General features: G+C 33.3%; 2 protein-coding genes across 2 annotated transcripts in view; both read right to left on the bottom strand.

Annotated features, from left to right (window-relative positions):
- LOC117927241 (monoacylglycerol lipase ABHD6) overlaps positions 1–10296 on the bottom strand; it is an 18791-nt gene extending 8495 nt beyond the window's left edge. Inside the window, exon 1 of the mRNA XM_034846693.1 lies at positions 9461–10296. Within this exon, the coding sequence (XP_034702584.1) occupies positions 9461–10084 (624 nt within the window). The 5' untranslated portion in view covers positions 10085–10296. The remainder of the gene's footprint in view (positions 1–9460) is intronic.
- A 9468-nt stretch (positions 10297–19764) lies between these two features.
- Positions 19765–50456, bottom strand: LOC117927238 (tobamovirus multiplication protein 1-like). The gene is made up of 11 exons (XM_034846690.1): positions 50236–50456; positions 37811–37901; positions 37663–37715; positions 36317–36409; positions 36150–36221; positions 35964–36036; positions 35659–35704; positions 35497–35560; positions 20977–21030; positions 20782–20859; positions 19765–20128 (listed from the first exon to the last, which is right to left on the bottom strand). The coding sequence occupies exons 1-11, from the start codon at positions 50389–50391 to the stop codon at positions 20036–20038; spliced, it is 873 nt and encodes a 290-aa protein (XP_034702581.1). The 5' UTR covers positions 50392–50456; the 3' UTR covers positions 19765–20035.
- Positions 50457–72089: the final 21633 nt, after the last annotated feature.

Below are 72089 nucleotides of genomic sequence, written 5' to 3'. Positions count from 1 at the left end.
TTTGGGCTTTGTAAAATAAATCATTGGGATAAGGATAACTAGAGACAGGGAAGTCCTTAAGCTATCACAAGAAAAACATGTGAAAAAATTACTTAGCAAATTTAATAGGGCTCGAGTGATGCCTGTGAGTACCCCTTTGGTTAGTCACTTCTGACTATCCAAAGATTAGTCACCCTCAACTGAGCAGGAGCAGGTTTACATAGCCAAAGTGTCTTACGCCTCTACTATTGACAGTCTTATGTATGTCATGGTTTACATTAAATCGGATATAGCACATGTAGTGGAGGTGTGAGTGGATATATAAGTAATCTAAGAAAACAACATTAGGAGATAGTGAAGTGAATTCTCAGGTATTTTAGTGGTACTGTAGAGTCGACTTTGTATTTTAGGAAGTTAGATTTGGGCTTGCAAGGGTATGTAGACATTGATATGGCTAGTGATATAACATAGGATATGTTCATACTCTGGGTGGTACCGTAGTCAATTGAGTATCAAAGTTTTAGGAGATAGTTGCACTCTCTACTATTGAAGTAGAGTATGTTATAATAGAGGCTAGCAAAGAAATTATATGGTTGCAGTCTTTCTTAGAAGAATTTGGTCACAAGTATGAGCTAAGTGTGTTGCATTATGATAGTTAGAGTGTCATTTATTTGGAAAAGAATCCAATTTATCATACTAGGACAAAGCACATACAAGTTTGATATTACTTCATAAGATCAACTTTGGAAGATGGAGTTTTAGCACTCGAGAAAATTCAAGGGAATCGAAATCTAACTGATATGTTGACAAAGCCTATGACAATTGAGAAACTGGAGTTATGCGTAACTTTAGTTGGACTACTCTATTGAGGATTGAGAAGTCCTAACCATTGTAGGTGGAGATAGTTGATGATGGATTAGTCTCCAAGTGGGAAATTGTTAAGATGTGTGGAGCTTAATTATTATCCTAACAATGATTGTCCTGACACAAATTGACCCTATATAGAGATAGCATGTTAATTGACAAAATTTAATAAGGGTATTTAAGTTGGGGTCTTTTAGGGATTTTACACATGTAATTTAGTTACCTTAATTATGTTATGTTTAGGGTAGTCGACTAAGAGAGGTTGGTGCTATTAAGAGAGATGGAGAAATACAGAGAGTAAAACCTAGAGGGTGAGGCATTTATGATTCTCTTATAATCTCCATTTAATCATAGTGAAAATTTGCAATGGCTGTAAGTGAACGTAACTCTCACATTGAGAGTGAACCACTATAAATCTCGTATATTCTTATGTTTTAATTTTAAAATTTTTTTTAATATTCATTTATTGTCACTTTAAGAAAATAAGATTAAGGTGTTCTAATCCTAATATTTTCCATTCCTTGCCCAATTACTCCAAATTTCATTCTTTTAGGTGTTTTTATCTTCCTTGGATTAAACTTAATTTACACCATGCACAAGTTGGACTCTAGACCTAAACCATGAATTTTTTGGGGCTAATATCAACATTTAAGTTCTTAAATAGTATTGATGTCTTTTTCAATAGATTGTGTTTCTCATAATCTCAAATTTGTTTAACACGTGTGTTTCTCTTTATAACTTATTCACGTGTCTCTTGGTTTTCAACTTTTATAGTACATGTATGGTCCACATGTTCACCTTTTCCTGCCATACTTTAATATTTTCACACCTCAAACCAAATCTCCCTCTCATTCTCTTAATTTCCATTCTATGAGCGATTAACATGGTGATTCTTCATCTAATGAGCCATTGTCTACCCATTTTTCTTTTTCACTATCTTCATATTCCATACCTATTGTCCAACAATTAGCTTGAATACACACAATGGTAACCAAGTCGTAGAAGACTATTTTTATGTCTAAACAAGTATATTCAACAACTAAGCACCCCTTTCCAGATTTTGTTAAACCTAATTGTGCATCTCTAGCCATCATTAACCCTTAATGGTGTCAAGCTGTGATAAATGAAATTAATGCTTTCTCCAAAATGGAACTTGGGAACTAGCTCCATCATATCCTTCTTATAACATATCGGATGCAAATGAATGTGTTCTATTAAAAGAAATTCAAATGGGAGTGTTACCATGCATGAAGCGTTTTTTTTTTTTCCGGTTCCCAAAGGCTTCACTATTATTCTTACATGGATTATCAAGAAGCAGTCAAACTAGTTGCTAAGCCAACCACTGCTAGAACCCACACCATTGGGGATTGATTTTTTACTAAAATATTATTTATTGCATTTTCTTCTCTCTCTCTTTTGAAGATAATAACAAATTTATATTTATAATAAACAAATTATACTTGTACATATGACTTCAATTCATATTAGACTAGGAGTTCAACTTAACATAAGAAACCTAAATAAATGATAACTCCTAATTTTTCTCAAATTCCTAAAATTCTCCTTATTTGACTTTAAGTTGGATTATAATTTCAATAGCCTTGCTTAATCCGAACTTTAAAGTCAATCACACCAAGCATTATCTTTAACTTGTCAAACATGTCTCTCTTTAGTAGCTTTGTAAAAATACATGGAATTTGATATTATGATCTACATAACTTGAGCTTAATCTCATCATTTTTCACGAGTTCCCTAATATAATGACTTACGCGTTTGTTTCTACCATGAAACATTGCATTATTTGTTAATGCAATAACAAACTTATCATCACAAAAAATCTTTGTAGGGCCTTTTTGTTCAAGCTTTAACTCACTAAGCATTTTACCAAACCAAACTACTTGACATGTTGCGGAAGCAACTGTCATATATTTAGCTTCAACAGTTGATAATGCTATAATTTGTTACTTCTTTGACGACCATGAGATTAATTTTGTTCCAATATTAAATTAAAAAATAAAAACATACCCAACATTACTCTTTCTTGTGTTTAAATCACCTACCTATGTATAGCCCACTAAACTGAAGTTGCTAGAGTAGAAGTGGAAAATTTCATGATCATGAATACCATTTATATACCTCAAAATTCGTTTTGTTACTTGCAAGTGTGACTAATATGGTTTTTTCCATAAATTAACTAATAATTGCTACTCCATAAGCAATATTTGGTATATTAGAAGTCAAATAACGAAGACTTTCTACTATGCCCTTAAAATATGTGGAATTTACTAATTCTCCAATGACTTTTTTTTTATCTCTAGTCACTTGGAATAGAAGTATGAGTTATTGATGATGATTCCACCTTAAATTGATTTAGAATGTATATAGCATATTTCTTTTGTGAGATGAAGATATCATCATCCATTTTTTGGACTTCAATTCCAAGAAAAATATGTCATTAATCCCAAATCCATCATCTTAAATTGTTGTATCATTGCTTCCTTAAAATTTTCAAACATTTGTTGACAATTTCCTATAAAAATTAAATCATCTACATAGAGGCATACAAAAACTACACCACCATTAAAATTTGACTTGATGTAAAATGTGTGCTAAAAATGATAGTTTTGAAATCCATGTTGTAATGAATAAGCAGCAATCCACGTGTACCAAACACGTGGTGTCTGCTTTAATCCATACAATTCTTTTAAGTTCATAAACTTGTCTCTCTTGCCTTTCCTTTGGTGGTTGTTCAACAAAACCCTCTTCTTTAAGTACACCATTTAAAAGAACTAACTTCACATCCACTTGGTAAACTTTTCACCTTTTTGAGTAGTAAATGCAATTCTCATGTGAATGGTATCTAGCCTAGAAATTGGTATAAAAACTTTAAAATAATAAATGTTGGCTTTTGTTTGTAGCCTTTTGTCACCAATCTTACCTTAAATCGATCAACTTTACTATTAAGTTTATACTATGTCTTATATATATATTTAACACCTATAAGCTTCTTTCTAACTGGTAAAGTAGTTATTTCCCATTTATTGTTCTTCTATATTGATTAAATTTCTTCATTCATTTCAGATCACAATATGCAAATACACTTAAATAAAAACTCCTTTTTCCTTACTTTATTTTTATCCTTGTCAAACTCTCATTCTTTAGGAATTGAACATCTCTACTCATAATCAACTATCCTATTTCTAGATTATATAGTTTGTAACCTTTAGTACATCATTGTAGCTAATGAAAATACACTTCTCATTTTTATCATCAAACTTTTTCTTATGCTCTTTGGTATATGGGAATATGAAATACACCCAAAGACTCATAAAAGGAAAACTTCTTGCTTATGACTAATTCAAGCTTCCTTAAGTATTCTTCCAAAGACTACTTTAGTAGGACACCTATTCAAGAAGAACACCGCATATGTAATAGCTTCTGCCCAAAATACTTTAGAAAATGACTTGGCCCTCCGTATGCTTTTTGTCATCTCCATAGTGGTTTTGTTCTTCCTTTGAACTATACCATTTGCTTATGCATGTTTATAGCTACTTGTCAACTATCATTGAATACCCCGACTTTTGCAATAATTATAAAATCCATTGAAAGTTAATTCTCCTCCTCTTTTATATCTCAATATCTTAATATTACAACTACTTTGTCTTTTAACAAGAATTTTGAATTCTTTAAACTTGTTAAACGCCTTAAAATTTTCTTTTAACAAATAAATCCAAGTTTTTTTCACATAAAATCATCTATAAAAGTCAAAATATATTTTTAGTGACCAAGAGATTTTACCTCTCTAGGATCACATATATTTGTATTCATGAACTCTAATGGTTGCTTAGCGCTTCTAGATCTTCCAATTTGAAAAGAATTCTTATGTTGTTTCCCAATGAGACATTGATTATCAATCATTAGTAATCCTATTACCATTTTCTTCAACACCAACAACTTCAACCCATGCGAATTGAGATAATTAAAACAAATATGTCAAAGCCAAATGTTATCTTCCATTGTTACCTTCAAACCAAATAAAGTTTTTATTTGAAGAAAAATAGGAAAAATTCTTTTTTTGTCATCTTCTTTGTCTTCTTATTTTTATCATTAAGGATGAAAACTCCATTAGAAATATTAATGCTAGGCCCATTTTCTATTAATTGTCACGTGCTCAATAAATTCCAAAAAAAAAAAAAACTTGGAACAAAAAAATTATTTTCCATAATAACATTAGTACTATCTTTAGAACATATTCTAACATTACCTTTGTGCATGATCAAGACTTTGGATTTGTTTCCAAAATTAACTTTGCCTCTAACTTATTCATCTAATTGTGAAAACAAATTTTTCCTACCTCACATGTGATTGTTGCATCTTATATTAAGGTACTAAACATCTTTGTTTCTAAATTTGATGTTGCTACATTAAAGGCTAGTACCAAATTCAACTTTTTCTTAGTTGTGTTTGCCTACTCTACTTGTTCATACTACAATTTCGTTCAACATTTTGGCTTATAGTGTCCATATCTTTTGCATTTGAAACATTTTATACATGACTTGTCTTTAGGTCTACGAGTGTTGGTCCTTCCTTTCGAACAATTTATGTCACAATCTCCATTTCTATTTGTTGAACTTGTTGTGTCCTCCTCTACCCTTGCCTCGACCACGACCTCTACCACCATGTTAGCCATCACAACCTCTTATAAATGCTCTACTTTGCAATGCTTGCTACTTAGTACAGTTGATTATTTGATTTATTGTTATTCATTCAATCACAATGAACTCACATTCTCCTCAAATATGAGAGTGAATATATCTTTACTGTTTTCAATTGTTGCAAAAACATAGTCGAATTTTGTACTTAAAGATCACATAACTTTCTCTATTATTCATTGATAATCAAACTTCTCACCATTATCCCACATCTGGTTTATAATGATTGGTACTCGATCAAAATAATTTGAGATTTATTCAGAGTCATTCATGTAGGGAGATTCGATTCATCTATTAATGTTTGCAACTTCACTTGCCTAACATGACTATCACCTTCATATAATTTTTTTAGAGTAACCGATGTCTCCTTTATTGTTCTTGTCTCTAAGATTTTCTTAAATATGGATTCATTTACTACTTGGAATATTACATAGAGCACCTTCTAATATTTCTTTTAAAAATCTTTTAATAAATATTTCTACTCCTTTGATAATGCCTCGAAGTTTTTGAATCAATTGCTTCAATGTAACAATTGTTCACTATGAGTGCATTTGGTAGTGATTTTAAGAATTGTTTCTACTCTTTCTAATACTTGAAAGATAAAAAATTTCAATGTTAGAAAGGTTATGTATAAACACTTCCTAGATCACTACCAAATGCACTCTAAATCTCATAAAATCCTAAGATTTAAATTAAACATGCATCTAAATTCCCCAATTATCAAAATACTAATGAATTTTGGGAGTTGAGGATGAATTGAGTTATTATTAGTAGTCATAATTTCACCAACAAAATTGTAACTTTCTTGTTATTTTACACATTCCTAGGTTTTATAACTCTGATTTGGCCTTTCACTTTCCCTAATCTTCTAGCTTTGATATTGCTTGTTGGAACCCACACAATTATTAATATTTATACTAAAGTATTATTTATTGCACTCTATTCTTTTCAATGTAATAACAGACCTACATTTTTAATAAACTAATCATACTTGCACTATGACTTCAATTCATATTAGACTAGGAGTCCTAATTAATATAAGAAACCTAAATAAATAACAATTTCTACTATTTCTAAAATTCATCTAATTTGACTTTAAGTTGAATTATAATTTCAACGGTATTACATCTTGCTCTTACCTTTGTGGAAAATTTGACTTGAGATGAACAATGCAATTTTGCTTGCAACTCCTTCCAATTAAGTTTTTTTATGAAACAACGTCCTAATTCATTGATCAATCTCATCCTACTCATGTTATCATCCTAGAAAATCCACCTATGGTCTCAAGCAAGAACCTAGGACTACTACATTGCGCTTAAATAATTATTGCCTTCTTGGTTACTCATGGATTTATTAATCCAAAAACCAATATTTAGTATTGATTTGGATTTATTTTTTATTTATTTATTTTTAAAATAAAAAATAATAGTAACTTTTATGAAAGATACAAAACATTTTAAAGACTTACATTGAAAAAATAATGATTTTAAAAGCAATTTAAAAAAATCGAAGTATTAAAAATTTAATTGTATAAAATTTTAAAATTTTTAAAAATCAAAGTTGTCACCTTTTATACAAAATTTATTTATTTTTAAAAATAAAAATAAAAAATAAAAAAATGTTTACAAAGGACACTTATTTATCAAGGTGCATAATTGTATCCCGCTTTATTTTTTAGTCATATACACTTAATTTAATCATGGCAAGGAACATTGATAGTCCTAAATATGTCACATCAATTATTTTCTAAATAATTGTATTATATTCTTTTGTTAAAATTAGTTACATCTTATATATGTTTGTTTCTCTTAAATTTTACATAAATAAAATGTATTGATTAGAATAATTTTAATTACGTGCAAGCTCCTATAGGATATAACAAACTAATACTACAATTAAATATTTATAAAATCATTTTAGCATGCACAAAAATAGAGGTATTAATAGTCAATATTTGTTAACTCTCTAGGAATCTTTATTTTCTCACCACATTAGTTAATATTTCTTATTTCTCACAAAATAAAAATAAATTAAATATCTACCACTGAATGCATCATAAAGCCATTTCAACTAATATATTTATAAAATAAAATTTTCTTTTATTTTTCCTTTTTAAAATTTTAAGAGTATTTATAAATGGTCTGTTATGCTAAAGCAAATTATACTATAACCAATAAGTGTCAATTTTGCTCTACCTATTAATGTTTTTATTTATATTATTCATAACTATATCTTCATTTTCTTTGGTATTTTAAGTAAGAGGGATCATAGCTAAGATAAATATTTTAGTTTCTTGTTAGACCAACATGACATTGAACCATATTTTTTCATAGATCCTCCATCAATTTTTGAAAGGGCTTTGGTACCCTTACTTATGTTAAAAAAATAAGGCAATTTCATTAGATTAAAAAAACATCAACATTTAAATCCTTCATTGTCTATTAGTAATAATAGCAATGAGGCAAGTTTTTTCAAAATATCACCCTACATTGCCCCTAAAGGGATGAGTTTGAAATTAAAATAAATAGGTTATGAATGGGTTTAGGATTTTTTTTTTAAAACCTAAGATGAATTCGGAGTGGGTTTGGGTATTACCTTATATGACCTTGTCATGAACTGTCTCAATTATATATATAACTAATTTTTAAAAAATAATTTTAAAATCTACTTTTAAATAAAATAAGCTATAAAAATTATAATATTTTATTTATTTTTAAAATATATTTATTTTTAATGTAATTCAAATTTATTTTTTTTAAAGAAGATTAATAGGTCGAGACAAGGTGGGTATGAGAATTCTCGTACTTAGTCCCCACATCTCATCCCTTTTTTTTTTTTTTTTAGGGTGGGGATGGGAATTACCTTACGTAAACGGGATGGGGTGACCTATCTTGTTGCTATTCATATCTATCACAATTAGCATATGAATTGAAGGTGTATTATGTGCTTCTTTTTGGACGGTTTATTAGATTCTCCCAAAGAAATGAGTTGTATCCTAAATTTTGGCATCACAGAAATTCTCATAACTCTAAAAGATTTTTCATATATCCAATTTTAAAAAATGTGTCTTAGAAAAGTAAAGAAACTAAGAGAAGATTTTATTTGAATTGATTATTGTATGATCAACATGTATATACATCAAATGTCCTAACAATCTTTCTAACAACATCTAAGATAAGAAAATCATATTATGACCCTTGAATTCCATACAACTCCAGTATAACTAATAAAAAACTAGAATCCCAAATACTATATGTTGAACCTCTACCATCAAGATCCTTTCAACAACCTTGCAATGAGCTTCTAAAGGATTAAACTTCAATTAACAAACCTTATTTACACTGTAAGAGATTTCAGGCCTAGTTGTTGTCACATCCTACAATGCACTGACAACTAATATGTACAATTTGGGATCTATAACAAGAGCACTGCAAGGTGGAAATCAAAGAACAAAACTGATTAGGGGAATATGAAACAAGACCTAAGAGTTTGGAGAGGAAAATTACAGTTATGGAGGTGAGATAATCAAGGTGAACAAGAAATCAAAATGTCTAATTTAAGGAGGGATATTGAGGATCTAGACTTAGTGATGGCGAAAAAAAAAAAAAAGAACGGGAGGAGACGGTAAAGTTCTTATATCATCTTTAAAAAGTAAAGTAACATGGAGGAGATTCAATCCAAATTGATGATTTTATTAACGTCCTCCCCTGTTGGTACACTCAACATATATATAGAAGGTATCCTAAGTTTTAACCAAATAGTATGACACCTAGATTTCAGACAACATAGTATATAACTAATGTAAAACCACAACACAAAACAAACTATATTATAATGAGAAGTAATTTGGAAACAATTAGTCTAGGAAAACTGTAAGAACAGAGGCATATGTTGAGGGGACTTACATCTATAAAATCAGTGAGGAAATAGTTGGGCACGCCCTTAACTGGCTTGACAAAGGAAAGCTTCATCAGTTCCCTGAGCTTCTCGGGCGTCTGAGGCATCAGAGTGCTGGCAGCTTCCTCCAAATCTGAAACCGCAAACAAACTCTGCTCCATATCCTTCTCCTCCAAGCATACGCCAGTGCAGCACAGCACCAACCTCTCCATAGCCTCCGGGAACTGCACCGCCATGTTGTACCCCACAAAACCACCATAACTCACCCCAACCAAGTTCATTTTCCTCACCCCATGTGCCTCCATCATCTTCATCACGCACTCAGCTTGGAACGCCTCCGTACGCTCCGGCCTTGTCGTGAAGGAGCTTCCAAAGAAGAGCAGGTCCGGAACATAAATGTTGAAGCGCTGGATGAAGTGTCTTAGAAGGTAGCCATACTGCCACATTGCATTGGCTCCAAAGCCGTGGACAAGGACAAGGTTGGGTTTGGTTTGCCTATGACATTTTGGCACCCAACAATGCATCACTGTCCCCTCCCCAAGATCGGTTAACACTGACCTGAGGCCAGCGCTTGTGAAAGAGTATCGGTACCACCAGTCTCTGGATGCTGCAAAGCTGAAGCATTTTGCCATCTTTTCCAAAGGTACCCTCTATATTTTATGATATATGATATATACTCTTTTTCTTGTTCAATGCTTCTGGAAATTTTGGCTAGAGTATGACCAATGTGTCAAACCTGAAGATACAGACTTCACGTTACAATGAAAGAAGATACGCAGCTGAGAAACAATGGAGGGTTCATTCATGAAGGACCCTCCCCTCTCAACAAACTCAGAAAGGGAGTGTTGAATTGTATATAGAGAATGGATAATAAAAAGAATGGAATGGTGGTGGTAGTTGCTCTTGAAATGGCCAAAGGGCCAACAAACTGTTAACATCAATCGTGACTTTCGGCATATCATCAGCAAGAAGAGCTTTGAAGAGAAATGAAACACAAAATTAGGGTGCCATAATATTCGGAAGCTAAGCTCGCTCATTGTTCACCATTTGGTTCCATATTTAGTATTTATTTGGGACGTCTCTATATCCTTACCTAAATCCTTCAAATTAAAGTGAGGTGGTTAATAAGGTACTTGCATTTTTTTATTGGAAAATTATAACACATCGTAAGTAAGGAAGTAATTAACAAAACCGTAGTTTTAGCCAAGTAGGAAAGCAACCACAACAAAAAATTGCTTAACTAATATCTTCTCTCTTACAAAGATGATTTTAGGATAAGACAATTGAAAGAAAAATTTCACAAAAATCACCTCTTGGAGAGACTATTTCGGGCCAAAACAAAAAAACTTTGCTTAACCGAAAACCATCTCTTGAAGACGCATTCTCTTTTTGAAGCTTGCTTAACTAGTATCGTCTCTTGAAAAGATAATCTCTTTTAAAACGTAATTCAAAAGGTATTTTCTTCCCAAAAAAATAAATAAACAAATAAAATTCTCTTCAAATTCATTTTGTTAAAAATATTTTTAATAATAAAATTAATATTTTTAACTTATAATATATTTTTATAATAACAAAATTATTTAAAAGATATATGTATATTATAAAATAAATTAATTAATATAATTTTTACCACCTTCTAGAGACTTCTAGAAGCTAGTTGGAGAGAGCGAGTTGTCAAGAGAGTAAGTGGGAGTAAGAGTGGCTTTTAGGGAGCAATAGAGATATTCTCTACAAGGGAGACACGTGGCAGGTTGCTTGGAGGTTGTTTTTGGTAGAGAACTCTTTCAGGGTTGGTGTTTGTTTTGAGGGGTAGGGGAAAAGAGTCTTGGGGAAGAAAAAACAAGTAAAGAAGAGAGCAGACTAGAGGGGAGAAAAGGGGAGCTTGTTGGTGGTTTTGGGGAAGAAAAGTGAGCTAGAAGCCTAGAAAATCTCGCTAGATAAGAGCATCTTCAGGTATTGATGTTGTCACGACCCAAATTCTGAGCAACCCAAATTTGATCCATGACCCCAAGTCAAAGGTTTGATCTTAAGGGTTTCTCCTAGTCCGAGTAGGCAGTTGACCAAAACACCCTGGAAAAATTTTTTTTTTAGAAATAAATCACAATAAAACTCCCTTCAACTAACATTCCAATTCACTAAGATCAAAACCAATACTCAAGAGCAACATGAGAAAATAAAAACCATCAAGGTCTCTAATCCCAGTCTGAAATAAAAGTCCATAGTTTGAGCAAGTTAATCAAAATAAAGTCCAAATACAAATATAGAGTTTAACAGTCTACTAGTACAAGCTCCAAAATAATCTAACACAATAAAATATGCTAAAGCCCTCTAAGCTGCTCCAAAATCTCTTAGGGCATTTTGAAGCCCTTCCTACTCTAACTATTGATCCTTAGTAGCCAAATCTGCATCTAAAAAGTTTCAAGAAAGAAGGGGTGAGCATTTCCACATTGCTCAGTAGGGTACCTTACACTCACAGGGATTAATTGGTATTACTAAGGTTCAAGGATACACAAAATAAAATATTCAACTATAAAATAAACAATCCAAACATTTTATTTGATCTGATGATATCACTTTAACAATTCTCAATAATTAAATAAAATGCATGTAAGGATATGACACACAGTCATACAATGCACTGTCGTTCTCACGCTTTCACCGAAGGATACATGTCCGTACCCAAATACACTCCCCATTCAAAGTCTTCCCATGGTACATTTCTGGGTCTTTCACTCTAACGATCTCACTCCCTTCTTAATTAGTCTCTCACAGGCCTTTACTTCTCATCATCATTTTATTTTCTTTTTCCATTTCATGTAAACTTTCAATAATTTTCATTTTTCTTCCACTCAACCATGATGCATATGAAATGCAATAATTTCGTATATCATTATCCACAATTTTTCCAAGACAATTTTTATTAAATCCAACCTAATAATTTCTCCATCATTATATCTCCCCAAATATCAAAGAAAATTCCCAATAATACAAATATCAACAAAACATAATTTATACCCTAGTTTTATTTATTCCCAACAATCTCAATATTTTTTAACATCCAATACAATTATTTTCCACATTTAAATCACCAAAAAATCAAAGAAAATTCTCAATAATACAAATATCAACAAAACACCATTTATACCCAAATTTTATTTATTTCCAACAATCTCAATAATTTTAATCACTCAACACACAATTTTCCCACAATTAAATAATCTCAACATCACCAAAAATTTCAAAGAAAATTTTGTAAATCACCAAATAATTTTTTTCATATCAACAATCACATTCAAATACCACAAATACTACCTATTTATCTCTCAATAACAATTCTATAATTTTTTTCCAAAAAAAAAAGACATTAAATAGAATTTTTAGGGTTAAATCACCCTATCACATATCGGAAAATCTGACCATTGAAATCAAAATCTTACATCATACGAATATTCCTCATATTGAGTAGAATATTATCCTAAAAAAATCACGTGAAACGAAGGTCATTTGATCATTGAAATGATCGACCGAAGGCAAACCGAACTTCCCACACACAGTCGACCAAGCTCTCACCTTTCTATAAGTTTTTCTTTTCTTTCCCTTTCTATTTCTTTTCTTTTCTTTAAAAGCAAGAGGCCAAAATGTGGCCTGCACGTGCAGGCACTTAAAACTTATATTTTAATTCTTTTCTTTCTCAATTCATTTCATTTCCTTATTTCATTTCATCCATTTTTAAAACTACACTATACTAAATAAATTCTCAAACACCAACAAAAATATTTTAATTTTCTATAATTTATTATTAATTTTATATTAGTTATTTTTTCTTTAATTATTTATTTTTTCATGTTTCGATTTTTGTTTCTGTTTTGTTTTTGTGTTTCGCTAAACTTCGATTTCTACAATCCTAAGAAATTTCCGACTATCAAGATGACATGGTGCAAAAATTGAACTCACTTAGTTGACCACTAAAATCCTTCAAATTCAACCAATCCAAATTTGACGCATGTTCTCAATTTGCCTTTTCTGACTTTTCAACTATCACCAATTAGAAGAGTTTTCAAACTTGAAATTCCAACATGGCCTAAAATATTAGGTTTTTACAGATGTCATGTTTCACAATTCTTCTTCATTATCACATAGATTTTCCTCATTTCTTGTGGTTTTTCTGCGTATTGTTTCTTTGGTTTGGGTATGGATATCGGGTCATACATATGCCTTTGGTTAAGTTCTAAGTTGTCCATTGGATTCTGGTATTGTTGATTCATCTTTTGTGCATAAGGCTCTGTTTGTTGGTAGCTTGTCTTTGTTGTGGTTTCAGCTTTGAGCTTGATGTTTGAAAATTAAGCCTCTATTATTGTTTAAGCCCACTCAAACTCTCCATCTGCTCTTTATTAGCACATGGATAACCCATGAAATGGTGCTTGGTTTGAAGAGCTTGCTTGTTTGCTAATTCATTTTTGTTGATCATTTCTATGTTTATTTATTTATTTTTGTTAACCTCTCTATTTTCTAGAGTTATACTTGGTGTTGTTGCTCTACTGGAGACTAAGGTTCGAGTAGTGAGATTTGAGAAACTGAAAAAATGACTAGGAGATTGATGGAAATGGAGGTGAAAAAATATCACTTACAACATACTAAGAAGGTTATTTGAGCACTTGGTGATTACATGGATATGAGGGTTGTTGGGAACCTTGGATTACTCCATTCCCATGCCCTGGATCATGTAAGGTGCATACAAATCTATCCTAGGCACCCTAAATCTATCATAGTGGATAAACAGGTATTCAAAAACAATATGGATACCATAGAAAACATAGATCTAGAGAATAAAGTCACATACCTTTGGTCTGGATGTTCCCGGATCAATTCCAATCAATGTAGATAACTTCAAAGTCATAATGGATCTCGTAAACATCATGATCTTCTACCCGATGACTCTTTCTTGTCTCTAGGCACTAAGATGGTGGAGAGCTCAAGGGTAGAGGTTAGGGTTCTTTCTCTAGACTGAAGGGGAGAATGGTAAGACTTGGAAAACCTAACCCCTAAAGGAGTATTTATAGGCTTCCTATTGGGCTTAAGTCACTTAAGCCCACCATGGGCTTGGGTCAGTTAATATCGCCTAAAAAGGTCGCTAATTGATTAATTAACCATACAAGGCCCAATTAATCAATTAGCCCAATTCAAAGATACCACTCACTTATCCCTGTGCAACCTTACGTAATTACCAAAACTCCCTTATGCACAAAAGTGAGCTAAAAACTCATCCAACCCTCATAAGTCATGCCAACAAGGAATGTGAGCTAGAGTGGGGACCGTTAGGACTCATAGGAGTATTAGCTCCCTTAGAATCAAATTATGAAATTAACTCAACATCCCACTACAAAGAGTTAACTACACTCCAATACCCTATGTATATTACAACGAGACACCAAGTGCTCAAGTCCATGACCTAATATCCACTACATGTAGACTCCCTATGAACTAGTGTTTGTAATCTAACAAGGTAGTGCTATCACCTATCAAGATTACCTCTCAAATCCTTGAGTTACAAATCTCACTTATTATGTGATCAAATGACATACTCTAGCTCTAATGAGCATATGTCAAATTCCACTAAAGGAATTATTGTGGCCACATATTTCATGATCACGTGTCCTTTGGATCACCCAAGTTGACACACTATCTTAATCTTATGAGATATCATGATGTCTTTATTAAGATTACTTATTGTCACCAGCCTCTATCAATAGTAACCCAATCCACAGGGATATATGACCACTTTAGGGTCTCACCCATAGGTCAAAGCCTCTTATTGATTTTGGCACAAGCTCAATATCCTCTCAAGGTTGAGAGTCCATGCAATATAGTAGCTTGTTGAATCATGACAATTGATAACCTTGCGTCATGGCTTATCGTAGGTCCTGTCCAGTGTGCATCACATACACTAGTACACTCACCATGGGAAACTCATCCCGACAGCCAAGACAAGTCATCCCTCCAATTAGGAGGTGATGCACTATAATCTATATTGGATTGCCTAAATCCATGAGCCAATTGTGGATAACTTATCTACTTACAAGGAACCCATGACTTGTATCTTCTATGCAACTCCTAATGCACCCAAATTATGTACAATGTAAGAGACATGGGCTGAATGCTCAAATTAATGTCAATACACCAAAGGGATAGCAAGGGGATAGTTAAGTCTAACTTTGTTACATCATGTCTTGCCTTTAGGGGCTCAATCCCAACAAGGGTGACATGCTTGTCATAGCTAGATGATTCCAAGTACATAGCTATTGGCGTGTGGATGGGAAAGTTTGAATCTAGGATTGCCTCTTTAGAGATTATGTGAGAATTTTTAGTGGGCATTCTAAAGACTTAGGGAATGTTAAATATTTTCTTGGGATGGAAATTGCTAGATAAAAAAATGAGTATTACAGTCTGCCAACTTAAGTATGTCTTAGACTTGTTGAAGGACACTAGGATGCTTGGTTGTAAATCTGCAGATACACGTATGGACTACACTATTAAACGAGGAACAGTCAAAGGAAGTGCTCTGGTGGATAAAGGGAGATATCAAAGACTTGTAGGGAAACTCATCTATCCTTCTCACACAAGACCAAACAATTACTTTTTCAGTCAGTGTGGTTAGCCAATTCATGAATAATCTAACTGAGGTACATATGAAAGTTGTGTATCATATTCTAACATATCTAAAAAATAACTCTAGGAAGGGGACTCTATTTCAAAAGAACACAAAAGAGAAACATTGAAAATTTTCAGAAACAAATTAGGTTGGCTTCATAATTGACAGAAAATCAACCTTAGGATATTGCACCTATGTATGGGGGAATCTAGTTACTTAGCAAAGCAAGAAACAATCTATTGTAGCTTAGAGCAGTGTAGAAGCAGAATTTAGAGCTATGGCACATGGAATTTGCGAAGGAATGTGGTTAAAGAGACTCTTAAATAAGCTAAAAAATTCTATAGGAAATTCTATGAAGATGTTATGTGCAATCAAGTTGTCATAAGCATCGCTAAGAACCCAATTCATCATGATCGGACAAAGCATGTGGAAATAGATCATCATATTATTAAGGAGAAGATAGAAGAAATGATGATCTCATTGGTTTACACTCCAACAACTCTCCAAATAGTAGACATTCTTACCAAGGCGCTTTCTAAAACCAACTTTGAAGACTTAAGATCCAAGTTGGGAACATGGTTTGAAATATCTGTAAACACAGATATATCGGTACTTAGATTTTACGGATATATCAGAAATATCGGAGAAATATCGGTAAGGCGAAAATTATTCAAAATTCATGGAATATTTAAAAAAAAAAAACTCCAAAAAATGATCAAATAAATAAAAATATGCATGTTAAAGTTATTTTCTAAGTGTAATTGACATAGATATGGTCAAAGAGAAAAATATCGGTAAGTAAGGATAAATCGATCTTAATAATTTATTATTTATCTAATCAAATTAATTTTAATTTATAAAATATTACAACTTCATTATTTTTTTTTATATTTTAGTATGTTTTGAATAAATTTATATTTTTAATATTTTAAAACAAAAAAATTCAAAATTAAATAAAATTAAAAGGATTAATATAAAAAATTTAAAAGTAAAGTTATGGTAATTTTTTAAAATAGGATTACTGAGATAAATGATGATACATCTAATATTAAAACTATAATTTATTTAATTCAAATGCATTCAATAATGTAAAATAAATGATGATGCATATATAATTTTTTAATATATAAATGATATTAAAAAATATTGTTAAGAAAATTATAATGATGATTTTTATATATTTATTAATTAATTAATTAAAATTTAAGGTAAAATAATTAAAATTTATTTATTTATTTTTTAATAATGAACTTTAACAAATTTATTATCAACATATGTTAATAAGTGGAAGCTTGGCTCAGTGGTAACCAGCCTTAAACCTAAGCCTTTTGCCCTGGTTCGTTATCGATAGGGAATATCATGTCGGTCTACTCCGATAACCGATATTTTGCCGAAAAATTCAAACATTTCAATCCATGGTTGGGAATGATCAACATTTACAACCTAACTTGAAGAGAAGTATGGAAACCCGGAAAGAATAGTTGTGCATACAACTATTCCACACAATTGTATCACACAGTTGTGCCGCATACAGTGTTTCCAATTCTAATTTTATTTCTTGATTTTATGAGAGACTTTCTCCTAAAATTAAGGCTTTCTTTTTCTTTTTCTTTTTTAAGGTAGATGATCTCAATTATTCATGTATAAATATTGATGCAAGAATAAGTTTAAAGTAGAGAGAAAAAAAAAGTTTTTTCCCCTCAAATTTCTTCATACACACACACACACACACATGAAGGACTGCATGAGAAGATATTAAAACTATAATATCCCACATCGGATATGGGAAAAAGTTTCTAGATCTATATATGCATAGGCTCCTCTTAACTTTGTAGACATATTTTAAAGGCGTAAGGGCCTTTTGAGCCTGACATGGACAATATCTACATGATTGTCTGACATGGGCATTTATAGTGGGCATCAACTTTGTGACAACTTCTATTGCATAAGAAATAAGAAGAATATACATGGAGGATGTGTGTATGTGTGTGTGTTGGGAAACACTAACATATTTGTTTGTATAATAGAGGCATCTATAATGGGCATCAGCTTTGTGAGAATTTCCATTAGATAAGAAGTAAGAAGAATATATATGGAGGACGTGTGTTTGGAGACATTAAAATGTTTGATCATTTTCATATTTTTTTTATCCAACAGAAGCATCTATAGTGGCATCAACTTTGTGACAACTTCTATTGCATAAGAAATAAGAAGAATATACATAGAGGACATGTGTGTGTTGGGAGATAGTGAAATGTTTTTTGATTTTCATATCCATTTTTCCAATAAAGGGATCTATAATGGGCATCACCTTTGTTATCATTTCCATGGCATAAGAATTTGATCACCTTTTATATTTGTTTCCAACAAAGGCATCTACAATAGGCATAAGCTTGGTGACAATTTCCATTGCATAAGAAAAAAAGAATAATATAGATGGAGGATGTGTGTGTGGAGACATTGAAACGTTTGACAATTTTCATATTTGTTGTCCAACAAGGGCATCTGTAGTGGGTTTTAGCTTTGTAATGATTTCCATTGCATAAGAAATAAGAAGAATCTACAAAGAATAATATAGATGGAGGATGTGTGTGTGGAGACATTGAAACGTTTGACAATTTTCATATTTGTTGTCCAACAAGGGCAGCTATAGTGGGTGTTAGCTTTGTAATGATTTCCATTGCATAAGAAATAAGAAGAATCTACAAAGAATAATATAGACAGAGGATGTGTGTGTGGAGACTTGAAATGTTTGACAATTTTCATATTTGTTGTCCAACAAGGGCATCTATAGTGGGTGTTAGCTTTGTAATGATTTCCATTGCAAAAGAAATAAGAAGAATCTACATAGAGGACGAGTGTTTATGCATGTGTGTGATGGGAGACACTGAAATGTTTGATAATTTTCATATCTATTTGTTTAACAAAGGCATCTACAATGGGCATAAGCTTTGTGAGAGTTTTCATTTCTTGAGAAATAAGAAGAATATAATTGAAGGACGTGTGTGTTGAGACATTAAAACTTCTGATGATTTTCATATTTGTTTCCCAATAGGGGCATCTATAGCAAGCATTGGATTTGTGCAAATTTCCATTGCATAAGAAATAAGAAGAATGTGAAGAATATACTAAAAGGGAATGTGTATGTGTTTGTGTTAGGAGGCATTGAAACATTTGATAATTTTCATATATGTTTGTCCAACAGAGGCATCTACAATGGGCATCAGCTTTGTGATAATTTCCATTGCATAAGAAATAAGAAGAATATACATGGATGATGTGTGTGGAGACATTGAAACATTTGATAATTTACATATTTGTTGTCCAACAGAGGCATCTACAATGGGCATCGACTTTGTTATAATTTCCATTACAAAAGAAATAAGAAGAATATACAAGGATGACATTTATGTGTGGAGACACTGAAACATTTGATAATTTTCATTTTTGTTGTCAAATAAGGTCATCTATGGTGGGCATCAACTTTGTAAGAATTTCCAATGAATAAGAAATAAGAAGAATATACATGGAAGACGTGTGTGTAAAGACATTGAAACGTGTATGTGCATGTGTGTGTTGGGAGACATTGAAACATTCTATAATTTTCTTATCTGTTTGTCCAACAAAGGCATCTACTATGGGTATCAGCTTTGTTATAATTTCCATTGCATAAGAATTTGTTAATTTTCATATTTGTTTTCCTACCAAGGCATCTACAATGAGCATGAGCTTTGTAACAATTTCCATTGCATAAGAAATAAGAAGAATATACATGAAGGAACCAATTAATGAGGATATAACATATAATTAGAGATGAGAAAAGGAGAAAGTGAGGAAGAGAGAGATGTGCAGAAGCTCTTATGACAGCAATGCTAAGCAACAACTGAAGCAGTCTTGTGGAGCATTCACGTGAAGATCGAGGAAAAAATTAACTTCACTTGATGGGCTGATAATTGTCAGAGACACGCCTTGGAGGTAGCTTCCGAAGAATAAAGAGCACCAAAGCAGATGGAATAATCTCTACCAACTGAAAATAAGAGAACGAGATAGGCATCCATATATAGAACGTCAGGATGAATGTTTTAATAGGAAGAAGCAAACAAATTTTTCAGTTACCCGTATCATATTATAAGATCCATGCATGTGTTGTAAATGCAACTTTTCCCATGGGAAAATATCTGAAATACAATTGACTCGATATTGATTTAGAGGGGTGAAAATTTTGTTCAAAATTCAGGTAGATGTTTCTTCTAATTTTGTTTAAGGGAAGGAAGCACATATCAGTTCAGAGTTTTTATAGTTAGAAGCTATTGTTTATTTTTATGTATTTATTTCATTTTGTTGTCAAGAAATTATTTCCATTGCGATTCAGAAGAAGTGTCTTCAAGGATTAATGCAGAAGGAAATGGTATTCCCTAATTTTGTTACAACATGCAAAGAAGATGATTGAAAGACCCTTATCATTCTAATGAGCAAAACTTATAACCATCAAGGATTTCTCTGCTCGAGGCATCTCAAAACAATTTGATATATGCTTCCATCACAATAGGAAACTTTTAGCCAAGAGTTGGAAAACCTCCAAATGGTAGATCTTTATCATCCTTGATTTGTACAAAACTAAATACTAATTCCACAGATCACATAAAACAAGGCATGCAGCATTGAGGAGTCAAAACTTGCCATGTAATAACTGAGATTTAGAATGGGATGATTCAGAACATCAAGATCAGCATCCTTGTCAAGTGCAGAGAGAGCAACCTACATGTATGCCAATAATTAAATATTAAGTTGCAAGTAACTTGTTGTTGGTTTTGTCACAAAAGTAGAAAATTGGGTTAGACTTATGTGAGACTTAGATGAACAAGAGAAGCTTACCACCAAGCATCTTATCAGGAAACAAGTGCAGCAAACTCCTGTTACAAAGCCAACCTGCCATGAATATAAATAAGAAATCAAGAGTTCTGAGCAATGTAAAGTATATTAACATCAATCTTGCCTCAAAAATACATGGGAAATATGTATAAAACAAAAGTTACAATTTGAAGTTCACTGTGGGAACCTACCATGAAACAATGTTGAAAAATAAAGGATGCCTTATGAATATCTATGAAGAATCCAAGTAGAGGGAATATTTGAGTACTCAACTTATAGGATATCACAAACAATCCCTATAGGATAACAAACATTTACTAAAAGGACTTCCAGGAAACCAAACTTGATATTTCATGATTGGCATCCCATTCTATAGGTCTCATAAACATTTCCTATAAGAAAGGATTGTATTTCTAGAGTATCAGCATAGGACTCCCAGCTCACATTCTCCTGTGAGGCCCGAAGTGGGAAAACTAACAGAAAAACACCCAAGGAATGAGCTTGATTTGCATGCCCCCTTGTCACTGTAGCAAAACTTAGTCTTATGCATGTGATATCAATCTGTTTCCTATATATTTGTTCATGATCAGTTCTCTCTCTCCGCATGTTGCTTAGGTAGCACAAGAGTGAAGGTATTAGCATCATATGCATTTTTTGTTTCCAAACCACTTAAGATATTGGCCAATTAGACCCTCCCCTCATATTTTATAGCAGTCACCAATGCTAGTAAAAGATCCTCAATTGCTCTTTAAGACACTTCGTCACTACTCAATGTGGGATAAAATGGTTTGTTCCAAAAAAAAAACATTTCAACCAGAATGGAAAATAAAGAGAAAACTCAAAGACTCCTCGAATTCTTGCATACTTCCAAACAATCCCCAAATATTGTAAAATTCAAGAATGACTAGTATATAGAGAGGTCATGACAATTCAATGATTGGAACTTGTGTTTTGGTCTATAAACTAGCCTTAGTCGAGTAAGAAGTGACTTACAAAAAATTGGTGGAATGAAGAGTTTCTATCAACTCAACAAGCGTCCTCATGCAGCTGGAACCCTACACCGACATCTATCATGTCAAAATTTCCTTTGTGAGGGATCCTCAATTATTAAATCCAACCACTTCACTTAGTTTGTGAGGGATCTTCATTAATGTAAAAACATTATGATCAACATTTTAGTTCCAACCTGATATGGGGAAAAATGGTTTCACCTAGTTTCAACAAGCCCAACAACAAAGAACATGACAAGAGAAGAGGCAAACCAAGAGTTGAATTTGTACACTATTTCCAACAATGTTGCCCTTACAAGGATTTCCACACATGTCTAAATTTTAATCCACTTCAACTTTACAAAGCCTCATCTCAAACACCTTTTTTAGAGACAAGCATTTTCATACATGTCTAAAGACACAGTCTACCTAAACTCAACTTTATGAAGCGTTATCTCCAACAGTTGGATAATGAACTACGCTGAATATTTCCCCTAGCTAACCAGATGGGCAGAGGTCATTATTCTAAGCAATAAGATAAAATATATTGTCGTCTCGGTTTCATTTCTACTTTAACTGAAGGATCAAAATATTGTTGCCCAAAAGTAAAGCATCATGCTAATTAATAACGAGTGACTCACATCATACATGGCATCAACCAGGTGAGACAGAGAATGGTATGAATATCAACAAGATGTACCACCTATGTGCTTCCTCTTAAGATGTGTTCATCTCATATACAGCAAAACAATGCAACCATAACAAAGTTGAAGTCATGCATGTGTCACTTTGTTCTTGAAAGAAGTGATCACACATTTTGTGGCCACCTTAAGGCTCCATCAAATAGCTTCCTAGGGCACCAGGGCTTTCCTTATCGGGGTACCCTGTTAAGGTTTGTCTCTACCACTTGGGTTTGTATAATTTTCCTGGTTTCCATTTTGTTTTGTCCTTGGTGCCCATATTTGCATTACTTCATGTGATTTCACCTTTTTAGTTTCCTGTTGACCATAACACCTATAACATTTCACACCAATCCCTCATGTCCAGTTTGCATGACTTCATCTACTTTCACCTTATTCGGTTACATGTTCGCTATGACACCTACAAACTTTCATGTCATAAGTGTGATAGTGTGGCCAAACTTGACAACATCCTATCGAGCATGCAACTGTATGTGCCAAGTGTTTGCAAGAAAGTGAAAGAAGGGAAATCCATAAGGCCAAAATTATCCAAACAAACAAGGAAGCTATTATATGTCACCAGGTTCATGAGGGAGCAAGGTTTTAACCATGATGTGAATGATTTGCTCCAGACTGACTAGTTTAAGTTCTATTCTTGCACTCCTCTAACGTGCCCTTTAATCCTCCTCAGTCATCAATTCAATGAAGTAAATAAAATGTATGAAAAGTCAACTTCTCATAAATGAATTAAAGGTTATTTCTTGATGGAGATATTTTTCCCTAAGTCATTAAACTCACTTAGAAAGTCAATGGAACTTCACTAACCTTTCAAAAGGCTAGTACGACTTCTCATGAGCACTTGATCATTAAGGTGTGACACCAACCCTCCTTGTCAGGCTCCTAAGCCAAGATCTTCCAAGCTCCTTGTTAATAATCTGCTTAAGCCTTGGCGATAGACAAATAATCATCTCTTGAATTATTGGTGAATGAAGTCTCTAACTTCTCATCAAAGTGCATTACATGTTATATAAAATATCATTGATGATTGAATTGTCCTATTATAAATATGTTGCCAATTGTGAACCTCCTTTCTCACGTTACTCCAAATCTCTAACAGCCAATGGAGTCTCCTTTCTCGCTAGGTTGCCTCCTATATATCATGTGTTACTCCAAGTATCCAACACCCAAAGGAGCTTTCTTTAGCATTAGGGTGTAATACTTTGTAAATTAGCGAGCAATTCTCAGTTGTAGGTGTGCCAATAGTCGAAATACCTTTTATGCACTCATTATGTTCTAGGTAATTGCTACATTAGTAGTTAAGAAAACATATATTGCACATTCTTGTACATGTTTTTTCTTTTTTTATTTCGTAAAGTTTTTCAGTTCTTTTAGGATGACCCTTACCTATTCAAGTGTTGCCCTAACCAAATTATAAGAAGACGTCTGCTATAGGACGAGATCCTTAGTGTGAGAGGTATCCATAACCATTTCAATATTAGACTACTAATTTTTCTAGAAGTTTAAGCTATTAGGATTTGGGTTCACAATGTATATCATACTATCCATTACCCTTCCTTAAGTGGGGCCTCATAGCACATGGAGAGATATGTAGGCATATAGGCAAACCAATATCCTCCTTTGAGTTTACACCTAGGTTCAATAAATTAGGGACATAAACATACAGTGAGGTTTGAACACATAACCTCCTGAATGAGACCATACTACCATGGTGAAATGTAAGGGAAATTGTATGAAAAACATTCTTATTAATGTTGTCAATTACAAAGGAATATATAAAGTTGAGGATACAAACAGAAAAAAGGAAAATAAATATTTACAATTGACCTATGTTCTTGATTCTCCTTAATTTCAGCTCTTCTCAATATAATAGTTAACTAGAAAATATAGGATGGAATTAGAAATCAACAATTCAAATCATTATTAAGAAAAATATTGTATAAAATTAAGAAATATAAGGAAATTAATGATTCGGTGCACATTCTAACACTCTCCCTTAAGCTAGTTCGGAGATATTTTTAATTACCAGCTTGCATGTGATATTCTTGAAAGTCGGAATTGAAATACCCTTTGTGAAAATATCAACAAATTGTCTACTTGTTGGAATAAATGGTGTTAAAAATCTGTCTAATACTAATTTTTTCCTTCATAAAGTGTCTTGTTATATTGTACATGATTATGTGCAATGTGGATGGTCACTTTATACTCACAATATAATTTTATAGATTCTTCTATTGTCGCGCTTAATTCTATTGGAATGATCTTAAACCGAAGTAGTTCACATATTCATTGAGTCATTGCTCACAACTCAACCATTGCATTGGATTTTGCAGCAATGCATTTTTTTTTATTCTTATTAAAGAGACTAAATTTTCTCACAAAAAGTGCAATAACCAATAGTCAATCTATGATCCAGGGTTTGACCATTCCTAGTTCGCATCTATATGGGTTTCAACTTTCAAGTGATTATTCTTTGAGAACAATAAACTAGGTCAAGGAGGTGATTTTAGATACTTAAAATTCTTTCAACTGCATTCATGTGATACTCTAATAGTAAGGGCATAAATTGACTTACTATATTCACAACATAAGCAATATCAAGCCTAGTGTAAGATAAGCAAATTAGTCTTCCAACCAGCCATTGATAGCATCCTTTGTCAATTGAATTTATGCTCCAAATTATGGATCAATTAGAGTCGTTGTCAATTTACATCTCAACAATCATGTCTCATTTAGAAAATTGACATATTTCCTTCATGAAACTTTTGAATCTTGAAACTTCAATATCAATATGGATCCCAAATCTTTAATTTCAAATTCCATTGCCAAAAGATTATTCAAATTCTTCATCTCCTCCAAATCATCACATGTGACCATTTACATAAATAATAAGATCAGTTATCATCTACATAAATAATAAGATCAATTATTTTCTTGTTAGTGGAATGCTTAATAAAGAAAGTGTGATCTCCTTGACTTAAACAATATTCAAATTTAATTACTCAAACCAGGATTTTGTTTATTATTTTAATCCATATATAGATTTCTTGAATTTACACACTTTCCCAAAACCAAAGTTGTCCTCAAAACCATGAGGAGTTCATGTGTACTTGCTCTTTTGGATTACCATGCAAAAAAATATTTTTAACATCAAACTGATATAAAAGCTAATCAAAATTTGCACCTAGATTTGAAAGAACTCTATTTGTTTTCATCTTTGCAACCAATGCAAAAGGTCCTTACTAATCTGTGGAAGAATGAAATTAGGAAAGTTGTGATTTTGTAGAGAGAATTAGGTAATCCCGTAATCAAAGGGATTTGTTGTAATTAAGTTAGGAAAGTTTTCTATTTAGGTGTTAGGAGTTTTTGTATATATATGAGTCTCTATACAGGCAAAAGATTAAAGAAAAGAATTTTTACCTTGTACTCTTTCCATCTCTCTTCTACAAGGTATCAGAGTCAAGTTCATAAACCTAGGAATCAAGGAGAGACCATTCTCGACCTTCATCTCCCTTATGTTGTCAACATCGATAACCCTCATGCTTCGTCTCCCTTGTGTCGTCTCTCATCTTTGCATCGCATTGCATCTCCATCCATTCGTTGTTGCAAAAGTGGATCGTGAACTCATTTGTGAGAGCAATAGGCGACCCTCATTCTTGTTGTACTACCGATATTGTAAAAAATCAAGGGTACTGAACCTCCAACGGCACCACTATGGCTAGGACCATCCCACATCGACACTAATGGGAGCTAGATGGTTCTCTCAGCCTTATGGGAGAGTTCTTTAACAAAGAGCTCTTTTATATTTTCCCCAAAAAAAAAATAGAAGAAGAAAGAAAAAATAAATAAATAAAAATAAAGGTATATCAAGAGGCGGATTCAATCAAAAAGAGATTGAAAAATTAAGAATTTTTTTGGGATGTCTTGAGAAACCTTCAAATACCTACTCACTAGCACTTTCAAGTAAGTTTCCTATTCCTAATGGATTAAGGTCTCGAATGAAACATTTGCCAACTCATGGGTTTTAGATTTATGTGCCATAGAATATATGAGTCATTCATCATATCAATTTAACAACTATAACCCTTGCCCAAGCAATAAGAAAATTGTCACAATTGATGGTTCATTAACCACTATCGCAGATGTAGGAGATATCCAAATTATTCCTACACTCAATCTCAGAAATGTGCTTCATGTTCCAAAGTTGTCCACTAATCTTGTTTCTATCCAAAACCTTACACAACATTTAGGTTGCAATGTGATTTTTTTACCATACTCACTGTGTATTTTAAGACCAGTAATTAAGGAAGATGATTGGACTTACCAAAGAATGGAATGGGCTATATCACCAAGCAAATCAACTATATCTCTTCTTTCTTAATACCATCTTTTTAAAGAAAAATTTTGGCTACATCATCGTAGGCTTGAACATCTGTCATTTAGAACTTTTAAGATCTTGTTCCCTTTTCTCTTTGGGAAATTAAATGTTGAGAGCTCTCATTATGAGGTATGGAACTAGTCAAACACAAGCGTTCAACCTTTTCAGTCAGTAATAAAAAAAGTTCAAAGTCTTTCCATCTAATTCATAGTGATATTTAAGGTCCTTCCCCTATCCCAAATATATCCAGGGCACACTGGTTTGTGTCATTCATCGATGATTGTACTAGGGTCTCTTGGATCTTTTTACTTAAACTCAAATCTGATGTGAGTTTTGTTCTCCCAAATTTCCACAATATGATAAATAAATAAATACTCAGTTTGGTGTCACAATCAAGAGGTTTTGGTTGGACAATACCAGAGATTATTTCCATCAAGTCCTAACTCCATACTTTCATCATAAAAGTATAATTCATTAGTCATCACATGTAAACACCCTACAACAAAATAAAGTTGTTGAGAGGAAAAACGGTCACCTCCTTGATACAACACAAGCTTTTTTGTTCCAAACACATATGCCTAAATCTTACTGGGGGTAAGTTGTCTTAATCACCACACATTTCATAAACCGTTTACCTTCTAGAGTCTTAGGTTTCAAAAGTCTTATGGAAATACTCTCATTGTTTTATCCTAATATGAGAACCACAAACCGTCTCATTCCTAAGATATTTGGGTATGTGTCCTTTGTGCATATTCCTAATCCAAATAAGGGAAAATTGGATCCCATAACAATTGAATGTACTTTTGTGGAATATTCAACTCAAAAGGGATATAAGTGTTACCATCCACCATTAAAAAAAAATGTCTCAATTGATGTTACTTTCAATAAAAGTGAGTCTTATTTTCCCACTTCTTATGTTTAAGAGGAGAATTCTATCTATTGAGGAAGATAAAGATCAGGATTTATTTTTCATTGATCCCTTTCTTATTGACCCTCCTAAAGTGTCTGATCCAATATCTATACCCTCCTCTAAATTCGAGCCATCCATTGAGCCTACTCCTAAGAATCGAATGACTAGCAAAGTGTACTCAAGGAAGAAAGTTGTAGTTCCTTAACTTATACAAGTGCAAGATTTTGAACCAAATTCCTGAAATTAGGTAACAGTTTCTCGTTCTCCCTTACAAGTTGACTTAAGACTTCAATTTGAAAAACTATAAACCAAAACCTCCCTTATTGTCATTAGGAAAGGAACGAGGGAATGCACTAAACATCCTTTGTATCCACTTTCCCATGTTGTGTCATTCAAAAAGTTGTCTCCATCACATAAGAGTTTTGTTACAAATTTGAACAATATTCATATTTCAACCACTCTATCCAAGGATTTATCTAATGAGAATTGAAAATAAGCCATGAATGTAGAAATAAAGGCCCTAGTGAAAAATAAAACTTGGGGGTTGGTAGATTTTCCTGTAGGAAAAAGACCAATAAGATGTAAGTTGGTCTATTTTGTTAAGCATAAAGCAGATGGGATGTTAGAGAGGTACAAGGCAAGATTGGTGGCTAAAGGATATACTCAAACATATAACATGGATTATTTATAGACATTTGCTCCAATTGCCAAGATGAACACAATCAAAATTTTGTTATTGGCAACAAATTACAATAGTTTGATGTCAAAAATGCATTTCTGAATAGAGATCTTTAGAGAGAGATTTATATAGAAATCCCTCTAAGATTTGGAAGTAAACTAGCCACTAAAAAAGTGTGTAAATTGAATAAAGTTCCATATAAGCTAAAACAGTCTTTGAGGGTGTGGTTTAGAAGATTTGTAAAGTGATGAAAAACATGGGATACAGACAAAGTCAAAGAGATCATACGTTGTTCATCAAGCATTTAGATTCATGGGGAGTTACAACTCTTCTAGTATATCTAGACAACATCATTGCAATGGGAAATGATGAAAAGGAAAAACAGACTTTGAGGCAATGCTTGACCAAGGAGTTTGAGATTAAAGAGTTAGAAAGGTTGAAATACTTCCTAAGAACCAAAGTTGTACATTCTAAGCAAGGAATTTTTATTTCTCAACAAAAATATGTAACTAACCTTCTCAAGGAAACAAAGAAGTTGGCGTGTAAACCAGCAAGCACACCAATAAATCCTAATTATAAGCTTAAGGAGGCTAAGAAAGATGTTGTGATAGATAGAGAGATGTGTCAACATCTAGTAGGAAAACTCATTTTTCTTTCTCATACAAGACCAAATATAGCATATGCTACAAGCGTCATTAGCCAGTTCATGCACAGTCCAAAAAAGGTTCATTTGCAAGTTGCTAACCGAGTGTTACAGTACCTTGAAGGGTCTCCAAGAAAGGGCATCCTATTTAAATGAAACTCAAGACTAGTACTTGAAGCATACATAGATGGAGATTATGCTAGATCTGAGGTTGCTATAAGATCAACCACTAGGTATTGCACCTTACTTGGTGGGAATTTGATAACATGGAGAAGTAAGAAACAGAGTTTGGTGACAAGGTCCAATACCGAAGTAGAATTTCATGCAATGACCCAATGATTTTGTAAACTACTATGGTTGAAGATTATTTTGGATGATTTGAAGAATAAATGAGATGACTGAATGAGACTTTACTGCGATAATAAATTCGCATCAATATTGCATATAATCCAGTACAACATGATTAAACGAAGCACACAAAGATAGATGGACATTTTATTAAGGAGAAACTAGATAGTGGGTTGATTTGTACTCCTTACTACCAACTTGCAGATATACTCACAAAAGGTTTAAATAGTACAAATTTTCAAGCAAATGTATCCAAGCTAAGAATGGAAAACATCTATTCACCAACTTGAGGGGGAGTGTGGAAAAATGAAATTAGGAAAGTCTTGATTTCGTAGAGAGAATTAGGTAATCCTATGATCAAAGGGATTTTTTTGTAATTAAGTTAGAAAAGTTTTCTATTTAGGTACTAGGATTTTTTATATATGTGAGTCTTTTTAATGTAAAAGATTAAGGAAAATAATTTTTACCTTGTATTCTTTCCATCTCTACTATACAATCAACTCCACAAGTTTGAGTGTATCCCTTAGCCACCTCTAAATGAACTTGTTTACTTGGTATTTTATAGTGAAAATCCAGTTGTTGAAATTGGTTTATTTCCCTTAAGTAGCTCAACAATCTTCCGATTATTATTTTTATATAATGCTCCTATTCATGTATAGCCTTCTCCACCTAGAATAATAATCTTTTAAAGCCTCTTCCCACCTAAGAAATGAAGGCCTTGTCTTCATAATCAAATCAATGAGGGGATAAGAAATTAGAAATGTAGAGTAGGCTCTAGTACCTTTCCTAATAGAAATGGGAATATCAAGATCCAAATCAAAGCTAAAAGGGGAAGGAATGGAATCAAACATACCTAACTCAAGGTTAGATGATTAGTCATGTGAGGGAGAGATAAGGTCTTCCAAGTCACACTTGCCTTTTCTCCTCTTTGAATAAGCTCCCTAATCATCTTTTTTCGGGTTTAACTACCTTGGTGATTCAGTTATAGATTCATTTTCTTATTTTGGTTTATTATCATCTTTTACACCTTCTCTAACCTATTCTTTATCATTTCAATTTTCACCCATTGCTACACTTCATTATTGACATATTGCTACTTTTCATTATCATCATGTGAAATTAGAAATGAGATCATCCAATACTGATCTTCCTCATGACCACTCCCTCCACCCAGAAGATTAGTTAAGAAAAAGTAAGCATGATCTTAAAAAACTTGGATCTAGTTTAAATCTTTCCTGCTATGAGTACAAACAAAAACAACATAACCAAACCCTCTAAGAGAAAGAGAGTTGAATAAATTGTTGTAAGGGAAATAAATCAATAATAGTGGAGCTGAGGATTTTTTAAGGCATATAATTTATGAGATATGCAGTGTAATAATAACCTTACCCCAAAAATATTTAGGAATATTTTTTGTAAAAATCAAATCCCTAGCAACCTCAAGAAGATTCCCATGTTTTTTTCTCTCCACTACTCCCTTTTATTGTGGTGTATTAAGATAAGAAGTTTGTTGGATTATTCCATCTTCAATAAGGTATGAGCTAAGAGCATCATTAAAATATTCAACCCCCATATATATATATATATATAGAGAGAGAGAGAGAGAGAGCATGATATACATCATGTGCTCAAATGTTCAAGTCCTCTTCTCATCAATTTAACAATTTAATTATTGCAATAGAAAAATGGGGCTTTTATATTGCTAATGCAGTCTCTACCTAGGGATGGCAATGGATAAGGTTTAGGATGGGACACCCCTATCCCATTCATGTCCCAATCATATAATCCTTCCTCATCCCTGTCCCAAACCCAAGTCGGGGCATGTTGATGAGTACCCATCCTCGTTTATAGAAAAAATGATAAACCCATACCCGCATGTCTCAACCCGAAATGTATTTTTGTTTGGATGGGGGGGGAGGATGATTTTCCCAAAACCAACAATATTACATTAATCCACAAAATCTCCAATGAACAAATTCACAATTTTCATGCCTATACACTTGTTTGAAAAAAGCAAAAAACACCACAAAATTTTCTAAAGATCGCAATGGCTTTCAAAAAGAAAATATTTGGAAAAAAACAAATGAATCGACCTGAGACAGCTAGATTCACACTTGGAGCAATACGGGATGCAAGTTGATTATCAAACCAAAACTCAAATTATAAAGGAAAAATACCCAAATTTTCCACAAAAAAAAAAATCAAATATTTTTACACAATCCAACTAGGCAAAACCCTAAAATATAAATAGGATTGAAAACCAAATCAAAACACCTTTAGAATATGAGAGGGCTTGAAATGGAGGTTGAAGGATTTGGCACTTGATGAATGTTGAAGTTCTCACTATCGAAATGGAGCCAATCATCGTTGTGATTCCGCTTCTATTTGAAGAGGAGAAAAGGGTTTCTCTACAAACGTTTCTTGATTTTGTTGCTCTTTTTGGATTCATCCTTGAAGATGGATTTATGAAGGTTGAAGTAGAAAAGGGAAATATCTAAAGATGAAATGAGAGCGATGAGAAGAGAGCAGCGGTTGATCTAGGGCAGTGAAAAAAAAAAAAAACTATTTATAGGGAGTTGTTTGGTATTTTATAAAATTTGAAGGCTAAGTTTGTAACTTGGCTGGACAAGGTGAGGTGGGGCAGGTTGGTACAAAACCCATCCCCACCTTGAACTTGATTCAGGTTTTGAAAATTTTCCCAAACCTGTCCCATCCTCTGTTATCACCTACGCATACTTGTCCCAATAAGGACAAGGCGGGCCGGGTTACCCAAATACCCTATCTTTACCTTCCACATAGACATAAAGTCACATGTGCGATAATGTGTGGAGTGAGGGGTTGATGCATGATATATAACCATTTAATTTTTTAAGGTTGTTTGATTAGTGACATGATTGTCATCCCATGAGAGGTGAAGCATGTTGTTCACTCTAGATTATGATTTCTAATGTCTGGTCACGTGGTAAGACATGTTGCTAGTACAAATCTCTTTGATTTCTTGATGCCATATGTTGATTTCTAGTAGTAGAATTTCCATAGATCATGGTGGTGAGAAAAGCACACAATGTATAATCATGTTGATTTGGCAAACTATATTGATAAGTATGTCTAACGAGTTGTCCATGGTCATTGACTCATAATTATTATGAGTATAGCAACTATAGCATACACATTGGATGCTTTTCAAAACCATTTAATTTGGTTTAACCATCACAACATTTGCACATCATGGTTTTACTTTTTAGATGTTATATTCACCAACTTATATCTTTCTTTTTCTAGCAAAGGGGTTGAATCTCTATCTATAGAGGTTAGGTATGTTGATTTCCTTTAGCAGTAAGACACTTAATGATTCTTTATTTCGACTATTCGAACCTACAATCATTTTTTTTATTCATTTATATGTTTCTTACGTGTATAAGTGGCAAGCGTCCATTTGGTATTTATGTACAATTCTTCAATCCATTCATTTCTTTGGTCATGCCTAGACAATTGTTTCTTTCAAATTATGCTATTTTTATTAATAGCATTGTGGTTTTTACTTGTTTTAGAGTAGTATGCTATAATATTTTCTTGTAGAAGTCACGGTCACACATTGGACTTTGCATGATATGAGCCCTCAAACTCTTTGAATAACCTTTGAGAATCATTGTTGCCACGCAACTTGAGTGAATCTTAGAACTTCTAATCTTGCTTTAAAGGTAGAACAAGGTCCAAATACTTCGCAAGAGAATGCATGTTTATCATGAAATGGTTGTCCTACCAATTATCACTCCCAACACATACTTTGCTTAGCATATGAAGGCAATCATCACCTATAACATTTTGCCATTCTTGGAGCAACATTAGCTATCACCCTTAATTCATAATAATATTATCTAAGCTAGGCTGTTTCTATAAGATAATAATTAATTAAGGCTTGAAAGACAACCCAATGCTATTGTCATTGGCATCCTCATGCATGTATGGTTTACTCCTTTTTGGTTACTTTGTTTCTCCTCCTCAAGGTAGGAACTCTCCTACAATCTCTTTATTTTTAAGATCATATTGTTAGTGCAAGGGATTTTATACATGAAGAATAGATAGGATGGCAAGCCTAATAACACTTGCCAAGTATATGGTTATTTCGCATTCCAAATAACAAAACCCGCAATAGAGAACCAACTAGAGCTTGCTTAGTAGTTGGCTCCAATGAGAAGTTAGTGTAAGGCAAGAAAGATGATGAGAGACAAGGATAAGTGAATGGGTGTAGGAGTTGGCTTGAAAATGGCTACATAGGGGTCAAAATACTTCTTCGATAAGAGATAATGAAACAAGGATTTTTACTCTACCTCTCTTTGAGTAGGTCAAGGGTCTCTTTTATATCCTATTGGTTGACTATGGTTACTTTAACCATGATTCAATAGGTGGGAACCCAGGTTAAAGGGGAGGCTAGGAGTTGTGATTTAATTGGTTAATCACCCTATGTCATGCAGTAGTAAACAAATGATAAAAAATGTTACAATATGTTGGGATAAGTCACATGATAGTAGGTAGGGATTATACTTATCTATATGCCATCAATATAGATTAGAGTTAGGGTTGCTTTGATCATTTCCTAAATAGGAGCAACTTAGCCAAAGGATGGTCTTCTTAAGGAGTGTCAAGGTTAAGTAGGCCTACTAAGGCTCATGAGTCCAAGTGCATAGGAGCCCTTTTTCACATGTGTCCAAATTAAGAGTGGATGACCCTGGGCATGCTTAGATGAGCAAGCCCAAATCAAACCCAACAGTTCAAGCTTGGCCTAATTACCATAGGCTAAACTGAGCCTCAACACAAAGGTCTTCAAGTCGGGTGCCTTCAAACACCGTATATTATTTAATGTCTCTAGTTACTCCATCATCAAAAGTGCAAGGTCATCATGCTAATGAGATATATAACTAATAATAATGTCAACATCTGGATAAAAGAATTCTCTTCAATAATATTATGCACTAGTTTTTTTTCTTCAATAATATTATGCACTAGTTTTTTTATCTCCTTTACCAAAAACAAGAGAGGCCCTTCCTTTGTTATCCAATGCCAAGGGAACTAAGAAGAAATGCTAATGTATAATTTGATCTAAACAAACCTCCAAACCCTTAAGCTTATCTTATTCTCCTAAAGCTATATAGAGTTCATCGGCATGTCCAAACAAAGCATCTATTTTTTTGGGATTACAATTTTGGGTATTACATACTTCATGAGTTAGAATTGCAATTTGATTTACCTCAAGAATTGAGAAGAAATCTCTGAAGGAAAAGATAATCTTGGATCTATAAAGCATTGGTGGTAACAAACAAGATTGAGTCAACATATTTTTCATATGACATTACTCACAAGCGTTGAATGATTTCATCTACACACCCTACATAAAAGTATATAACCAACTCGGTTAAGACCTTAAATCCAAATAAAACCTTGTTTAATTTATACTCGAGGTTAGGAAATGGTAGCAATGTATATGTTTTGTATATGCCACCAAGCCATAGCAAGCAAAGCTCATCCCTATATCAAAACAACCACCTATATGTAAAGTAAAAAATTGAAGTTTTATCTTTAGCTCTTTTAATTCTTAGTTTTGTCTCATCTTTGTAGGATATAACTAATATGGAAAATAGTTTTTTAATGCAAGAATTTTTATATTAACAAAAAATTAACTGATGGACTAAAATTTATCCTTGTACACAATTTTTTTTCCTGAGGACTTCCCAAGAGTGGTTAATATAATCCTCAAAAGGTTTTTACTACCAGCAAGGGGTAATCAAACTCAAAATTTATGATTTGTAGGCAAAAGTATCCAAGAAACCAATTTCATAGAACATCATAGGAAACTAAAGTCTTAACTCCATCTACTGACCTCATTCAATTTTTTTTGGCGGCCTCTCGATTCAATAGGAAAGCGCCTCAGCAAGAAAAACAACCTAATGTGCATAGAAAATTAAACATCGCAAAGGAAGCAATAGCTTGAATCATGTCATGGATATTAACATCTCGCTTATAGTCATACGTAGGAAGTTACCTCCCACCATATATCAAGAATCCCAAAGCAGCAAAGAATGACACTACTGCAGAAAGAAATTATTACCATATTAGCACATCCTATAACACCATTGGCATTATCATCAGCATTTGAGCATTATTAAGTTGCACTAATAATTGCATTAAAGTAAAAAAATCGATTTCAAGAATGTGTTGCGCAAAGTTTCAATGGTGCTTGTTAGAAAGTTTACAAAATAGAATAAAATAAAAATGAAGAAACAATAGTGGCACCAGTAATAGAAAAAAAAAACTTTAATTCAACCAAAATTATCATAATAACATCACCTGAAAAGAAAAGTTTAGCAACTTCAATAGCAATAGGACTTTGGCTCAAACGTATGCTTATCCAGATAGATATCTATCATCATGACAAACTCACAAGAAAATTAAGTCACAAAATCTTATGACAAATATATTGCAATAAAATCATTTGTTTTCCAAGAAAATGTTTTCACATTGTTTTCTCCCTACCTGTGTAAAGTATACAAGTCCATTGATAATATAATATGCAGGTCTAAGTTTATCAATGGGAAGGCTTCTTGCCTAAAAAGAAAAATATGAAAACATAAGAAAATAAATTTAAACATAGCAATTAGATGGAAATGGAATATATTTCAAAACAATGAAAGAAGGATTACCTGGTGATATATTTCAGCCCAGAATAAGACAAGTAATGTATATGTTGAGAAAAATAGAAGACCGGGAAGATCAAGAAGCACCATTTCAAGTGCCTGTAGCAGAATAATTTTTGGAGGTAGCATAACTAAATAAAAATTGGATGATTAATAGAGTTAATAATAACAGTTCCACTGATACCCTAAATTTAGTAATAAAACCTAATTCCTTTAGTGAGGAGTGCAGAAATAAAACCTTAAAGAAGGTTAAAAACCAATATATTTTACATGGATTTAAACCAAGTGGTATGCATATGTAAATAGATCTTAGACCAGGTTTACTTAACCTACCAGGTTTGCTTAGCCTCCAAATATCAGGACACAAGGAGAGCTAAGTTTTGGAAATTCTCAAATTATTCTTTTTTGTACTTTGGGGTAAAAGAAAGCCATATGACATACCATTCCACCAAGCATGTAAACTAACAGATTAACAAAGATCTCATAATATTTATATAGCCTATGTAATAAATTAAGGGCCCGTTTGGGAGTGATTATGGTAAAAGCAATTTTAGACCATAGTGCTCCTTGTTAGTAGTTGTTTTAATCAGTTAATGTTTAGATATAATCTAAAAAAAATTGTCTTTATAGTGTTTTCAGTATGTTACATAACAAAAAAGTGATGTTTGGAAGAAGTAGTTATCAGTTGCTAGTCCAAGAATCACTTCAATTGATTATTTAGATTTTTTAGAAGTGATTTTTGAAACTCTGCCATGTGCTAATTTTTTGTAAGAAAAATGTTTCCAAGCATTACGAAGCACTTCAAATCCTTCTAGAATCGTCCTCTAATTGGCTTTAACTATGCTAGATCTGGAGGTTCTAGCAAAAATAACAAAGATTGAGTCATTGTCAATGCTTTTGTTGGACACATGCTCCTGACAACAGTTGAATAGAGGCATGTCCAAACACGTCTTGTTCTCATCGTATACCCATGTCAAAATGTGTCCCAAAGGGATGCTTCACTTATTTGAATTTTTCATGCAACATAGGTTAACATATACAAATTGCAACTAATTTTGAAATGCATTTATATGAAATTTGATCATTACTAATCTAGGAACCTCATATGTAATAACATTAAAGTGGAATCAGAAACCACCTCAAAATTGACATTCCAGATGGTATAAGCAAAAGAAACAGAAAACGATAGCTAGATGCACAATCATAATTAGTGACTAAGTGAAGCATTGATGAAAATCTCTCAAATTGTAGTTCTCCAAGGTGAAAAAAAATGCCAACCCTTTTCTCCATAAACAAACCATCAAGTAATATAATTAGAATCAGGTAAAAAGAATACAGAAGATGAAACTTACTTTAGACTTAATAAGAAACACGCTCCTGTAGAATCCAAAGAGGATTGCCCTCACTACCAAAAACACAGTTTAGATTTAGTGAGGCAAGTAGAAACTTAACTTATGATAGAAGCAAACAAAAGCAAAACAGATGAAAGACAACCCTTACATCCATTTACAATAAAATTCATCAAGTGGAAGACCTTTTGTGTTGTCCAACCATATTCTGGTACTCTGAATTGAATCCGAAAGAGTTGTACCTAAAAATTAGGCATAATGAGATCTTTTAGGAAATTTAGGAGACAAGTTGAAGGAATGAATAATTTCTCACTCTAAATTCTCAAGAAGGATGAGTACAACTTATATAGATACAAGGTTGACTAGGCTATAGCTAATTCAGAACTAAATCAAGGAACCTAATTAAATGCAAATTTCTAGGGAAGAACTAAGGAAAAAATAAAATTACAACCATACAAATCAATTACAATATTTAGAAACAAATTATAACCATTCAAATTTGAACATAATTTGTCAAATCTTCCAACACTCCCCCTCAAGCCAGTTCAAAGATGTTTTGCATTCCTATCCTGTCTAAGATTTGATGAAAACCCAAATTTGGTAAACCTTTGGTGAGGATGTCTGGCAATTGCCTAGGTGAGGAGACATATGGCGTACAAATTTGTTCGAAATCCATTTTCTCTTTGATGAAATGTCAGATGGATTAGGTTATGATTTATATATATAGTTGCCTTGTAATCACAATACAACATGATTGACTCTTTTATCTAAATCTTAAGATCTGGGAGTATAATTTCAACCATAGTAGCTCATAAATAAACTAAGTCATAGCTCTAAACTTCACTTCTACCCTAGATATGACCAAATAGGTTTGTTTTTTCTTCTCTAGTTGACTAATGTCCTCCTAGAAATGTTGAATACTCAATAGTTGATCTTCCATCCACCATTGAACCTACCCAATCCTCATCAATATAGGCTTCCAACTTGAAATCATCATTCTTTGAAACATTATTCCCTTGTCTAGGGCTATCTTTAGATATCTAATAATTCTACACTCAACCTCCATATCCAACTTAAGTAGAAAATGCATAAATTGATTAACCATATTTACAACATATGTTATATCAGGTCTAGTGTGTGATAAACAAAATAGTTTCCCTTAAATATTTGGCAAAGGTGGTTCATTATTTTCCCTTAGCTTATGGTTTCACTCTATAAGGGTATTAGCTCATCTGCACCCTAGCATGTCGGTTTCATTTTAGTAGATCTCATACATATTTTTGTTGAGAAATAAAAATTCCCTTTTTTGACCTTGCAACTTCATCCCCAAAAAAGTACCTTAGAGTATCCCAAGTCTTTGATCTCAAATTCCTTTACTAGGTATGACTTTAATTCTCTACTCTTTTTTTCCAAGTTATTACTAGTAACAATGATATCATCTACATAGACAATCAAAATAGCTATTGTACCAAGAGGGGAATGTGTGAAGAATAGTGTTTGATCACCTTAACTTTAGTGATAGCCCTTCCTCACCATTGACTTAGCGAATCTTCCAAACCAGGTTCTTAAGGATTGCTTGAGTCCATAGAGTGATTTTCTAAGTCTACACACTTTGTTTGTCTAAGATTTGTGTATGAATCTAGGGGGAATATCCATGTATACCTCCTCCTTTAGATCTCTATGAAGGAAGACATTCTTTACATCAAATTTATGCAAAGGCCAATCAAAGTTAGCAGCCAAAAAAAAATAAAAATTCTAATAGTGTTTGTCTTTGCTACCGGTGCAAAGGTTTCTTGGTAATCTATACCATATTGAGTGTACTCTTTAGCAATCAAACTTGCTCTGTACATCTCTATGGTTCCATAAACATTGTATTTAATGGTATAGACCCACCTACATCCCACTATTTTCTTCACTTTAGATAGCTTTACAACACCCCAAGTTTTATTCTTTTCCAAGGCTTATAGTTCTTCATTCATGACATCTTTCCATGGTTTACTGTTTATGGCCTCTTGGACTATTTTAGAAGTTTCATTAGAGGACAAATGAGTAATAAAAGCACGGTATTTTGATGAAAATTTCCATAAGGACACTAAATTTGAGATGGGATGTTGGGTACATGTTATAATTCCTTTCCTAAGAGCAATAAGCAAATCTAAATCACTATTAGTATCAAGACTAGGATTAAGATTTCCATTACCTATCATGGTTTTAGAGATTAGAGAATGCACAAGTACTATGGATCATTTTCTCCTAGAATAACCATTGAAATCAGGTGTTTCAAGTCTCTTGTGCTTAGTCTCAGGTGATTGAATCTACAATATAGGTTTTGAGGAATTCGTGCTCTTGTCAAGACTTGAGGAACTTAGATGCTATTTCATGTCAATCGACAGACTTTTAGGTTGATTTTTTTTAACTAGTCCACTCTTAAAAGGGGTCGGATGTGAAGGAGAATGATCATAAAGATTAGACGAATGATCAAATATATCACTTAGTAAATCCTGATCTAAAAAGTGACCAGAATCATGTTTTGCTACTACCTTGCCAGAATCAAAACCCAACTCCAAAACCATACTAGAATCCTATCATCTATCTTCCACAATCTTGTTACTTCCCCCCTGAAGATAGGTTTCAAAGAAATAAGGTTTGTTTTTGCTAGCATATTTTAAATAATTTTGTATTTATTTCTTTCCTTTTCTTTCTTTGGCAAAATATGATTTATGTGAGAGATTATAGGATAATAAATGGTAGGTGAATAAGATCCCTAATTTATGGGAAAGATTTTAGGGGAATATAATCCCCAATTGTGTATAAATAGGATGTACATATTGTATTCTAACCAAATTTTGTAAGAAGAGCAGAATTTATTTCAGTTTTCAATAAAGGTAACATCAATGGTGATGTATTTCCTTTTGGTGAGAGGATGGTGGCATTTATATTCCTTTTATGCATTTGAGAGCCCTTAGATCAAGTTTGCTTCTCAAGTGGTTATGAACATGAACAAATGAAACACACCCAAAGATTTTTGGAGGAAGAGAACTAATGCCTTGAAAATTTGGAAAAAAACTCTAAAAGAGTATATATAGGAGATTTGAATGCAAAAACGTGAGATAGCATACGTTTGATCAAGTAGGTGGCTGCTAGAATGACTTCATCCCAATAGATTTTAGGAACTTTCATTTGGAATAGAAGGGGCCTAGCAACCTCTAGTAAATGCCTATTTTTTTTTCTCTACAACCTCATTTTATTAGGGAGTATCAACACATTATCATTGATGAATAGTGCCTTCATTTTGAAGATATGTAATCAAATTATTATTAAACTATTCCTTCCCATTATCAGATTTGAGTGTCTATATTTTGACTCCAAACTATGTACTTTCGAAGATTTAGGAGTTAGTCTCTTTCAATGTAAACTTTGACCCATCTCCCTTCTGTTCCTTAGCTCAGAAAGGTAACTACCTCACAAACGCTCTTGTTAGTGTTAATTCCACTTCCAGTCACCCTTGGATCATCGATACCGGTGCAACTGATCACATGACTGGATCTTTCAATTTCTTTTTTCTTCTTACAAAACTTGTGCAGGGAATCAAAAAGTTAAAATAACTAATGGAACCCTTTTAGCTATTATTAGAAAATGATTCATAGTTCTTTCTTCCTTCTTCACTCTTCATAACATTCTTCCTACTCTTAATTTCTCATGTAATCTCTTGTCTGCCAGTCAACTAATTTGTGATCAAAATTTTCAATTTAATTTCTCCTCTTCTCAATGCAAAATTCAAGATTTGAACTCAAGGAAGACGATTGATAGTGCTAGACAAAGTGGAGAATTTTACTTCTTTGAAGATGGATCTAACTTTAAGGGACAACCTCAAAGTACTTGTCTCAAGTCTATTTCTAGTACTAATGATAACGAAATTCTATTATGGCATTTTAGGTTAAGACATCCAAGCTTTCAGTATTTAAAATATTAGTTTCCAAAATTATTCATCAATAAAAATTCATCTTCCTTTCAATGTGAAATTTATGAGCACCACCGTAGCCCATTCCCTTCACGGTCATATAAAGCATCAAAACCTTTTTCTATGATTCATAGTTATGTCTAGAGACCGTCCAGAATTTCTACATTCTTAGGGAAAAGGTGGTTTATTACTTTCATTGATGTTCATACAAGCATGTCTTAGGTATATTTATTGAAAGAAAAGTCTTAACTTTGAATAGGTTTTCAAAATTTTTCACAACATGGTAAAAACTCAATTTCAAACAAACATTTAAATTTTTCGAAGTGACACTAGGAATGAATATTTTAATAAAATCCTAGGAAAATACTCTGAGGAAAATGGTATTGTGCACCCAAGTTCTTATAATGATACTCCTCAACAAAATGGGGTGACTAAAAGAAAAAACAAACACCTTCTTGAAGTTGTTAGATCCTTAATTTTTACAACAAAGTCCATAAATATTTGTAGAGGGAGGTTGTTCTTATAGCCCACCTATTTGATCAATGGGATACCATCAAGGTTCTTGCATTTTCAAACAACTTCAAATTTTTTCAAAAAGTGTTTTCCCTCATCAAGAATTTCGGTTAATATTTCTCTTAAAATTTTTTGTTATATCACATTTGTCCATATTCACAATCATAATTAGGGAAAACTTGATCAAAGAGCTAAAAAAAATGCATTTTTATTTTTTTTTGGTTATTCTCCAACACAAAAAGGATACAAATGCTTTGATCCAATTTCCAAAAAAAAAAATGTTTGTTATTATGGATGTCTTTTTAAAAAAAACAAAAAAAAAATGGTTTTAATCATCATCTCCATGGGAAGAGTGATAGTGAAGATGCTTTATTTAATATCCTTCAATAAAAACACTTTTTTGTAATGTTTGTCCTAGATTCAAAAAAATCTACTCAATCACCTTCAAAAGCACCAGCACCCGTGGCAACCCCTATTTTAGAAATACCCATGCTAATCCCAAACCCTACTTCAAGAACACGTATAACAACCATGAATGTAATAGGTTAAATACTAAGAGGAATGGAAAGCTAACTATTATGCCATCAGAAAATTACATAAAACCTAAAAAGTGTGAGAAGCTAGGAAAAAAATCGAACGAGTTCATTGTCTATTCAAGGAAGAACCTTGATTAAAGGAAAAAAACCCACTTTGCAGGAGCCCTATGAGCCTAACTCGAGAACATATCTAATTTTTTTCAATCCTACAGGTAAATCCATGTTCGAGTCCAATTCTTCCTATTCTCAAATTAAGTTTGTTAATGATTTATATGTTTCAATTGTTTGTAGGAAAGGTCCTAGGTAATGTACTAAACATGCTTTGTTTAACTTTGTGTCCTATGGAAAATTATCTTATTCTCTTCTCGCATTTAGTTCACAACTTTTTAGCATAGACATTCCTAACAATATATAGGATGCTCTTAATGTTCCTAAATGGAAGGAAGCTATTCTTGAAGAGATGAGAGCCCTTCAGAAGAACAAGACATGAGAAGTAGTGACCTTTCTTGAAGGAAAGTCCACGATTGATTGCAAATGGGTTTTTATAGTGAAATACAACTCTAACAGCTCTCTATGGTATTGACTATTCAAAAAAATTCACTCTAGTAACCAAGTTAAATGTAGTGAGAGTGTTCTTATCAATTATTGCAAATCTGAACTAACCATTGCAACACTAAGATGTATAAAATGCATTTCTCAATGAGGATTTAAAAGAAGAAGTTTATATGGACTCTCCTCCAAGCTTCACCATAGGATTCAGATCAATGGTGTGCAAGCGAAGGAAGCTATTATATAGGCTTAAACAATTGCCTGTGGCATGGTTTGATAAATTCACTTAGTTCGTAAATAAACATGGTTATACTCGGGGGGAAACTAATCACACATTGTTTATGAAGTTCTCACCCAAAGGGAAGTTAACTGTGTTAATTGTCTACATGGACACTATTATTCTTACTAGAGATGATTTGCTTGAGACAAAAAGGTTTAAGAAGGTTCTAGCTTCTGAATTTGAGATTAAGGACTCGGGGTCATTGAGACACTTTCTTCCATTAGAAATTGCACATTCCAAGAAGGGCATCGTCATCTCATAGTGAAAGTACACTCTTGATCTCCTAAAACAAATAGGTATGAATGGTTGTAGACTGGTAACACTCTAGTAGAATACAATTTGAAGCTAGAAAAAAAAGTACAAAGGGAAGCTAGTAGACACAACTTGATATTAGAAGTTGGTTAACAAGCTAATATTCCTGTCACACATTTGACCAAACATCACCTTTGCAATGAGCTTGGCAAATCAATTCATGCACTTTCCACATAAAAAAATGTCTTAAAGTTGTCTATAGAATCATAAGGTTCTTAAAGAGCACTTCAAGGAAAGGATTATTGTTTAAGAAGAACGAGCAATGAGGAGTTGAGATTTACATTGATGTTGATTAGGACAAATCAATCACTAATAGAAGATCTACCTCTCAAGGATTGTATGTTTGTATGGGTTAACCGAGTTCCTTCGAGAAGTAAGAAGTAAAGTGTGGTGGCATGAAGTAACACAGAAGCAAAGTTCAGAGCTATGACACATGATATCTACAAGATGTTATGTTTGAAACGTAACCTAGAAGAACTAAGGAGGCCCACTACTCTTCCTATGAAATTGTACTATGACAACAAAGCAGCTATCAATATTGCATACAATCTAGTATAACATGACAAGATAAAACACATCGAGATTGATAAGCATTTCATAAAGGAAAAACTTGAGCCTAATGTTATATGCTTGTCATTTGTTCTTACAACGCAACATATAGCAAACATCCTAACCAAGAGACTCCTAAGGTCTAACTTCAAGTTTCTTGTCAACAAGTTAAGAATGATAGACATCTACACACCAACTTCAAGGGAAGTGTCGAAGCTTTAGGAGTTAGTTAAGAATCGAAGATTTTTGGAGTTAGTTAGGAAAGAAATTCAAATTCCTATTTTGTAGGGATAAGATCTGGTTGTTATTTTTTTACTATTATGTTTCATCAAATTCGGTTATGAGATGACCACCCCTTGCAGCCATCATCCCCACATGAAAGTGTCTTTTCTTTAGTTTAAGGACTAAGATGGAGATACTATCCTACGAAGGGAAGTTAACTTGTGATCAAATAAACTATGTTAGAGCAGCACAAGGAAGCATATTAAAGGAACTATATAATCATTACTCTTCTGAGATACAAAGTTGGCCTTAAGGGACAAAAACTTGTAGATACCTACAGAAATTGCTACATGTCAACAGTCTATCCAAAGTAAAGAAAAAAAAAAGGTCACAATGGTTATATGCCTTGTTGTCTATCCTCCAGAACTTACTCAATATCTAGTTCTATTAGGTTCTCATATGAAAATTTTAGGGAACTACTGAGTATAACTCAATGAATGATCATATAATGCAAGGTTTAGGATGGTCAATTCAGAATAGAAAAAGGAGTTCCAGGTTTATCTAAAAGATTTGCGATATAACTAGGAAGACGTTTCAAATACCACACATGCGTTACTGGGCATGCCAATTTAATGTACCTATTACTTAACATAGATAATAGATAGTATAACAATCAAGTAGGCATGCAACATCGGACAACCCAATGTATAATCAATCAAACACATGCATAATCCAAGCTACGGTACCACTCCAACTCTTGACACCTCCCAATATCATGCAATATAACTGCTACGGAGCCCCTTTCTCCATAGTCATATACCACATATGCATCCACAAATGACACATGTTTCACATATCATGGTGCCTTATAGACATAGTACCCCTACATCTCTAGGCATGCTTCTCATACAAATTGCTCTAGTGCCCCTTCATCTCTAAGCACAAAAGATCACTAGGTTAATCAGCTACAGTGTGTCCTTCCATCTCTACGACACAATATAGGTCTAGGGTATATTACAATCACATGTATAGTAATAATATAAAATACCATAATGACAGTACTAGTGATTTTCAATGAATAATGCATACTAGGTAAGCTCCCAAGAATGACTGGAGGGGTCACAATGGTCCCGCTTAAAACCCAACCTCCTTAGATAGAGCTTCCCTAGACTGTATCCACCCCTTCGTTATCACCAAACCACAATAACTATTTATATACATACATATCAAGAATACAAGGAGCACATATTTATTATAAATGTAGCATTTGACCAACACATTTTCAAAGCATATCTCATAATATTTAAAAATATATATATAATGAATACCTATAACATTAAAAGCATGAGATATATAATTCTAAAACCAAGTAAAATCATGCATTATAAGATCACTCATCTTTTAGACTGGAATTTTCGCACTACATCCTTTACGATGACTCAAAGATCCGACCTCTAGAATAACACCACCATAGGAGCCTTTCCATACTTCTATACTTTTCTTTCTTGGTAGGTGAACCCCCCTATTTATAGGGACCCAATGTAAGTGAACACATAGGTGACTTGTAGTTAGATGTCGATCAAAGGGAAGTGATCAGTGTATCCCTTATTGCATGGAGACGACACCTGACACGTTATTAATCCATGCAACTACTTGGTAGGTGTAACAGCTTGCTAGAGATGACACGTGGCTCGTGCTTAATCCTTGTAGTTGCTTGGTAGGTGCAACAACTTACCGGAGACAACACGTGACATGTGCTTAATCCTTGCAACTGCTTAGCAGGTGCAGCAGCTTACTAGAGACGACACGTGGCACGTGCTTAATCCTTGCAACTGCTTAGTAGGTGCTATAGTTTGCTAGAAATGATACATGACATGTGATTAATCCTTGTAGCTACTTGGCAAGTGCAACAACTTGTTGAGTCACTATGTCGTACTAGGTATCAAGTGATGAAGGCGACTTAGTGTCCTCTAGGTTACACGGATTTCGACACCTCGTCCTTGGTTGCATGCTTGGACACTTAATGCTTAGTAAACAATAGACAAGAAGGTTATGCTTGTGATTTCTTAGCAAGAAGGTAGTTAAAAAGAAACTTCAAAAGTACTATTATTAAAAACTAAGGATGTTACAGGTTAGTTATTGGTTAGGTTGTTAGGTTGTTGAGTCTTTTATGGGATTGTCTTTCCCTATTTATTTGTAATTTCTTAATTCTTAGAATTAAGGAATTTTGATTCTCAAAAGCTTATATGTATTAATGAGTTTATGAAAGATAGGAAAGCTAGTGAAGACCTCAAATTTGATTTTAAGAGATAAACCAAAGTGGATCAAGTGCAATCATCAATAAATGTAACAAACCATCAAGAACCTAAATGATTTGGAACACAAGAAGGACCTAAACATCTGAATTTATCAAACTAAATGGAGAACAACATTTATGAGTTTTTATTAGAAATGAAACTCAATAGTACCTAGCAAGAAGACACATTTCACAACGAAAATCAAGATAGTCAAAGTTTTTAAACAAAGATGGAAAGACATTTTTCAACAATGGAAATGGAGGATGTCCTAGACATCTAAGCCAAAGCCAAATTTGATTTAACTTTTGAAGAAGAGGTAGAAATCAAGCCTTGAGACGTTGAAACACCAGTCTCCCAATTAGTATCTAGGTAGTATAGTCCATCTTTTTCCTTAGCAAGTTTAATCATCATCCCCGTTATAGAGTCCTAATAAGCGCAACTAAAGGAAGTGAATATGACCAAGCAATTCAAATCTTTACTGATTTTTCATATGGACAAAAGGTTATGTGAAAGATTAGGAACATGTAATACGGATTTTAGAGACAAAGTGGAGTTGATTTTGACTGTACCTTGACCAGCTATTAAGAAAAAAGATCAATTAGCAATCTCTATTTTTTGCTTTCTAGAACATGTGGAGTAAGTGGACAATAATTTTAAAAAGCTAGTCATATGATCTTATGCACCTGAATCAATGATCCTGGTGCTAGAAAAGCAGTCCTTAGAGACATTCATTGCATGGATATTACCTGATTGGTCCATCGAGAAAAAACTTGAAGTTGGTGTAGAATTTGGAATATGATTTTCAAGCTGATTCAACAATGAAGGCTAAGCACTCTTGATTTTCAAGCTGATAGATTTAAATTGGATGAAAATGGGACTGATATAAATTTAATAGATATAAGGCTTGGTAATGAAGGCTAAGCACAACAGTTAGCAAAAAAGGCCAAAGAAAAAATGGCAATGAAAACCTAGAAGAAGATGACACAAATTGCAGAATTGTTCCCTCCTCAAATACCATGAAGGAATGAATAATTTCTGTCTCTTAATTCTTAAAAAGAATGAGTACAACTTATAAAGATACAAGGTTGACTAGGCTATGACTAATTTAGGATTAAATCAGAGAACCTAATTACATGCAGATTTTTTGAGGAAAAAATATGGAAAGAAATAAAATATACCATTATAAAAATCAATTACAATATTTACAAACAAATTGTAGCCATTCAAATTTGGACATAATTTTTCAAATCTTCCAACACAAGTAATCATGTGCTATGTTTTCCATGTACGATATGAAATGGACTAATATTACTATGTTGATGGTTGAAAGGTTATTGACAAAACACATTCTAACATGTTTACCATAGAAAAAGGGAAATGCTAAAATTTGAGTATTCTTTAGAAAGAAACTAAATTCCATTTAGAATTTCTCGGATTTCAAGTTAGATTGAATGCATCAATGGGTTTAAAAGGGAGTACACTGGGAAGATATGTAACAATGAGATTTTGAAAATTGAACTTGTAATTTTGTGTAAAGGAATCTTTCCTAATTCTCAAGACCTTGCTAAAGATGTGTGTTCCATATCACACATTAGTTTCTTTAACACATGGACGCTCCTTCAATGTGTCTGAAATTTTTTGTCATCTAATCACAGATGATGTACACAGTCAAACATGAAAAAAGGGCATGTTGTTAGACCACTACTTTCCTTCAATAAAGAAGATGGTTTTAAAGAAATAACTTATTAGGAGAGTAGAGATACTAGTATGTGTGTGTGTACATTAGATTTGCCCTCCAAGTAATGAAATTGTTAATATAGCATTTGGGTCAAAATCAGACTAGTGCAATTCCTTGGCCAAATTTTAGTTCAAGGGATTTCCTTAAATTGACTAATGCAACATTTTGTTGTCCATAAAGAAAAGGTATTTTGATCAATTTAAGCAAATCTCTTTCTCGAATAAATTAGTGTGACGGACAGGTCTGGCTGAGAACATATATTATCCCATGTCTAGGAACTGGGTGCATTCTAATGTGTGAGTTTCTTTGTACATGGTGCTAGAAAATTTGACTTGATTAAATGATTGATACAGATTCACCCTTTTCTCCATTATGGTCTGATGCTTCAGGAATAAACTTAAAATTTTCTGAATGAATGTATGCAGATTAACATGGGTACGAGATTTTCCAAAAAAGATCGGTGTGCTAAAGTTGATGACAAAGGGATTAAAAGAGACTAGAATTAAAAATAAATCCACTAATCTTAATTAGTGGAATTTATAGGACCAAGCTCAAATTGAAAGGATGGAATTGTAATCTCAAAAGTAAATACTATGCTAAACTAGAAAAGTAGAACTCCAGAATCCTCCTAACTGTTATCACATGTCCCATAAATTACCAAAACTAAAGATATTTGGAGTTGAAAGATTGACAAGAAATAAAATGGCATAGTTATACGATGTCTTCTTGTGTTTGTGTCTGTGTATGTGCCCATATGCTACAAAGATGGGAATGTGGAAAGAAACCAATTAGGCATAGTCATGTGATGTCCTGTTGTGTTTGTTTTGTGTTCGTGTCTGTGTGTGTGTGCCCATGCTACAAAGATGGGAATGTAGAAGGAAACCACTTAGTACAAATGGACAAATAAGAGTTCTTTAAGTTCTTTCCCTAATTGATGTCATTTATATTATTTAATTATTTAATTATTTAATTATTTCTATTAGAGAATGATACTATGTCCCCTTCAACACCCTATCTTTATGCATACAGTCCAGGAACAACCCAGTCTTTCCTTCATAATCTAATGGGGGACACGGAATATGTCCATCCAGCAAGCATAATTGCTGGCCCATGTCATAATCCACATACTAAGCTATGAAACAGATAGCAAAAATCAGGAGATGGGCATCCTAAACCACATATGTCAAAGGCACTATCAGATTGGATTTCCACATTTGAAGGGCAATGTTGGCGGCATAATGACTTGTGATGATACTGGAACAGCTTCATATTGTTATTGCAATCGCCAACTACCAACTTGGAATAATTTAAATTTTCCCTCACAATACAATTCCAGAATTCAGTGGTTATTGGTATTAGGCTCTTCATTCAAGAGTTTCTCTGCATTGGTGTCCCTTTATGATGATTTCAAAGAATCCAAAACAGATCGACTCACTTTCCTAATGGATACGGAATTCATATCCAAATCTTTTCATTAAGGACAGAAACGCAACTCACCAGAGATCCAAAATCTTGTATGTGTAGATGCATCATAGATATGAATTCAGTGAGAGATTCAAGGGTGAAAATGTATGTAAATTTTCCCGAGAAAAAAAAAAAGAAAAGGAAAAAGAAAATACCAGTGCAACCATGGAGACCAATGCATAAGAGGCACACAAAGTGTAGAAAATGCCTTGTTGCCATTGTTCAGATTCATCGATCTCCTTCCACCAATCAAAATCGCCGCTCTCAGTCTCTATAAACAAAAAGTTCTTGGTTCTCAGCTGTGACGCCATTGATGATCGGAAGTGAGAATTAAAGCTGCAGCTTTGATAAGGGAGGAATGAAGAGAGAATTGGGAAGATGGCCAAGGAGAATGGGGAGGGACACGTGGAGACAAGAGAATGAGGACACATAGATGGGAGCGTGGGCCACGTGGTGATGGTCTAACTGCCGACTTGACCTCGTGGCATATTCGTTGTTTGCGCAACGGAGCTGCTTTGCTTGTTTACCGCGTTCCCTGCAGTTTGGGCCCGTAAAGTTTCATGTCTCTCGCCATTTATAAATGATTTTAGGAATATGTGAGTTAAAAATTTGTTTGACACGCTTCTTGTTTTTTTCTTTATAAATAAGAAAAAAATAATAACTTTTACATAATACTAAGCCTGTTGCATGTGCAAAACACATGAAGTGTTTTAATTTTAATTATTTAATTAAATTTAAAAATAATAATGTTCATATATTTTATGATAGTATTTGAATAAATTTTATTTTTTAAAAAAAATATAATAACAACTAAAGGAATTTTTCCTTAAAAAAAGGATTTTGCACAAGTTTACATAAAGAAGAAATTTGATTAGAAAGATTTCTTTATAGACTTATCTTGAGGAATTTGCCATAAACTTTATTAAATAAAAGAATTTTTTTATAAGTTTCATTAAAGAAAAGTTTTCCAATTTATTTTAAAAGAAAAAAGAATATTTCAATTTTGTAAAAACAATCATTTCTTTACTTTATTTTATTTTTATAAAGAAAAAAAAAGACAAATTTATTAAAGAAAGAGTTTTCAAACTTTATCATTAAAAATAAAAATGCTTTACTCCAGATTTATTAACAAATAGAAAATAAAAAATAAAAATAAAGAAAAACATGGAAGTAGACTCATGATGATAATAATAACAAACAAATTTAAATAAAGGAAATAATCATTTAAGATCAACAACATCTCATATTCATTACCATTCATATAAACTACACTATTCATGCATTTTTTTTCCAATGATAATAAAATCTAAATATCAAAAAGCAATATTTACATAAAATTGATAAAAATAAATAGATAATTAAACGGAATAAAATCAAAGATGAAAAATATAACAAAATGGGTGAAAGGATCTGAGTATACCTACACAATAATGCCCCTATAAAAATTGCAATCTCTCATCAGCTCCAAAAACATCCCTAAAATAAGTCTCTCCTCACAGTAAATATATACAAAACAAAACAGAGAAAGAGAAAAGAGAATCAGGATCTCCTATGCCTATTCCCCCTCACCTATATTTACAGAAGATATCCTAAAGTATACAAAAAAAAAAAAAATCTCCAACTCTTCAGGGAGTCGTCCTTTCCAACTTGTCACTACCCATACCCTGCTTCAACTGCTCCAACTACTCCCATGTTTTTCCACTCTCACCACAATGCCAAAACACCCATCCAAACACCAAGAAAAACTCAATCAACAAAAATCAAAGAGATTCAAATAAGCCTAATAACAATATCCAATAATATGTAAGCCCAAATCAACAACCATGTAAGCCTAGTATCCTTAAAGCCCGTAAACACAATCCAAAGGCCAACAAACAAAAACCCAAGTCTCCAAACAAAGTACTATAGAAATCGAAAGGAAGAAGGAAAGGGTTACTTACCATTTTTTAAGCCACCAAAATGAAAGTCGAAGGAATAAGTGTCGGGGTTGAGAGAAAAGAGAAATAAAAAGAGAGAGAGTGGGAAGATGTGGTTAGAGATGGTGTAACTGGAAGTGGCGCCAACATCACATCGCTGGCAATGATGACAGCGATGGTAGAAGGTGATGTGTGTGTGTGTGCGTAGAGGAGAGGTAATGGAAATGGGGAAATGGGTTTTAAGGGAGAGAAATAAATAAATAAAAATGAAAGGAAAAAAAACAAAGAAAATCCAAGAGAAGAAGAGAAAGGAATGGGGAAAGACGGTGTCCCTCCAATGGGCATCTCCCGTGAGTCTCTTTTTTGGGTGCAAAAGTTAGCTTAGAAGAGGAAAAAGTAAGGAGAAAAAATAATAACAAAAAAGGAAAAGAAGTTGGAGGGGGGTGTGGGGAGTGGCTTAGACGTGTAGGAAAAGGGAATGGGTAAAGGAAGTAGGCGGAGTGGGTAGGATGAGAAGAAAGAGGAGGAGAGAGGAGAAAAAAAAGAAAGAAAAAGAAAAAGAAAAAAATAAAATAAAATAAAATAAAAATAAAAATAAAATATAATAATTTACAAATAAAAATAAAATAATTTACAAAATATTAAAAACTAATAATTAAAGGGTGTAAGTGGGCTAAATAATTCAGATGTAATCGAGATTTAAATCTAAGGATAAAATTGAGCTCGATATCAATGTAAAAATAAAATTGGGACAAATTTTGAGGTCTACAAATATGCCCCTCTTCACTAGAGTCCAAAGTAAAGTGAATGTATACACAAATGAAATGAAGTGGGCTCTGCCAAAGAAAAAGAAAGACCATCAAATTTATCCCAGTATGACATGAGCTCTCTTAAACTAAAACAAGAACAAAGAGGCTCTAAAAACCCTACAAAAATAAAATAAAATACAAAAACAGAAAATCCTAAGGTGCCTCTAAAGTTACACTATAGATTCAAACTCCCTTCGAAAAGTCTCCGAAAGTGACTCGAAAATCAATGTCGAAGTCGTGTAGCAGCCAAACCACAAAGGAGCATAGGAACGAATGTGTACAAATGGAAAAACCATGTGTACCATGCGAGGACACAAGGCATAGGGTATCCAACAATATGACCGAAACACGTGTTACGAGCTGAAAAAACTATGTCGTGTGCCATAGAGGAGGGGAAACTCTATAATAGCATGATGAAGAAATGATAAGCACAACATAACGAAGTGAGGAAAAGAGCAACGAGTGCAAAGCTATGAGGATAAGGTGCGCATTGCTAATGAATATGAAATGAATAGCACTGGTGATGCGACTCATGGTAGCTTAGCTTTAAAGGCGTATCAACAAAATTTATACCTTAAATACTATTACTAAAGTAGCCAAGCTACTATAGCATAGTGGTTCTAGGATCGTTCACTGGGAAGGGTTTTCGCAAACACGAGTGATATTCAAATTAGGAAAATAGGTGATTTTCTTATGGATGTTAGCTTTAAAAGAAGATGTAAATGTTTTAGAAAGATTTAAACTAATTTAAGCTAACATTAAAGACTAAAATGAAAGGGTGTAAAAACAAGTTTCTCAAAGATAGGATAGCTATGCTCTGGCTCTTATGCAAATTGGAAATCTCAGGATAGGCTCCTCGCGTTGGGGTTGCAACTATGGTGATGCTTGCTTCCCGAACCGGTATGGATTTAGCAAATCAAGTTTAATCCTTTAAAATGGCAAAACAGATGGTAGTGAATTTCATCAATGGTTATTCACCTTAGACTTCCTTTGAATGGCTCGTAAGAGATAACTAATGGTCTAAAGCCAAAAGCTTACCAAATATTGGCAACTCAAAGTCATTCCAGGTGATAAACTCACCTTTCAATGGCCATTGAAATTGGTTCTAACGGATTAATGCAAAACTTGGAATTGAAAACCTCACCTTCCAATAGCTCGTAAGAGATAACTAATGGATAGAAATCCAAAAGCTTATCAAGTATTGGCCGTTGGAAGTTGTCCAAAGGAAATAAAAACCAAACTTTGCATTAATGAACCATTAATGAAAAACGACTACCTTACCTTCCAGGTGTGAGAAATTTCCATGGGATTGCATCCAAGCCATCACATAACATCCATACTTTGAGAAACTTAAAGGTTTTAGCCAACCATCCTCTAAGGAAAAGTCCTCAGAGGCTGTTTGGCTTCTAAGAAAATAGAAATGGGGAAGAACAGGAGAAGAGAGAAAAACAGAGCTTTATATATTTCTAAGTTAATGTACAGAGGATCGATCCCCCAACCATCTATCTCATCCTGGAGGTGTTGTGCACCTCTATATATAGCAAAATTACAAGATAAAGCCTTATGTCGGCTGAATACAAGGTTACAAAAGGAATTTACACGAGAAAATATCAAGCTAAAAATATATGGGAAGTCGGTGGTGCGTGCGTGGAGAAACAGGGGAAATTTGGCATTTTCACAAGGTGAATTTCTCCTTGCGAAAATTTCGCAATGTTGCGAAATGGCAAAATTTCGCACCATGAGGAAAATCCCCTTGCGAAATTTCGCAAGGAGAAATTCACCTTGCGAAATTTTCGCAAGGTTTGATGCAGTTGTCTTCCGAAGGCCATATCTTCCTCATTTCAGCTCCAAATTGTACACGGTTTGAAGCGTTGGATTTTTGACTTCCTGAGCTTTGAAATGGTATATAGTATGTAGAAAATGGACTTCGGGAAGTACCCCAAAAGTGCGAAAGAAGACTGCAGCTGCTGTCCTCTGTTTTCCTCTTCTCCATTGTTCTTGTTTGTGCTCGTGTTTCCACTTGAAATTCAAGCCTGTAAACTTCCAAAATCCTTGCTTTAACTTGTCCAAGTAGCTCCTCCATCATTTCGCATGCTTGAATTGATTCATAAGCTGATAAAAACATGTAAACTTGCCACAAAATGGTTAAAACCAATTACTAAGGACCTTAATGAATTAATTGGGTTAAATGAATATGATTACTACACAAAGGTGCTTAAAACCATTATAATTAGGTCTACAAAATAGCACTTTTTGGTAGTAATCAACTGGGCTATATGCAATGAACAGCTCAGGGCTGTAGCGTAATGAACAAGTCAAGGATATGGGCATTGAATGCCTAAAGATCGGCCAAAATAGAGAATGTCATGCGCAAACTCTAGGTCAAATAACTCAATGATGTCTAAAGATGATGAACAACCCAGGGTTGTAATAAAATGAACAGCTCAGGGCTATGGATGCAATAAATAACTCAGGGTTGTGGATGCAATAAACAACTCAAGGTTATGGATGTAATGAACAGCTCAGGGTTGTGGATGTAATGAACAGCTTAGGGCTATGGATGCAATGAACAGCTTAGGGCTATGGATGCAATGAAAAGCTCAAGGCTGTGGATGTCATGAACAACTCAAGAATAGGGGCACTATACGCTCAAAAGGGAAGATCGTAGTCTACGACTCCAAGTCAAACCACTAAAAAGTGACCAAGATGAGGGTGATCAACTCACTAACAAGGAATATTGAACTGACTCAAGGATGGGGGTATGCCTTAGATGAAACTCAATGATAAAAGGATGACACAAATGAAACTAAAACGAGAAGATACCACAAATGAAACTGAAGCAATAACGAACTCAAAACTAAAATAAAATGAATAGTTCTAAGTTGTGGATGCAATGAACAACACTGGGTTGTAATGAAATGAACAAACTCCAAAATGTGGGCACTATATGCCTAAAGAGAGAGATTGCGGTCTGCAACTCCAAGTCAAATCACCAATGGGTGACCAAGATGAGGATGATCAACTCACTAAAAATGAGGATCTAAATGACTCAAGGATAGGGGTATGCCTCAGACGAAACTCAATGATAAAAGGATGACACAAATGAAACTAAAATTATAGGATGCCACAAATGAAACTGAAGCAATAACGAACTCAGAACTAAGATAAAATGAACAACTCTGGGCTATGGATGCAATGGGTTGTAATGAAATGAACAAACTCCAAAATGTGGGCATTGTACGCCCAAAGAGAGAGATCGTCGTTTGCGATTCCAAGTCAAATCACCAATGGGTGACCAAGATGAGGATGATCAACTCACTAAAAATGAGGATCTAAATGTCTCAAGGAAGGGGGAATGCCCCAGATGAAACTCAAAGGAAATGAGTAGCACTAATGAAACTAAAAAATGAAAAATGCCACAACTGAAACTAAAAAGATAACAAACTCATAACTAAAGTGCAATAACAGCTTCAGGTTGTGGATGCAATGAACAGCTCAAGAATAAGGGCATTGTATGCCCAAAATGGGTGATCGCTGTCTACAACTCTAAGTCAAACCACTAAAGAGTGACTAAGATCGGGAAAATATCAACTCACTAACAAGGAAGATCAAAATGACTCAAGGATGGGGGTATGCCCCGGATGAAACTCAATGATAAAAGGATGACACAAATAAAACTAAAACAAGAGGATGCCACAAATGAAACTAAAGTGATAACAAACTCAGAACTAAGATAAAAGGAACAACTCTGGCTTATGGATGCAATGAACAACACTAGGTTGTAATGAAATGAACAAACTCCAAAACGTGGGCATTATGCGCCCAAAGAGGGAGATCACGGTTTGCGACTCCAAGTCAAATTACCAATGGGTGACTAAGATGAGGAAAATATCAACTCACTAACAAGGAGGATCGAAATGACTCAAGGATGGGGGTATGCCCCAGACAAGGAGGAAAATGTCGTGATATATTGCCGAAATATCGTGTATCGGAGCATCTCGACACGATATATGTTAGAGAAATATCGGTTCCACGATATTTTATCAATTTATCGTTAATTTCACCTATTTCTCGTGATTTTTTGGCATTTTATCATTTTATCTTCAATATATCGCGATAATTTGGACGGTCAAATGAGGATCAATGCAGTCAAACTTTTAAAAATGCCTCAGGATTTCCGTCATGGGGGCTCGAACCCTAGCCTAACAATGAGCCAACCACTGGGGCAAGTTTGCCCCTTGATATATAATGTGCACCAAATATATATAAAATCAAATTCATCATATAAACATAATTTTTAAAAAATGTTTTAAAGAACAAATTAATTATAACTATTTTATAATTAAATAAATTTTTTTCATTTATTTGAATACCAAAAATATAAAAATTATCGTGATAATTTTCTTCATAGTGTTTTTAATATTATTAATATATTAATTAAGTATTAAAAATTATACATATATCATCATTTATTTTATATCATTTGATACAATTAAATTAAATGAATTATAATTTTAATATTAAATATATTTTAAAATTAGACATATTATAATCAAATATCACAAATATTATTATGAATAATATTTGATATAATTTAATAATAAATATATACTTATGAAATTTATAGTTTTTTTTATTAACACATATAATATTATTATCAAATATGATAAATCATATTATACGTATATCAAATTATTTAATAAAACAATTTAAAAATATCATTATACTTCTAATTACATTTTTATGAAGTTTTTCTTACATTTTTATAAATTTTGATCAATTTTAGGCTTATCGATATTTTTTTCCAAAATATCCGCCGATATATTTGATATATCCATAAAATCGAAGTACCGATATATCCATGATTACCGATATTTTCATCCTTGGCCCCAGATGATGCTCAAGGAAAAAAAAATTGATAATCTAACAAACTAAATGAAGAAGAAACATGGGGTTTGCAACCAAAAACAAATGAAACAAAAATGAGAACAAATGAATATGATCTGTAGCCAAAACAACTAAAATGGACTTAGAATGAAGGAATGACTAGGATAACGAACTCAATGAGAAGGGCTACACGCCCAAGATGATAACTCATAAGGATCAATAGATGGATCGAGTAGCCATGAAGTCAACAAAAGATCTGATAATCTCAATGAATAAGGTATGCCCCAGTATGATAACTCATAGGAATCAACTGACGAATCAAGCATTCATGAAGTCAACAAAAGACCCGATAATGAAGGGGTATGCCCTAGTGTCATAAGGATCAATCATGTCTTCTGGTCTATCTAACACAACACCCTAATATAAATGTGCAAGCGCGTAGGGCCAACTAAATGTCATACAAATGTCACTAAAAGATCTCTATATCACAAATACCCAATTGAACAATGGCTATGAGCCTAAGTCTGCTATCATATGAAAATATCAATCATCAACGAGTTTGAAGTCTATATGTCTCAAAGATGTATCTAATAACGAATCCAAAATATGGCCTAATATTAAAGAAAATCACTATCACTCAAAACTCTGTCATAAAAGCATGAATTGTACCAAAACTCTGCCTGACACTCAAACTGCAACTGCCAACGCGACATATGAGATGCCCAACTGAGAAAAATAGGATGTTGATCAAATACTTTGATAGAGATGACATCGAACTAAACACTTTGATGAAATATCGATATACTGTCCAAGAAGATCTGCTAATGAGAAAAACTAAATTAATTCACTCTACTGAAAAGCATAAACATCATCGCGCAACTGATTGGCTCAAAATACTCCTCAAGGAACTGTGGTGATTAGAGATGACTCCAACTCAATGATAATCCACTAAGAAATCAAAATGATAAATTTGTCAATGTCCTAAGGAAAATACTCCAAATCGAATCCTAAAAGAACAACCAAAATGATAGGAGGTTTAATAATCTCAAGAATGGAAATATGTCTTTGATGGAGCCTAACTCAATCTAATGTGAATCTGGTAACCTCGAAGTGGGGAAATATGCCCTACTCAACAACAATCCAAATGGGTGGTCCATCTTGAAAGTGTTCTACATGAGGAACTTGAAATGATGAAAACTGTCAATAAACCTAACAATACTCCACTAAGAACTATCTCCATCTCAACAACACAACTCCATCATGAATCATGGTGATATCAAGAAAGTATGGGCATGACTCACTAGCTCAAGAAAGGCTTTACTAGGGAATCGTGATAAAATTAGGCTGTCAAATCAATGAAAATCGACTATCTCAACGTGGAGGGGGTATGCCCTAGTGTAACATCTAATGTACAGTAGAACGGGAATCCAGACAATATCAAATCATCCATCATCAAATGTTTAATCAACTAATCATTCATACCCACAACTGAATCGGATCCAGACATCAAAGAGAAGCCTCCTAGAAAAGAAAGCATGATGACATCTAAATATCAACTAAACCTCAAACTCCTGCCCAAGTAGAGATTGTCAAATATGGCATCCAATCCCTTGGCATCAAGGTGGTCTTAAGACACGGGACGAAACGTAGGCTAAGATGATAAGATAATAGAAATGAAGGGAAACTAGGTTCAAATACCCAATGATCCAAACCCATACCCTCATGTATAAAAATGCATATGTATAGAAAATCCCGTGAACCATGGACCTGAGAGTGTCCAATGCTAATACAATGGTGATAAAGGGGGGATAATGAAAATCAAACCGATAATGAAATGTGTAAGAGTGATGCAAAGAAAATATCAACCTAACTTGCAATATGCATCAATGTGAAAGAATAATATGATGGTGACATTAATAGAAATGATCAAAAGTGATAATGGGGATGATAATGAAACTATGAATAGATGAAATGAATGATGATCAACTCAAATCAGAACATGGAGAAAAACCACATCATCAACAGATGAGAAAATGGAGAGGACAATGACCCAGAGTCTTTAAGAGAAGGCACTCATCTCTCGTACTCAAAAGGATATAGCAAAGTCATCACAATGAGAAGAGTCTCAGAAAGCTCATATACAAGCTCTCATCAACAAATGAAGTGATCCTCAAATGTATATATATGCCCAAAGGAGAAGAGTACTATGTACATACACACAATGTGCTTATTCTTTTTTTATATATATACACAATACATGCGCACACTTTGAAAATGAACAAATGAACTCCAATGAGAAAACATCATAAATGAATACACCCTCAAACACTAAAGCAATATAAAAATCCTCTCTAATGAGATAATCTTTCAAGTTAAGGATCTTCGAATCAATGTCCATGGAATGGATAATGGAAATGACATGACTATCCTCCACATAATGAAATGTGAATGATCACCGCCCAGGATGGAGGGAAAATGAAGAGAAACAAGTAGTAAAGAAAACAAGAAGAAGATGAATGACATAGACAATAAGATTTGATGAAGTATGGTGATGTGATGGTAACAAATGATAGTGAAAATGTGCTCATAGGTCCAAGGCTTATGAAACTCTTAAAAAAGCATGCACACACTAAATAGTCCCTATCCTGATGTAGAAATGTGAGGGAGGCAATAAAAAGTGAAAGGTTATGATGCCCGTGAGAGGCTCAATAGGCTAGCAATGGTTTATATGTCAATAAGGGTAATAAGATATAAAGATGACCAAAATGAAAGTCACCCATCCTATGACCATGATCTCAAACATGATATTTCTTTAGCCAATCTACATCAGTCAAGTCCAGGAATTGATTTCTATCTAGATATGTCAATCGTGTTGTCACCTCTAGGGTTAACTCTCTAATGACATGTGGTCCATCCCATTGGGTCTGAATGTCCCTCGAGGATCTCCTAGAATAGATAAATCTCAATGACCTATGAGGTGAAATGAATAGGATGTGCACGAAGAAAGTCATCACGAGATCCACACAAGTACTCAAAAATACTCAAATATACTTAAATCCATATGTAAAAATAGTAGGAACATCGTTAAAACATGAGACAAAATCTAAAAACACGCCTAGTTTTTCTTGGCCAGAGCTACTACATACAAGGCTTACTATTTTGGACAATAGAGAATAAAAGTAAACTTCCTCCAAAAATTTTATTATTTGGCATAAATATACATAATCATCCCTCTTTCCATACAATTCCTCACCTTCCAACAAATGATATTATTATAACTTCTCAATTATTGTGTTAACAAGACCTTTTAATGAGAGCATGCCTACCAAAAATGAAGGTTGTTAGATATTATTAAAAACAAGTACACATGTACTACAAAACAAGGCCAAGGCAAATAGAAACTCACAACAAAAGAAAGAAGAAACTAAAGATTGACGTAGTTAATTAAATCAAACCTCTTAGCCGCACACTCGAAAGCTTTCAAGTCAAACTTCCCATAATCAAAAATTAGTTCCCACGGTCTACATGAAAGGCTAATTTAAATGGTCAATCCAACCATGGTACAAGTTCAATCCATCTAGCTATTCGGATTGAGGGCTTACATCCATGACATTTAGATAAAACAAAAGGCTCTTTAATTTATATAGGACTTTACATCAAACAGACATAATGTATCTCATAAAATCTCAAAATTTAATGAACCATTCATTGAATTATGAGTGTAAATAATTCTTTTTAAAAAATGAGGCTTCTATTCAAATCAAAAACTAGGTTTTCACATGAACTACGACATAGTATATTTCACTATTTACAAACTATTTGCGAAATTCATACATGATTCTTCTTTAACTAAACAAGCACTACTTTTTTCAATGTAAAAATTTTTCTTGAATTTCTGCAAATTATGCATAGTAGTTTCACAATCAAATCCTCAATTCCATACCATCTATAGAAACAATAAATTAATAAATTTCAACTTTTCACAATACATGATATCATGCACAAATTGATCAAGCAAGAAATCTTATTATCATGAATCATAACACCTTGACTTGGACTACAAAGTTCAAATTCATGCACTTAGCAACTATAATCATTTCATCATTTGATTGGGATGAAAGAATTAGCAAAATAAAGAATCTTAAATAGCCATGATCCAAAGAGAAAGACAAGAACAAAACAAACACAAAAACCACAAACGGGGATCCTCATTATGAAAATTGCATGAACCAATATTTATTATATATAAGAGAATATACTAATCAGCCCTAAATTTTCATTTTCATTTCTTACAATTTCTCAGCAACCAAACAAAGAGCATGAAATCCTAATTTTACTTTGTAGATGAATTAATAATACCAGACAAGAACACAAGCATAAAGAAAAAAAACTATTACATGTATGCAATTGAGATTTTCTTTTACATAATTTGTTTGATTGTTGAAAAATCAAAATGAAAAATTAACGAAATAGTTAGGAAGTTAGTTAAGCCCAAAACTCAACTAAGAGAACTCGAACACTTTATTTTTCTCCCTTATTTTCAATTTCTTTTATTAGGTTTCGGTTTTCTCAATAATGAAATAGACATTTAACTTGAAACCATATAGAAAAAAATGAGAGATACTTGAGAATGAAAGAAAAGGCAAGATTTGATTGTGGAAGAAAAGATAACAAGATGGTTAGGCTCCTTGAAAATATTCTAGTTGAATGATTCCAATAAGTTTACTTATATATATATATATATATGAAAATAAAATAGAAAGAAAAAATACTATACCTTCTTTAGTGTCTTGAGCCCACCTTAGGCATAGGTCACTTAATTTAGCCTAAAAATGACCTTAATTGATTAATTTGTTCAATTGAGCTCCAATTAATGAATTAGTGCAATCTAGAGACTCTGTTCACTAACTCCTATGCAATCTTGTGTATTTACCAAAATGCCTTTGTGCATATAAGTGAACTAAGAACCAATCCAACCTTCATAAACCATGATATTAAGGAATATAAGCTCGAGTGGGGACCATTGGGACCCATAGGATAGTACTAGTTTTCTCATAATCCAATTATGAAGTTAACTCAACATCCTGCCATGGGGAGTCAACTACACTCCAATACCTCATGTAAATAACAATAAGACACAATATGCTCAAATTTATGACCTATTATCTACTATATGCAATTTCCCTATGAATTGACATCCATAATTTAATAAGGTGATGTTATTAGCCTATCAAGATTGTTTTTACTATTCCTGAGTTACAAATCTTCCTATTTCATGATCAATTGACATGTCCTAACTCACAAAGAGCTTATGTTAAGTTCCACTTAAGGAACTATTATGATCATAATTTTCTTGAACACATCCTTAGGATCACTTAAGGAGGCACATTGTCTCAAAGTTCCAAAGATATTATGGTACCTTTATTAAGAATACTTGTTGCTACAAGCTTCTATCAACAATGACTTAATCCATAGGGAATATACGATTAACTTAGGATATCACTTGTAAGTTAAAGTTATTGGAAACTTTGACACAAACTCAATATTCTCTCATGGTTGAGAAACAAGAAAATAAAACAATTTAGTGAAGTCATGACTACCTAATAGTCTTATATCATGACTTACCATAAGTCCAATCCAGTATGTAACTATACACACTAATACATTCACCATGAGAACCCCATCCCAATGGTCAAGACCAGCTATCCTTCTAATTAGAATGTAGTATATTATAACTTCAAGTGGATTGCCTAAGTCCATGAGTCAATTGTGAACTAATCATCTACTGGTAAGGAACCCATAATTTGGGTCTTTAATGGAACTCTTAATGCACTCAAGTTGTGTAAAATGTAAGAGATGTTAGACTAAAAGGCTCATAAGATATAAATCATGACAAAAGGATAGATAAAAATGAAACTAAAGATTAAATAAATAATAAATTCCAAATCTATTGCCTCATGTCATCCTTTTAAGGGTTGATTCTAACACTAACAACTATTAGAGTGGTGTTGCAATTGGATTTTAGCAATGCATTTTTGAATGAGGACTTAAAGGGAGATGTTTATGTAGCAACCTCTTGGATTTGTGGATCCTAAGCAACCTAATTTGGTATGCAAATTACACAAATCCTTATATCGATTAAAGTAAGTGCTAATTTGGTATGTAATTACAGAAATCCTTATATCAATTAAAGTAAGTGTCCACAATTTGGTTTGATAAATTTCATAATACTAATGTTTTAAAAATTAGACTAGATTGGTGGGTTTGATCGATTAGACCATCAATTGGAGCTTAGTCTAGTTTGGTTCACCTTTCAAATCCAAGTACATGTTGGACTAATTTGTTGAACCACGAACCGACATATCAATTTAGGGGTGGGTCGGTGGCACCTTTTTTCTCTTAAATTTTTCTTTACTAAAATAAACCAACCTAACCCACCAAAGCACTTATTGGGCTTCACCTTGGGCCACAACAACTTATAGTACAAATAGGATGAGTGACATATTTAAATTGCCTTTTATTCTTATTTCCATTTGATGCGGGATAATAGTGAGTTTAGGAAAAAAAATCCATGCAAAAGTGCAAATAAGGGAATTGGACTTTATGCTTCAAGGTTAAGACATGAAGTGGACACCACTCAACTACTTGTTTAATATTGTTAAATATTCCAAATATATATATATATATATATATATATATATATATATATATAATTATTATTTTTTAAATATAACCTTTATTATGTAAATAATATAATATATAACATCTAATATATAGTTAAAATTAAATAATTGGATTTTATTCCATTTTTAGTTCATTTTAAATATTATACATATTCTATTTAGTAAAATTTAAAATGTTAATAAATTTATACTTATGCCTAATTTAAATATAATATCAAAGACAAAAAAAATATAATTTATTTTTAGTTTATTTATATATTTTTAAATTTTAATAATGTATAAATTATATATTTATGACATCACCATTCGACCATGGTTCAACCATTGGTCTGACCATTGAACTGTGAACTGATAACTTTTTTGGTTTAATGACTAGTCTAGTTTTTAAAACATTGCATAATACTCTTCTTGCTTTTGGATTCATTTAAGCTAGATTAGATTAGTTACCGTTTATTCATTTTGTTATTACTCATATTATATTTGTTCTAGTTTATGTTGATGACATATTAGTTACTAAAAAGCAATAGTGAAGAAGTTTAAACTCTAATTAATCAGTGGAATAATAACTTTGCCTAAAAGTATCTTTATGAAATAGACTATTTCTTAGGCATTCAAGTAAGGCATACAATTGAAGAACTTCATCTCTCTCAAACCAAGTACATCAAGGATTTACTTTACAAATCCAAGATGTTGTTTGCCAAGAGAAGTAATACACTAATAACAGTTGGCCTTAGATTATCTACTCATGGGAGTGATCTTGTGGAGAGTGAACAATTGTATCAAAGCATAATTGGAGGGTTTGCCAATTTATGTAAAATTCACTTGAATCTTGTTGAAAGTTTGTCAAGAGGATACTAAGATACTTGGGTAGGACTTTGGATTATGGCCTACACCTTAGAAAATCATCTCAACTGAACTTCTTAGGATTCTGTGATGTTAATTGGCCACATGTCTAGATGAATGGAGGTCTATAATAAGTTATTATGCCTTTTCTTTGGTGAAAACTTGGAGTCATGGTGTTCTAAGAAGCAACATACTATTTCTCGTTCATTTACAGAGGTTGAATATGAAAGTGTTGGGATTGAGCCCTAAAAAGGAAGACATGATGTAACAAAATTAGACTTAACTATCCTCTTGCTATCCCTTTGGTATATTGACATTAATTTGAGCATTCAATCCACGTCTCTTACTTTGTACATGACTTGGGTGCATTAAGAGTTGCACAAAAAATACAAGTCATGGGTTCCTTGTAAGTAAATAAGTTTTCCATAGTTAGTTCATGGAGTTGGGCAATCTAGTAGAGACTGTAGTGCACCACCTCCTAATTGGAGAGAGGGTTTGTCTTGGCCGTTGGGATGGGTTTCTTACAGTGAGTGTACTAGTGTATGTAATACACATTGGACATGACCTATGGTGAATCATGACACAAGGCTATCAATTGTCATGATTCACCAAGTAACTATACTGCATGGAATATCAATCTTGAGAGGATATTAAGTCTATACCAAAATCAACAAGAGGCTTTGACCTATAGTTGAAACCCTAAAGTGGTCATATATCCTTATGGATTGGGTTACTATTGATGGAGGCTAGTAAAAACAAGTATCCTCAATAGAGACACCATGATATCTCATGGGATTGAGATAGTGTGTCCCATTAGGTGATCCAAAGGACATGTGATCATGAAATCTATGGCCACTGTAATTCCTTTAGTGAAATTTGACATATGCTCCTTAGAGTTAAAGTATGTAATTTAATCACATAACAAGTGAGATCTATAACTCAATGATTTGAGAGGTAATTTTGATAGGTGATAGTACTACCTTGTTAGATTACAAACACTAGTTCATGGGGGTTTACATGCAATGGATAGTAGGTTATGGATCTAAGCACTTGATGTCTCGTTGTAATATACATAGAATATTGAAGTGCAGTTGACTCTTTGTAGTGAGATGTTGAGTCAATTTCAAAATTTGATTATGAGGAAGCCAGTATTCCTAAGGGTCCCAATGGTCCTCGCTTTGAGCTCATATTCCTTGTTGGCACGACTTATGAGGGTTGGATTGGTTTTTAGTTCACTTTTGTGCATAAAGGCATTTTGACAATTACGCAAGGTTGCACAAGGATAAGTGATTGGTATCTCTAGATTAGGTTGATTGATTAATTAGAACTTGTATAGTTAATTAACCAATTAGCAACCTTTTTGGGTTAGATTAAGTGACTCAAGCCCATGGTGGACTTAAGTCACTTAAGCCTAGTAGAAAGCCTATAAGTACCCTTTTAAGGGTTAGGGTTTCCAAGTCTTGCCATTTTCCCTTTTAGTCAAGAGAGAGAACCCTAGCCTCTACCCTTGAGATCTCCACCATCTTAGTGCCTAGATATAAGGAAAAGTCATTAGATGGAAGATCACGATGTTTACAAGATCCATTACGACTTTGGAGTTATCTACATCAATTGGAATTGATTCGGGAACATCTAGATCAAAGGTATGTGACTTTATTCTCTAGATTTATGTTTTTCTATTATATCCATATTGTTTTTTAATACCTCTTTATCCATTGCAATAGATTTAAAGAACCTAGGATAGATTTGCATGCACCCTACGCGATCTAGGGCATGAGAACATATTAATCCAAGGTTCCCAACAAGAAGTTTTGCCGACATTGTTGTAAAACTAACTTGGTTAGCTTCTTTACTTAAGGAGTTAAGGGTATCTACAACTCAAATGCTTGTGATTTGGTGTGATAAATTAAGTACAACCTAACATGTAGCTAATCTTGTATTGCACACTAGGACAAAACATGTTGAATTAGATCTATACTTCGTTAAGAAAAAAGTTTTACAGAAGAAGATGTTGGTTCAACATGTTCCTTCACTAAATTAAAGGACAAATGTCTTGACAAAGGTCATTTCAAACTCTAGGTTTTCCTTATTAAGAAACAAACTTAGAGTATAAGACTTAACTACTTTAAGTTTGAGGGGCTACAAAGGTTAATAGTTAAGTTGTAAATAGTTAGCTTATTTGTTAGTTTGTTAGGAAAGATTTAGAAGTTAGGAAGTTAATTTGGCATTATGTTTATAAGCTTTTATTTAAGATTCTCCTAATCTTTAACATTTTTCTTAAGAACTAAACTCAAATCCTCTGTTTTCTTTATTCATAACATGGAAAATAAAAAATAATAAGCAAATTTACTCAAATACGTACTAATGCCCTATTTTTCCAAGAAAATCATATGGAAACAAAAAGGAAAATGCAACAAAATTCAAATCTCCACAATTTCACCGGCCCATTCCTCCCCAATTGCCCCAAACTCATATACTCAACTTAGCGAGTTGTTTTCCCCAATATTCAAAACTCTAATTTCCCTCCCTTTCCCCCTATTTTCTCAACAACCAAATAGAGGCTAACTTAGCCGAAATCCACGACACAACTCTAATACTTCAACTCTAAAACTCAACTAAGTGCAACAATGCTACTTAACCAAAAAAATCTACTCCAATTCAGCACAAATGAAGGTCCTCTTGTACAAGCCCTACCCACACCAAAAAGATCTTAGCTTAGTAATCAAGTTTTCTCATGGGCTTGCCTTCAGATCCCCTACCCCAATTTTGAACTTACCCATCCATCACATTCTACAAGTACCCTAGCAGCAGGGTGAAGCTTCCCATAAGGAGTTGAAAGCAAATATAAGCAACGATAATCCCCTCATTCAAAAACCTCTTGGTGTGACAAAGGAGACGATGGCAGTTAGGAATAGAGGGTCAGGGGTGGTTACCAATGTTTTCAGAATTGGATTGATCATTGAACCAAAAAGGTTGTTGGTTCACGGTTTACTGGTTGGACTGGTGGTCGAACCGATGATGTCATAAATATATAATTTATATTTTATTAACATTAAAAATAATTTTTAAAAATTTATATATATAATTAAAAATTTTAACAACATTTCATTTTTTTATATTTGATATGCCAATTAAATGGTAAATTTAAATATATTAATATATCAATTTTATTAAATATTACATGTATAATATTTAAATATGAAAAAAAAATTATAATATTTAATTTTATCTAAGTATCTATATATATTTTATTATTTTAAAATTTTAAAAATTATTATATTAATTAATTCATATTATTTTCATATTTATTGTTGATAATTATTATAAAAATAAACCTCAGTATAGGTATTTATATTTGTTTATTTAAATGTTTTATATTATGAAAAATTGCAAAGAGCATTTAATGTTTTATATTAAATGTTCTATATATAAAACATTAAATGGGTCCTCTCTTTGTTTTGGCAACCTCAGCTCCATGATTCAAATCCTCACCATGTAGAAATTCTTTTATATTATAACTAATTCCACATCCCACATCGAAAAAGCACAAAGGAAATGAGCTATGTAAATAGCTTCCACATTCTAGCATTAAGGTAAGAAACTTGGTGGGCTGAGAAGCAAGAAATTTGGGCAAAAAAGAGAAAGTCCACTATGATCTTTGTAATTCATTGAGAAAATGAACAAATGGTGCCCACATGATCCCTTGCGTCCCAAAAGTCGTAGGCTTACAAGTAGACTCGTATGCAAACATTAATTTTGTATCCAAATGAAATGATCAAACTTTTTTTAAAAACCATTTACACTAAATATCAAAACTATTCAAGTAATGCATCAAAATTAGGGGGAGGATGAAGGAAAATGTGGTAATATTTACTTTTTACCACTCTAATATTTTTCAAAATTTTGAATAATATAAATTTATTTAATTGATTAATTCAAGGTCGAAAATTTTTTTCCTTCTGATTTTTAAATTTCTTAAAAAATAAACAAATGATGGCCACAGGATTCCTTGCGTCCCAAAAGTCTTTAGTATTGAAAAAATTGATGTGGTGGATAAAATACATTTGTGCTATGTAGGCTTATAAATAGGCTTATATCCAAACATTAATTTTGTATCCAAATGAAATGATCAAACTTATTTTGAAAACCATATACATTAAATGTTAAAACTATTCAAATAATGTATCAAAGACTTTGGGTCTGTTTGGGAATTGTTTTTAAGAATAATTTTCAATTTTTTAATATATATATATATATATATATATAACTATAACTCGTTTAATAATAAAAAATTATTTTATGTTTTCTATTTTGAAAAATAAAAATAAAGGTTGGTTGTTTTCATAGAACAAAAAAATGGTGTTCTCCATGTTTTCAATCAGTGTTCTTGGGTGTTCTCATCTCTTCACTATGAAGGAAAATTATTCACACTACGAGGGAAAATCAGAAAATGGGAAAATAAAAAAAATTAAAAAAAATGGGTCTAACAAAAATTCAACCAAAAACTCAACATTATCCGACAATTTTTTTTTTTTGGTCATTTTGGTTTCAATATTTCTCGAATATTTCAAGATTTATCCCCATATGATTTTTCAAATGCATTTCAAAGCCAAAACCTCTATAAATTCTAGGATTTCCCATAAACCAAACAAAACATAAACAATAACACAAAAAACCAAAAATGCAAAAAATAAAAAAGAACAAAAAAAATTAAAACAAAAACTGAAACCCTAACTAAGAATCTTTACAACAACCACAATCTGGATTTTGGCCTAAGTGAGTAATGTTTTGATCTTAGAAGAGAGAAACAATTCAACCGTTGTGAATAGAAGTTTGGATGTTGGAAGAGAAATGGAAATAGGAGGGAAAGAGGAACAAAGAATAGGAACGAAAGAGAAACAAAGGAAAGAAAAAAGAAAGAAAGGAGAATAGAATTTTAGTCCCAATATATATATATATATAATAAGTAAAATAGTGAAAATTAATAAATTTTTATAAATAAATTAGTTTGATTTACTTTTAATTTTTTTATCTTTTATATAATTATTAAATTTTAAATAAAATTATAAATATTTTTTTTTAAAATATCATAAATATATCATTATTAATTAATTTTTTATATTATTAATTACATTTAAAATAGAAAAAATACATCATCTATTTCTAAGTATAATGCATTACTATGTGATATCATAAATTTTATCTTCATAAAATCCAATAATTGATATTTACCAATTTATGATATTTTGATCATATAATTTATCAATTATTGAAATCAAACATATTTAGAAATGTTTACAAAGTAATCCTTTATTTGAAAAAATTAAAACTAATGTATAAAATTTTCAAAATAAAACATTTTTATTTTTTATAAAGTGTGAATGTAAAAATTATTTATATATTTACAATATCAATTAGTTAAAGAAAATACTCAACTTTAAAAAATAAAACCAATTATTATTTGTAGACCCATTTTAGAAGAGAGAGGGGGCCGGGGAGAATTTTTTTCTCATTTTCTTTACATTTGTGGAAGAAGGGGGGGGGGGGGGGGGGGGGGCATGCACGAGACCAGCCGCATAGACAACTGGCCAAGGGCATGGCTGTCCATGAAGGTGGTTGGAGGAAGCCATGCTAGCTGATAGGAGGAATAGGAGAGTGGGTATAGCTGAGACAGTGGGGGGTTTTCCAGGGCACGGGCGGTGAACGGAGGGGGAGGAGGACACACTCTGAAGGGGCAGGCGAGATCAGAGGGAGCTAAGACCATCTTCACCCGGAAAGTTCAGGTCTGGCCATCTTCTTGTCTCCCATTTTCATTATGTTATTCTTTTTTTGCTTAGATTGCACTTGATTTTCCCGGCATGAACGGCCGATGGGGAGTAGGCATGGGGGACCACAGGATGGTTCTAACCTCTAGGACGCCATGAGGGTGCTTTAAAGCATACATTCCTTCCCTTTATTTGGTTGGTTGATATCTAGTTTGGCTCTATTCTTTTCAAACCCCATGCATGGCCACCCTCTGTAACCCCTCAAGTTCCTCTCCTTCTTCAATGGGCGGGAGTCCACCTGGCGCCACCTGCGTGCCTTCTCCGCCACCGTTGAAGCCAAAGGTTGCATCTCCACCCCTATGCCTCCTCCCAGGCACCCCCCACGATCGTCACTCTGCCCATCAAGCCGCCGCTACCGGTCGTGGAGTCCCCGCCGCTCTCCTCATTCAAGCCTAGCTTGGTCTCACCGGACCCATTCGCGGTGCCAGCGGCCTTGCGCCAGGCGTGACGTGGCCCCGGATCTCGCGCCCACTGGCGCCCCGGTTACATGCACCGCCCATGACTCATCCGGCCGCGCTGGAAACTCGGCCATTGATGCCACCCTCTCAGATAATGAGAGGTCCGCCACCCCCACCGCCCCGTCGTCCCCGCCGTCTTCATCGGCGGCGCTCGTGTCAAGGACCTGGCAAGCCCTCATGGCCTCCCATCTCAGCAGCTGCCTCGCCTCTCGTCCCACCAGCGGCAACAACCTCCTCTAGGAGGTGTTTCCGAGGTAGAGGGGTGGGATGTGATGGAGTTTGGGGTCTTGGGCTTGTCTATGGTAGCCGATATGGGCTTGAGTTGGAACCCAGCCCAAGCATGTTGATGGAGGGCCTCATGCTCTCCATGCTAGCCACCCTCATGGCCCATGTCCACATTGAGTTAGCCCATTGGGCTGCTTCAATTCTAAATGAGTTTTTTTAAACCTCTAATCTTCGTAATTAATTAATTTATTTATTCATTTTTATTTTTATCTTATTTTACTTTTACCTATCTTGTTAACTCAACTTAAACACAATTAAAAGATAAATCATTAGGATGGAATATCGTTTTTTTGAAACTTAAAA

Source organism: Vitis riparia, chromosome 12, assembly GCF_004353265.1.
Source record: "Vitis riparia cultivar Riparia Gloire de Montpellier isolate 1030 chromosome 12, EGFV_Vit.rip_1.0, whole genome shotgun sequence".
Lineage (NCBI taxonomy): Eukaryota > Viridiplantae > Streptophyta > Magnoliopsida > Vitales > Vitaceae > Vitis > Vitis riparia.
The sequence above is the reverse complement of the archived record's forward strand: the minus strand, read 5'-3'. Positions and strand labels throughout refer to the sequence as shown.

What these genes read in the sequence shown, in the direction of transcription:
- LOC117927238 (XM_034846690.1), bottom strand. Translation starts at nt 50,391, where the DNA reads ATGGCGTCACAGCTGAGAACCAAGAACTTTTTGTTTATAGAGACTGAG. An exon ending in TGTTTCTTATTAAGTCTAAA is followed by an intron (nt 36,410 to 37,662) that starts GTAAGTTTCATC and finishes ATTCTGCTACAG; the next exon opens with GCACTTGAAATGGTGCTTCT. An exon ending in TGCTAAACTTTTCTTTTCAG is followed by an intron (nt 35,705 to 35,963) that starts GTGATGTTATTA and finishes TTCTTTCTGCAG; the next exon opens with TAGTGTCATTCTTTGCTGCT.